The sequence below is a fragment of the Populus nigra genome, chromosome 5 (genome assembly GCF_951802175.1).
Source record: "Populus nigra chromosome 5, ddPopNigr1.1, whole genome shotgun sequence".
Taxonomy (NCBI): Eukaryota; Viridiplantae; Streptophyta; class Magnoliopsida; order Malpighiales; family Salicaceae; genus Populus; species Populus nigra.
The window spans coordinates 3,741,300-3,808,962 of record NC_084856.1 but is presented as its reverse complement, the minus strand read 5'-3'; the positions used below and the strand labels follow the sequence as shown (position 1 = coordinate 3,808,962).

Below are 67,663 nucleotides of genomic sequence, written 5' to 3'. Positions count from 1 at the left end.
TCAACAAAGGTGGCTGCCAACTCCTCTTCTTCTTCAACAAAGGTGGCTGCCAATAGTCAATGGTTGGTGCCAACCATTTGCTGTACATGCAATGGCAACCAACCTAACACCAACATGTCCACAACATCCATCTCTAAATAGAATTTAGAATATCTGTAGAGCTCAACATAACAACATCTTGTGTAGAACGGTAGTTTTAATTCCTTAAATTCATAAGCTCAGACCAAACAAACATATTTCAACACAAATAGTTCAACCCAAGTAGCATCTAACCACTCTACCTGCCTTTTGTATAGTTTTACTAAGCATTGAATGTTCACACATTCTCCTAGCATAATTATACTCATAGAATGATGTTATGACATATTCATACTTAGCGGATGCCTCGTGACATCATCCTTTGCCGCTTAATAGTGAACCACTCACTTTTAAAGGACATTATCCTAAATAATAACCTCTAAGATATATGCTACAACATTTACCTCCTTGTTTTTATGAAAGTTGGTGTGACTCATAGCTACATTAATGTCCATGAGTTACTGGGTTAAGGGTTCCAATCTTTCAATTCATATTCTTTTCCTTTTCAAATTCTAATAATCTCCTTTTTATATCTTTTTTACAAAACACACATATAATGATGTGAAATATCTTGTGGATGCGTTTATGGACCAAATAGATAAGGCAAAGCCCACGATGAAAACTAGACATGCCAAATATACATTCTAATAACAACAATCATAACTTTTAATTTGACTATTGGATCGGGCTCAAATTCATTCATGTGGTTCAACGAGCCTAATCTATAGGGAGTTTGATTGATTATAACTAGCTGAGGTTAAGAAGGCTCTCAAATTAGACTTATAATATGTTATTATTTGTTGTTTTAATAATTTTTCTAGTTATTTTCAAAGTCTAATAACTTTTTCTACTTAGTTTTGATTTTTTTTTGTTAGGTTGGTTTTTTACATCCATATAAACAGTTAACCTGATATTTTTTTCAAGATATTTATAAATTAAAGACCTTTTTGAACATACAAGGTTTCTCTATAATTTTCATCTATAGTTAAGGGTTATAATTTTAAGGTTTGAGAACTCTAGTTTTTTTCTCTAGATTACAAGACTGTAATTTTTAGGGCTTGAGAAACCTTAATGCTATAGGTTGCGTCACATACACTCTATCTTGGCTGTAAAAATCTTTTTCCTTTATTAACTTAATAATTAAAGGGTCTTCATTAACTGTAAAGATGATATGTTTTAAAAGTATTTGTGAAATCTAAATCTAATAAACTCAATCTCCTGATTTATCCATTAACTTTAGAAAGAACTTGATTTTGTGCTTTTTTTTAACCTATGAGAGGCATTTTCTCCTTATAATCAAAACAAAGGATGTGAAAATATTTCAAAGTGCATAGTATTTTTAAAAGTATAATATCCTTATCCAACTTTTCCATTGCAACTTACTTTTGTCTTTTAGAATTTCTATATGTTTGATATGTTGTAATTGAATACTTAATGTTTATTCCATTAAATGTATACATTTTTTTTACCCTGTGATGAAGTTAGAAAAAACCTCAAATAATTCACTAGGCATTTCCACAACTAATAATGGATTGGGCTGCATTTTTATGGTGAGTGTTACCTGCAAAGCAAACTCTTTGATGCTAAAGTTAATTTGAGTTTGTTTGTTCAAGCTAGTGTTAAGCAGGTAAAAGATATTTGAAGAAGAAAAATGAATGTCCATTTCTCTTGTTCTAAATATTGTCTGATCTTAAGGGTAAGACCTCTTATTAAAATTAACTTACAGTAATGGGTGTTAATTAGGGCAGCTGAAAGGTGATCATCGATTATTGTGGCTTTTTATCTCCTAGCTCAAGGGAGGTGGTGATTTATCTAATGTAAATGGCATTGATATAACTGTAGGGTGATGTTTTATCTTCTATTGACCATAAAAAAGGTACCATGTTTTTTGTTAGTAGCACAAGCTTAATTATGGTGACTCGTAGGTGATAACAACACTTTATTTTCATAGCTCGTATAATGGTTTTTTGTCTTCCACTTCCATGAATAAATGTCGGCCCGTTAAAAAAAATATATTACCATAAGATGTATATTTTTATAGAAGAATTCATGTAAAATAATAAAGAAAAAAATTAGGCTAAAGGAAAAAAATGTTAAGTTAGGTCAGTTGAATTGCTCAGGCTAACCCCAGGTTGCTCTCCTGATTGACCCAGATAAGATGATGTTCACCTTGCCTAAAAGCCCAAACAAGGTGTTGCTGACTTTAAATTTTAAAAGTTTGATACTCGCGTGACTTCAAATTTCAAAAGTGAGCAACAAAATAGGTGAAAAATAAAAATAAATGCATTGTGCTCATGAGAGATATACTTAGTCACATCAGGTGACAACTATAGAGGTATTGCAAATGCAAGTGTAGGTAATAACTTTTTCACATACATAAAACAAAATGATAATTTTCATCATATAAAAACCTTAGCACTTGTAATTTTAATGATTTGGATTATTTATGAAGTCATGTGATTTTTTTTATATGAAGACATGGAGTTGTGTTGGAGACGTGGAGCTCATGTGAGGTTATATTGGAGTTATGTTGAAGATCATTGGATGTAGAGCTGATATGGCGTTATGTTAAAGAACATAAAGCGACGTTTGAGACCTTGAAGCTCATGTGAAGCTATGATGGAGACCATGACGAGACCAACCATGAGACGTGGAGCTCACTTTGAACTACATTGAAGAAAAAAAATATAATTACTTTTATTGAAAAGCCATGGGAATAAAAACATAAATTACATGATTTCTAGTAGGTTTTTGTGGTGTGTACCAACTTCCATCCTTTCTTTTTCTGATTTAGTTTTTTTTATAAACTATTGCAGATAACTATTGGCGACTAGTCTTTTTATCTCTTTTTAGAGTGCATGACAGTCTTCAGTATCATACCCATGATCATGGTGAGAAAAAAAAACATAATTTATTGGGTTTTCTATTGTTCGAGTCACTTTTTATAGAATAAAGATATTGCATAAAATCTTTTCCCTTGATAATACATGGACCTTAGTAAATGTGGTAACTAGAGTTGTAGTCAAGAGTTCTGGGTATGCTAGACGATCATGAATTAACCTTTTAGTGTTTTTTATATATATAAATATGAGGTTAAGAGATTCTCTATGTGGTTTGAAGCATGGGTGATCTTATCTGGTGATACTTGCTTCTTCTACACGAATATGATTTTTCATGGCTTGTTTCACCGTAAGAGGTTTCTTTTAGGAATAGTGTATAACTATTTCCATAAGGAATAATTATAAGCTCTTTTGATCAATGCTTCAGTGGTAATGGGTTTGAGATGATCCTTCATGTTGAACATCTCCTCATTGAATCTTTGGGGATAGGCTCTAATGTTTTCATGTTCACGTTGTGTGATAGCAAATAGCTCAGTTGTGCCTTTTTAAGCTAGTATATTGGTGATAAAACATGAGATAAAGCTCGAAACATAGATCATAAAAACCCTGAATAGAACTAGGCTCAAGGTTGTGATATCATACCAAAGCAGATCTATGAAGTGTCGTGGAAAATATTTCACACATGACATCATTTTTTTAAACAAATCTAGGATGCTTCTCACATTCTATATGTGCTTTATGGGATTCGTAAGTTCATCATAGTTATCTAGATTGGCCTTAACGAAGACAAATTCTTTGAAGAGGTGAGTGTGTAGAACTCGTTAACAAAATAGATACTCTTCCACTTGATGAGAATGGTGTGCAGAAGTTGCAGTTGGTGTAGTCTTGTGTACATCGTATCTAGGTTTTTTACGATGAAAAGCATGTGAATGAGAATATTCAAATTTAAAAAGATTAATGGAGATAGTCATGCTTGTGGCTTGTTGTGGAGTGCTATTTCATTTAGAGAATTGAAGTATAGTGTCTATTTAGTATTTTTTTTTTTTGTCAAGCTTATTCCTGAAACTGGAATTTTTTTTGTGCACCTAATGATACTTGCAAGGTAGTTTAAAGTTGTGGAGATTAAAGGGTTCAAATATGCTAGTGTTAACAACATCATTTAACATCTATATTTGCTAATATAATTGTTAGAGATCCAAGAGAAATAGGTTCCAGTAAGGTTAATAACTCTCTCCTATCTTGGAGTTTCCACACTGTCAAATATGAAAATTTCAAATTAGATATCAGTGAGGGATGAGAAAGATTTTGATAAGAGACAAATAACACTTTTATTTAGTCTTTCACAAACAATGCTACTGATGAAGTTGAGAAAAACTTCAAATAATTCCCTGGGCTTTTTCATGGCGGATAATAGATTAGACTGTATTTGTATGGGAGGTATTACATGTAAAACAAACTTTTTAATGCTTAAATTATCAGTTTGAGTTTCTTAGTTCGAGTGTTAAGCAAGTAAAAAAATATATTTGAGAAGAACATGAATGTCCCTTTCTCTTGTTCTAGATAATGTATGGTGTTAATGGAAGGATCTCTTATTAAAACTTACGCTAATGGATGTTAATTATGATAATGGGTAGCTAGGTGGTCACCCACTAGTGTGGCGCTTTATCTGGCATAAATGACGCTAATATAACTTTAGGGTTGTATTTTGTCTTCCATTAACCATAATATATATATATATATATATATATATATATATATATATATATATATATCATTTTATTTGTTGGTGGCATGCATTAGCTTAATTATGTTGACTCAGGTGATAATTACACTTTATTTTCATAGCTCGAGAGCCGTTCTTCGTCTATCACTTCCACGTATAATATTTGTCGATCCATTTAAAAAATATTATCACAGGATGAATATTTTTATAAAAGAATTTGTGTAAAATAATGAAGAGAAAGATTGGGCTAAAGGGAAAAAATACCGAGTTCCGGTGAATTGCACCGGCTGACCCAGGCGAGCTGCCTGGCAATCCATGTGAGGTGAGACAGGCGAGGTGCTGCTGGCATTGCCTGGCCCAGGCGAGGTGCTGTTGCTCACCTGGCGAGGCCCAGGTGAGCTAGGCTGGGCGACGCTCAACTTTATATATATTGAGCATTCAACACTTTGAATATTCATTCACGGGATATCTTCAGCCTCTCGAGGTTCCGGTTAACAAAAGGTTAATTTAGGGTTTCCGCTCCAAATAAGGGTTACTAGAGCAAATTGTTTGTGGGAAGGCTGGAAATCATCCAAAGAAGTCGAAATATTGTTTGAAGCAGGCCTAGTATATAAGAAAGCAGAGAGAGCAGTGTGGATTATGGCTTGACCTCTTCACGTACGATGTTACAACTGAAGCAATTAAAATTTGCAGAGGACATGATCATACCTTGGGAGGCCAGCAGAGCAGATTGAAGGGGAGGCAGCGAATTTCGCTTTCGACAATATGGACTTTAAATGACTGTCGACTTTGCTCAAGTTCCTCTGTGCTGCCTGCCTGAGTTTCCTCTGGTAGGATATTTAAGGAGTTCGTAGTTTCCTTCGTTTTTCTGTTGCTTATTCTGGTTTTTGCCCTCTTGATCTCCTCTAATTAAAAAAAAAAAAAGGAATAAAATAAAACAAAACACAAGCACAAGCTTTTCCTTTGCTAAACATCTGTGTACTGTTTATACTGTAAAGTGGCATTTTTCTTTTGCTGGGGGTAGGTATAGCTACTTAGCTAGGGGTGCCTAACTAAACAAATGCACTCCATGAATGGGTTGGATTCTTGTGTGCTTCTCCCAAGATAGAAAAGATTGCGATATTAACGTTGACAGAAAAGCAAAAGACTGGGGGAAACTACTGTTCCCCCACATGCACTAATCCTAGTTGTTTTTTTTAAAAAAAAATTTGTTTTTTTTTTTATTTTTTAATATTAGTATAATTAAGAATGAGTTTAATAAAAAAAAATTTAGGATTAAATTTTTTTGCGGGTTTGATAGAGTAATTCAAGTTATCTTAATTTACGAGTGAGGTGTTTTGTTTTTTTAATTCAACTTGATTTTATTATTATTATTTTTTATCTCCATTATTAAATTTTATAAAATGATGTTATTAAATTTTATAAAGTTTGGTTGGTTGACATGGTTTGTAGTTTTGACGAGTTTAACTTTTTTTTTAACTGAGAATTTAATTTTATAATTGGTTTCATTTTATTTTTTATAAGGTTATCACAGTTTCAAAAAAAAATATATCAATATTAGATTAGTGTTTGATTTTATGATCATTTATTTTTGTTATTATATAGTTTTTATTAAAAAAATATAATTTCAGTGGAGTCCACAACCCATTTCACGGGTTTGACATGCTAATTTAGGTTATCTGATTCACAGGTTTGATAGGTTTATCCACCGACCGGATTGTTTTTTATTTTGTTTTTTTATTTTGTTTTTCAATATCAAATTGGTTAGGAAATAGACTGCATGGTTTTTTTTTCTATAAGTTTATCATAGTCTCAAATAAATATTTATTTTAGGATTGATGTTTAATTTTAGAAGCATCTATTTTTATTATATAATTAAATAAAAAATTAATAAAAAAGTTATTGAACCCAATAAAGTCCATGACTCGGGTCGCAAAAAGATCAATGTTGATTCAATCTGTCGTTCTCTCGATATCTTTTTAAAAACTTGTCATCTTGATTTTTTTTAAAAAGCTAAGTAATATTTTTACTGATCATCCAGGTTATTTTTGTATACATAAAATTAATCAATTTAAATCAGGACAGCTCTTATGTGGTATAATTAAAAACTTGAGTTAGACAAAAAGTTGAAACTGAAGGTTTTAAAATTGACTCACTTAATGAGGTTTTAAAACACTAAAAAAAAACTTTACCCTATTAATATTATTTTTTTGTATTTTTTTAAAAATAATCTGATCACGAGAGAGCATGTACTAATAAACTAGTTTTATGTATAATAGATCAAAATGAGTGATTTTTGAAAGAAAAAAAAACCTATCAAGGCAGATTTTAAAAAAAATGAAATGAAATATCCTTTATTTGCAGGAAAGTGAATGCCTTTCTGCCAGTAAATTTTATGAAAAATGATTTTTTAAAAATTAGATTATTTTCTAATCATATCTTAAAAAATGAATTAGAAACTTTTTTTTGTTTGGAGAAAAATACTAAAAAATACTATTTTTTAATTTTAGTTCTTTTAAAATAGCAGGATTTTCTGAGTTATCGTTCAAAAAAAAAAAAACTTTCTTTATGCCTCGTCCACCCATTTTCTTTTCCCATCCCACTGGTGTTTTTATTTTTCCTAATATTCGTAGCAATTAATTTGGGCCTATGGAAAATGGCAATGGTATCTAGTGGTCACCCAAGAAAATCAGAGCCGTTCTTTCTAAAAACTATGGAAAGAAACTTCTTTTCTCAACAAGAAAATATACCATGAATTTTCATAAAAAATAAAATAAAACTAATAAATGTTGATATATATATATATATATATATATATATATATATATATATATATATATATATATAGACACTCACACTTTAACTTGGAAGGATACTGGCCCAGCAACTAAGAAGGTGTTCTTCCATATTAACCAGCAAAATTCAAACTTTAGATCAAACTATGAAAGCAAAATTCTCAAGATGGATGTCCATAACTTGTTACTCTTAATTTTCAAATATGTAAACTCTATAACAATAATAGAAAAAGATAAAGATTGAAATTACTCTAACTATAAAATAAAATAAAACAAATATAAATTATTATTATTATTTACTATCAACATGATAGAAAAATATTAATTATTATTATTATTAATATTATCAAATTAAATAGAGAAAAAATATCAAATATGAGCATATGCCATATATTCAAAAACAAATTTGTAAATCACTGACTCTCAAAATAAAATGAGTATTTGACAGAGAGCGTTGTAATTTCTGTTTTTTAATGTTTTTTTAAAATGTATTTTATTTAAAAAATATTAAATTGATAATTTTTAATATTTTTTAATAATTTTAATGTACTAATATAAAAAAATAAAAAAATTTATTTTCTAAGTAAAATTTACTTTTAAAAAACACTAAATACAACAATACCAAAACCAAGTCTCAGAAGGAGTATATGATCTGGGCTCAGGCTAGTAAGAACTTTTACCGAAGCAGTCCAACCCTACTCAAGAGAAACCCAGCCCATAAACTACGATATTTAATATTCATAAATGCCAAATTACAAATTTGGAAAGGCCCGCCACTTGACTAGTGGTTGGTGGCACATACCTGTCGAACGTGGAAAGTTTTCGGACCTAGATACTGTTATGTAATCTTCGCAGATACAGTTCTGTCCAAGTTCAGAAGTGAAAGAAAGGAGAGGAGAGAAAAAGGCCATACAAGTTCTTGAGTCAAAGGGAAGCCATCATCATGGCTATGGCTATGAATGTTAGTCCATGTTTTTGTGTTGCAAGTAATAGGAGATCAGGTAATAGAGTGAGAGCTGTTGCCTCTGAGGATCTTGTTTTTTCGAAGATAAAGGATGATAAGGTGAAGTTAGGTGGGTCTGATTTGGAGGTTACAAGGCTTGGAATTGGTGCTTGGTCTTGGGGTGATACCAGCTACTGGAACAACTTTGAATGGGATGGTACGTACGTATATGCTTCTGCTGCAAAATTTTAAATCACCGATCAATTCTTTTTATAGAAGATGATATGGTAGAATTAATCATGACTAATTTTGGATTATGCTTTTGTTGTTGTTGTTCTTCTTCTTTTTTTATGAATTGCTTTATTCAGTTTTGTATCCTCACATGTTTTTTTTTTAAAAAAAAAAATTATGCATATTGGTTTTGCATTAGACTCCAAATTCTTATGTGTGATACAATAATATATGTTGTCGCTGAGAATTGCCATGTTCATTTTACTAAGAAATTGTGCAGGTTTTATGCTGGATTTTGTTAATGAAATGATGGCATTGTTTATTGCTCACTGAACTTATGGATACATTCAGAACTCTCATCTGTTTACATTTGCTGATTTCCCCAACTTCAGTACCATCCTCATTGTGACATCTTAGTTCTTACAGATAATGCTTGTTAAATTTTATGGCCTCCCGTTTTATTTATTTGCTCCACAAGTGCTCTACATGTTTGTCTTTGTAACTAAATGCTGTCTGAATTTCTTCTCCATGAAATATGTTAAACGTTTCCTCTGCTTTGCAATGACGGCAGATAGGAAAATGAAGGCTGCTAAAGCAGCTTTTGATACAAGTGTTGATTGCGGTATAACTTTCTTTGATACTGCTGAAGTTTATGGATCTAGGGTGAGAAGTGGATATTATTTTCAATTTCTTCTCACTAAACAGCAATGGGAAACTTACAGACATCAGTGTGTATTTGGCAGTTCTCATTTGGAGCCATAAATTCCGAAACTCTTCTAGGAAGGTACATTATTAAAATTGAGCTATGATGTCCATCTGCTATAACATCAGTATCAATGATTTTCAGCTTAGTTTATCTTATCATCTGAACTTCATTGGTTGCTTAAAGATTTATCAAGGAAAGGAAAGTAAAAGATCCTGAAGTGGAGGTAGCTGTTGCAACCAAATATGCAGCATTGCCATGGAGGCTGGGACGTCAGAGTGTTCTAACTGCCCTTAAGGATTCCCTCGATCGCCTTGGACTTTCTTCGGTAGAGCTATATCAACTCCATTGGTAGGCACTTTACCAGGCTATGTGATTTCATTGTGCAACTTCTTTTGACAAAAAAATGCCACTCATAAAGTTTTTGTGCTGGTTTCCAGGCCTGGAATATGGGGAAATGAAGGTAGCTCATCTGTTACACCATTGTTTCATTGAGCACTTGACTGCATTTAGCTAATCACACTCGAATTCAACTCAACTAGGCCTCATTCTTGACTGCATATAGCTAGTATAACTGAATTTTATGGAACTCGATTGCATTCTGTTTCAGAAGAAACTTAGTTCAATGGAAGTTAATTTTCAGGATACATTGATGGTCTTGGGGATGCTGTTGAGCAGGGTCTTGTGAAGGCTGTTGGTGTTTCAAATTACAGTGGTAAGTTCCTAATTCCATCAGTTTGAACTGCGAAAAGGAATTTTAGAGTTTGATAGGTTTGACTATATACTATTGTCTTTTTTTTCCTCCACCCTCTCCTCATAACTACTTTTGCAAAAAGTATTGGAGGCACTTACTATACAGCCCATCTTTAATTGAACATCATGGCCTGCAGTCTTAGATTACTCCTCCTTAAGTTGTATAAGATGAGATTTTAATTCCTTAATTCAGCGAGCCGACTTCGTGATGCTTACGAGAAGCTTAAGAAAAGAGGTATTCCACTGGCTTCAAATCAAGTGAATTACAGCCTCATATACAGGGCACCTGAGGAGAATGGTGTGAAGGCAGCCTGTGATGAACTTGGGGTCACTTTGATTGCATATTCTCCTATTGCTCAAGGTGAGGTTCTTATAGCTGTTTCATGCTCTATAATTTTCGTTAGGGTGCTATATATACAATTGTGAGAATTTTCGGGGCATCTGGCCAGGACTAAAAAGTTGCAGGTTCAAGACCTAAGAAAAGTCAAACTACATGGTGGGCATAAAACGCTCAAAGGTGACATTATCTCTGTTATATTTGTTTTCACTGAGAGGTAATAAACCTTTGGAATCTACGCAGGCGTTCTTACAGGAAAGTATACACCAGAAAATCCACCAAGTGGTCCTCGAGGCCAGATTTACACTCCCGAGTTTCTAACAAAGGTAGAGACTTAAAGTTAAAAATATATATATAATCATTAAACCCTACCCTATGGCTGAAGCTCCTTGCGTTCTGCAGCTCCAACCTCTGTTGAACAGAATCAAAGAAATGGGAGAGAACTATAGTAAAACTAACACACAGGTCCACCCTTGTTCTTTTAATCTTTTCTTTTAATCTTTTAACCGGTTCCTTTTTCTTTCGATCTTGTTCAGTAGAAGCTACTTGATTCTTGTTTAGTCATAACTGATCAATGCTTAAATTTTTAAGTAAGGTTTCGGTCTGTATAGGTGGTATTGAACTGGCTAGTAGCCCAGGAGAATGTCATTCCGATCCCAGGGGCGAAGAATGCTCAACAGGCTGAGGAATTCGCTGGTGCACTTGGTTGGAGACTTACCAGTGAAGAGATCGATGAGCTGCGCTCCTTGGCGATGGAGATAAAACCTGTAACCGGTTTCCCCGTTGAAAAGTTGTAAATTTGCACAAGTATAAGGAAAAGTAAAATCACATCATATACAACAAGTTACAATAATGAAGAAATAGACTTTTCTGATGCTAGTCCTATAATTTTCAAAATAATTGAGCCAATGGTCCCTGCTGGTTACCCTGGAGACGAGGGTACTCGTCCATTTTGGTGTCTATTTTGATAGTAATTATTTTTTAAAATATTTTAATTTTAAAATATATTAAAATAATATTTATTTTTTAAATTTTATTTTTGATATCAATATAAAAATATACAAAAATAATTAATTTAAAATAAAAAAAATGTGACCGCAAAAACAAAGGATTCCGACGGCAGAATTGACAATTGCAAGCAAGAGAGGTATTTGTGCCAAGGCTTCCAGTTGGCACATTCTTTCTGGGCTACTCGTAAATATTAATTTCAAGCACCATAAAATTTTCTATTTCTATATGGTATTCTATTAGAGTTTCTTGCTAGTTTCGAATTTCAAGTTGTGTCTGTTCTTGCTATTTAAATTATTATTACATAAAAATATAACATTTAATGATAATTAAATTAAACAATAATTAAATATATATTAAAATTAAATATAATTACAATACCAGCAAATACATCATCTGATCGACGTCAATCCTGCAATTGCAAAATAGAAGTGTTTATTATATGAACATTATAAGCATGTTTTTTATACTCATAATAATACTCACCCTGATTATCGTTTAAACGTGAACGCTTAATATGAGTAGATGATTTATCACCTCAAGTGCGTGGCATCCTGTGTAATAATACTCGTGATTGATGTAAAATTATAATGCTTAAAATATATTGTAATAAATCATAACATTATCTAATAAGTTTTATATAAGTATTCCCGATTAGGATATGTTTTTCTTGACATACATGGCCTCGTTGATTTACGTTAGCGCATATTTAGGGGTAAAATTAAGGTGTTTATATATAAAATGAACTTATAACCCCAGTTAAAATGGTATCTAGAACTTTAAAACATCTCCCAGAATACAGGAACACCTTCCAATTGTTGAGAACATGCTTCTAAGGGATCTGCTGTGGATATCAGCTGTGCGTTCCTTTCTCTGATTTCATGTGCGATGTCCTTTTCATGGAGTTCGGGCGTTGTTCTTCATGCCTTGATTTGTCACCGATTTTCTTATTGATCATTGATGGCTGGTCCCCAAATTCTGTCCTCGTCTTTGGTTACTGACCTTGTAGGCCGTAGCTGCAATCTCCTAGCTTTTGGGTCCTAAACTGTACATCCTGTCATGCCAGAGGGAAGGAGAAAAAAAAAACAAAAAAAAACGGGTGGTGATGCAGGGTCGTGTTTCATATTTTTTGTACCATTGCAGAAGAAGTCTATTTTATTTTTATTCCCACTCATAATTTTGTTTATTTATTTCGTATTTTTATATAAATGTCCTAAGATTTCTTTTTTTTTTTTCTTGTTATGATAAGGATTAGCAAGAAATATATATAGTTGTAAAAATATAAGGTAAAAAATTTTCAATTTATTTTTTACAAATCAAAAATAAATTTCTTTTCATTTAAATTTTAAGTAAGTCATCCATATTCATATTTTTATCATTTAAAATAATTATTTTATTATAGGTTCTTAGAAATTGAATTTATGAAAAATAACATGACTAGTGAGTTCACTCACCAAACATGCTAAGCTTTCACGGGTGAAATTAGTAAAGTGGTTAAGATAATTGTTGATGTGATTTTTTTTTATTTATTTGACGACAATGGTTTTTTTTTATAGATAAAATAGTATAGTTTGAAGATATTATTTTTTATAAACACAACATTTTAATATTATCGAGATTCAGAAATGAGATATTTGATACATGTCGCGTTTCTAAACTGCGACAATTAATGTCGTGGTTATGGTTAATGAAATGTTGCATTTTTTAACCTCAATAATATTGAAATGTTAGAGTTCGTAACTGTTTTAAGAAATGGCTAGACATTTGATAAAACAACTGAAAATTTAAAGTTATTTTACCATTAAATTTCTCCATATCAAACTTTACCACCAATGTTACTTTTTGTGCAAGTCAACTAACAATCATGCAAGCTCTGAAACTAGTTTATTGTGGAAACAACCCTAAAATCTCAAATTAATTGGCATGTAGAAAAATATAAAAGAGCAAGTACAATCAATTGCACAAACACATACAAAATTTATATGATTTGATAACTTAGACCTACTTCACAAGCAAGATGATCAGAGAAATATATTATGAGAAAATATAAGATTACAAAGTGTCCCACATAATTCTCTTTCATTTAAATTCTCAAAGTAACTCAAACTGTTTTTTTCTTTTCTCTAGCCATCAAAGTGTAAAGAATAAAAGCACCCCCAAATAAACTTTATTTAAAATATGATAACTTTATGTTTTTATATGAATTAAGTACATAGGTATTTTTTTTTATCATTTGGACTTATAATTAATACAAATCCAACAAGTTATGTATTGAATATTTCAACAAGTATTTTTATTATTTTTATTTGAATATATTTTCAATATATATTTAGAATTCACGCTAGGAGTTAGTTTCATTCACTTATGCATAATTTTTAATATGCATGTTAGAAATGTATTTTAATTTTTTATACAAGCAAGTATGATAATTTTTTATTATAATTATAAATTTATCATGATTTTATATATTGTATAAATATAAATTAAACATATATGATTATTTGTCTAATATCAATCTAGTAATATTTTGGACAACAATTTGTTTTTCTTTCTTCCTCTAAGCTAAAGGAGCAAGGTACAGGGAAGGTGAGAGAAAGGTTAGTCCCAAGTTTAGGAACACAAGGAGAGAGAGAGAGAGAGAGAGACTAATCTGCAGATAAGGTACCCTCCTTCAAAATCCAGCACCAGCCAATCAAACCATTTGGAACGATTTCCTGATGACAAATGTACAAAAAAAAATTATTTAAAGTAAGAGAAAATTAAAATAATTTTAAATCTTTTTCAAAATACTTAGTGTTGGGAAATGTGATAACAAAATGTTTTTTATTCGAATTATATCAAAATAAAATTTTTTATTTTTAAAAAATTATTTTTGATATTAATATATAAAATAAATCTAAAATTAAAAAAAAAAATTGGTAAGAAATATAATTTCAACCCGTGTTCTAACCCTGAAATAAACAAAGTATTTATGACCATGTTTAAATTACGATGTTCTCCTCCGCGAAATTATTAGCCAGGCCAAGAAAATATCAAAAAGTGCAGTCACGTCATGTAATTTTCGCTTGTCTTCTACCGAGCTTGCTTTCAAGTAACGACGGACATCTGCAAGACTTTTTGTTTCTACTAAACCTGTGCTAGTACTTACCTGGTCTGAAATTTTCAATACTAATTAACTTCAAGTTCTAGAGTCTTGAATATTGGAGAAAACCCACAATTATGGCTACGGCTATGAATGTGACGAGTGCATGTTTCTATCTTGAAAGTAATAGGAGATCAGTTCATGGTGTGAGGGTTGTTGCTTCTAAGAATTTTTCCGTTTCAAAAACAGAGGAAGACAAGGTGAAGTTGGGTGCGTCTGATTTGAAGGTGTCAAGGCTTGGACTTGGTGCTTGGTCTTGGGGTGACACCGGCTACTGGAACAACTCCGAGTGGGATGGTAATTATTATGAATCAAGATTTTAAATCAAACTAGATGAAATAAGAAATTCAGTCTGGTACTTAAAAATTTATGTATTTTATTGGCTTGTAGACAGAATTGCAGTACTTTTTTGAGATAATTACTGATTACTATATCTAATAACAAATTCTGTCATTGTAGAAACAATTATGGAAGTATTGTGCTGGTTTTTGTTAGCAAATTGATGGCATTGTGTTCATTCAAGCTATAGAAACATAAAGAAATTCTTTGTTTTCATTTATTTGCCGATTTCAAACTGATGATCCCGGTTTGATATCTTATACATGACGCCTACTTTTATTTATAACTTCACAAAATCAATTTTGTTCTCCTTTTCTTTCCTCTTGCTGAACAATGTTAAGAGTTCTCTTCCGCTTTGCAACAATGGCAGATGCGAAAACGAAGGCTGCCAAGTCGGCTTTTGATGTCAGTATTGATGGAGGTATAACTTTGTTTGATACGGCTGAAGTTTATGGCTCTTGGGTGAGGCGTCCATGTTATTCAGTTTTACTGTTTCTCCTTGGACTGATAAAAAAAAAACTTGTGGATCTAAAAATGTTATCGTTATTGTACTTGCAGCTCTTAAATGGTGCTGTAAACTCTGAAACTCTTCTAGGAAGGTACACTGCTGAGTTCTAATTATAAACTTTCATTGCAAATGGTGTTCAGCTTATTGTTTTTATGATCCGACTTAAATGGTTTGTTGTAGTTTCATCAAGCAAAGGAAACAAAAAGATCCTGAAGTGGAGGTAGCTGTTGCGACCAAGTTTGCAGCTTTGCCTTGGAGGCTGGGACGTCAGAGTGTTGTAAAGGCGCTTAAGGATTCCCTCTCTCGCCTAGGACTTTCTTCGGTAGAGCTCTACCAGCTACACTGGTATGCAGTTTTTAACCTGGTTATTTGTTAAAATTTGAGTCTGCAGCTCTTTGGCAAGACATGTTGCTGATCAAGTTTTTTGTGCTGGTCTTCAGGCCTGGAATATGGGGAAATGAAGGTGGCTCATTTGTTGCACCATTGTTCATTGAGCAACTGACTGCATTTATCTAACCCTGTTCCTGAGTGCATATAGATACAGTAGAATTGAATTCTTATAGAACTCAATCTTAATTATTTGGACTCGGAAGAAGCTTAGCTCAATGAAATCAATTCGTTTTCAGGGTATATTGACGGTCTTGGAGATGCTGTTGAGCAGGGACTAGTGAAGGCTGTAGGTGTTTCAAACTACGATGGTAATTTTCTAATTCCAGCAGTTCAAACTACAAAAAAGATAACGAGCACACAACATGCAGTCAATTTCTAATTGAACATGACATGGAAGAGTTTTGGGTTTTTCCTCTTTTAACTTTTAGATGTGATGAGATATTTTTAATTCCTAAATTCAGAGGGCAAACTCCGTAATGCTTACAAGAAGCTCAAGGAAAGAGGTGTTCCACTGGCTGCAAACCAAGTAAATTACAGCCTTATATACAGGCAGCCTGAGGAAAACGGTGTCAAGGCTGCCTGTGACGAACTTGGGGTCACTTTGATTGCCTATTCCCCTATGGCTCAAGGTGAGCTAGCTTCGTTTGGTGCTTGTTTCATGCTCTATGGTTTTCACTTCGGTGCCCCATATCTCATACAGTTGAAAATATCTATTTGGCCTTCCAAGTTCTAGTCAATGGAGCAATGAAGCCACTTAAATCTCAGTTTTATTAGAAAATATTGTATCTAACCACCGTTGTTTATTGTTTTTAGTGAGGAGCGATAAGATATCTTTTTGGGATTTATGCAGGTGTTCTTACAGGAAAGTACACACCAGAAAATCCTCCGTCTGGTCCTCGAGGCAAGATTTACACTCCCGAGTTTCTAACAAAGGTAGGAATTAAGAACTTTAAAATTTATAAAATTTACTATGATCATCAAATCCCCATCCATAAAGCTGAAGCATTCTTGCGTTCTGCAGCTTCAACCTCTGCTAAAAAGAATCAAAGAAATAGGACAGAGCTACAGTAAAACTAACACGCAGGTTCATCCTGGTTCTCTAATTCTTTTTCTGAGCTTTTTTTCTGAAGAAGCAGGACCACCTCCAAATTAGAACGCTTTAATTTAAGCGAGGTTTTGATCTGCATAGGTAATCTTGAACTGGCTGCTTGCACAAGAAAATGTCCTTCCAATCCCAGGGGCCAAAAATGCCCAACAAGCCGAGGAATTTGCCGGTGCGCTTGGTTGGAGACTCACTAGTGAAGAGATCAATGAGCTGCGCTCCTTGGCACAGGATATAATTCCTCTAGGTTTTGCTCAAACAATAGGGAAATAAGATCACGTCTCAGAAGTTACCCAGTTAGCTGTAATAGTAGACTGACTTGTCACGGTTGTCATCTGCATATTGTAATCTTCAGGACAAACTAAAGTGCATGTTCAAATCCATGATTAATCCAGCAATATGTTTGAAGCAATAAATATATGGCACTGCTACAGATAATGATTAGCCATAGAGTCCATTTTAAAGAAAGAGAAATTAACAGCGATCAAGCAAAAATGATTTTATTGTTTTCTAGGTAGGCATGAGATTTAATCAAATTGCTCCTAGGTGCAGGCATGAGAGTAATTAACAGCTAGAGTTCAGAGAGATATTGCATTAGGAAAATTAGACAAGGTAATCATGGAATAAACCTAGGGGCAATTTGAAATTGGACAAACGGCCATGGGGTAAAATTAATATTAGACAGATAAAATCAAAGTGACGAGTCTGAGAGTGTGGTTGTGGCTGTTTTTCAAAGTACTTTTCGTGCTGAAATGTATTAAAATGATGTTTTTTTTTTATTTTTAAAAAATTATTTTTGAGATCATCGCATCAAAACGATTCAAAACATATATAAAAAAATAATTTTTAATTTTTTTAAATTTTTTGAGAACACGTTTTAATCGAGTTTCTACTAAAAAATAATTAGATATTCATGTTTCTTTTAAGATTGAGTATTTATTACCTATGTATTATTTCATATAAAATAAAATAGTAAGATATATATTAGAAGTGTATGTATATAGGGGTGTTCATTTTTGGTTCGGTTCGTTTTTTATCAAAAAAAAGTAACCAAACCGATTTTTTTAAAAAACCAAAACCGGTGCAAAACAACCGGTTTCGGTTCGGTTTGTTTTTTTAGAACAAAAATCGGTTCAAACTGGTTTGGCTCAGTTTTTTTGGTTTGACTCAATTTTTTCTGGTTTTTTCGATTCTAGGCTTAAAAAACTGAAACCGAACTGAACCGATCAGTTTTTTCAAAATTTTAATCGGTTTTTTTTACAGTGCGATTTTTTAGGTTATTTTTTTTCCTGTTTTTTCGATTTAATCGGTTTTTTTAAACACCTATATATATATATATATATATATTAAATGATGAAATCATAAATGTTACACACACACACGTGTATTATGTAAATATTTGTATATATTATATTGTATTAAATAATACAAATGCTCTTTATATATAACTATTTAAAAAATATTTAAAATATTTTAGTTTATTTTTAATTAATTTTGACAATATTCATATCATATATCATTATAAAATATACCTTTTCAAAAATTATATTCATTCAAATCAAATCAGTCAATTCATCACATTGAAATTAACAATATCTAAACGATATGGGGGAATTACTGTTTCTCCACACCTAAATTACTATGAATTACAATAGTAATTCACAGTATTTTTTTCTTTTTTTTTTTTGTATTTTTTCATTTTTTTTCCAATTTTCTCTCTTCTTTTTTTCATTTTTTTCTTTTTTTCCAAAATTGCTTTCCTTTTTTTTTCATTTAATTTTTTTTTAAAAAATTATCTTTGTTGATTTTACTTTTTAAATATTGAGCTAGTTAAAAATTTTATTTTGTAATTTTTTTTTAAAATACTGTGGATTACTACGGTGTTTTTCCACATAGTTTTTCTATTTTATTTTTTTATTTTTTCAAAATTATATTTGTCGATTTTTTTTAAATTTAGTTTTGTAATTTTTTTCTTTAAAACATTATTGATTGCTACAGTGTTTCTCCGCATAGTTGTTTTTTGTTTTTGATTTTTATGATTTTCTCCGAAATTATATTTTTTTATTTTATTTTTTAATATTGAGCTGATTAAAAAATTACAGTTACAATATGTGAGGAAAGCACTATAACTTTCCTTGCAAATTACTGTGGATTGCTATAGTGTTTTTTCTCATATGGTTTTTTTTTTTTCTGTTTTGTTTTGTTTTTTCCTAAAATTATCTTTGTCAATTTTATTTTTTAAATATTAAGCTGGTTAAGAATTGCAATTATAAGTAAATACAAGTTTTTCCTCACAAAACATTATGGATTGTTACAGTTTTTCCTCACGTGGTTTTTTCCAGTTTCTTTTGTGTTTTCTTTTTTTGTAATATTTTTTTTTTAAATTATCTTCATCGATTTTATTTTTTTAATATTGAGTTGGTTAGAATTTAATTTTATAATAAAACTTAATCATGTGAGGAAAGCACTGTAGCTTTCCTCACAAAATATTGTTGAAAATTACAATTACAAGTCATTACAAATAAAGTTAAATAATGTGGGGAAGCACTGTAGCTTTCATCACAAAACACTATGAATTGCTACAGTGTTTTCAACATGATTTTCCTCTCTTTTTTGTGTTTTTTTAATATTTTTTTCCTAAAATCGTCTCTGTCGATTTGATTTTTTTAATATTGAGCTAATTAATAATTTAGTTTTATAATTTTTTTAAAACACTGTGAATTATTGTAGTGTTTTCCCATATTATTTTTTTATTATTTTTTTCAAAATTATCTTTGTCCATTTTTTTAATATTAAGTTGGTTAAGAATTATAATTACAATAAAGCTAAATCATCTGGGGAAAGCGTTGTAGTTTTTTTCACAAAACACTATGTATTGCTACAGTAATTCTCTAAATGGTTTTTTATTTTATTTTATTGGGGAAGCACTGCAGTTTTCCTCACAAAACACTGTCAATTGCTACAATGTTTTTCCTCATGGGTTTTTTTCCTTCCAAAATTATATTTGTTGGTTTTTTTTTAATATTAAGTTAGTAAAGAATTTAGCTTTGTAATTTTTTTTGCTTTTTATTAATAGAAAAGCTAAATCATGTGGCGAAAACACTATATCTTTCCTCCCAAAACATTGTGGATTGTTACAAATCATTTTGTTCAGTTTCTAATTTTTGATCACCAACACAATTTTTTTTCCTTGTCATGAAATATCGGCTCCATCATACCTTTAGTTTCTATTATTTATCTAGCGTTGATTCATAATTATAACATTATTAAATATTTTTTTTATATAAACCCGCGACAGTACGTGAGCATGCATCTCGTTAAATGGTAATTCCAGTGTATGATTGTAGTTTCATTTGACACCCGTTTTGACTTAAATTAACAAATAATAGGAATTTAAGAAATCAATTTGAGAGAGGCTAAATGTACGAAATTTTAATTAAAAAAAATCTATTTCTTGCGACCTCGAACATTTTGACCTCTAGGATTAGTCTTTTTGTTAGATTGTAATTGCCAACACAACCTTTTGCCGACTGTTGCTATGCGCATCAGAATTATCATGGACCTCCAATGATAATAAAAGGCACCTCCGATGTTTTGCGAAATTTTACTTTGGGTTTTTTTTCAAAGTTTCTCTTTAGCCCTTTAAGTTAGAGGATCAAACATTTTAGACCAAATCTTTATTTTGTTTCTTCGTTTGAAAGAAAAGAGAAAGAGAGTTGCAAAAAAAAAAAAAAATTATTGGTTGGCCAAGATTTCGATAGAAAAAGTTGCTCTTGATGTTAATGAGTTCCTTTTAATAAAATGAGTTCTATTGAGGTATTTTTTAATCTTTATCTTACTTGAAAAGACAGATCAATGCTTGAAAAGTTTTCAAATTGGATTGATTTTATATTAGTTGTTTGTGTTATTTTTAGATTTGTGAAGTCAATTTCTATATAGTTTAGATTTTATTTTCTATTAAAAAACACTTTAACAATATTTAGATAATTTTTTTATATAAAAAATAACAATCCAACCCACAATAATGAAGTGCGGAACATGATCTAGTCTACTTTAAAAAGAAGAAGAAAGGAAGTTACTTGATGGGTATCTTTAGAGGCATTCTGTACTCAATTTATCGGCGTTCCATTCCTTGTTTTCATATGAAATCTACCCTGGACACGGAGAAAACTCCATAAATGAAGAGGCTTTTGGATCATGATGCCATGCGTGAAATCTTGATATGATTTGTTCTTCTTTCTGTGATATGCAGAGACAAACATAGCACTTGACGTCGAAGAATGAAGATGTTTCTTCCTGATAAATACAATCGCTTTAAACTTTCTACAAGAATTACACAGTTTTGTTAAAATAATATTTTTAATTTCTTAAGTATCAAAATGATATCAAAATATCAAAATAAAATTATTATTTTTTAAATATGTTTGAGATTTATCCCAGTGTAGAAAGGTCGATGGAGGGGCCACTCAACTAGCAAATTAAAAGAGCATGACAGTGATATATATATATATATATATATATATATATATATATAAAGAATCTAATTCCAAATTTAAGAAGAAGAAGGAGGAGAAGAAGAGAGCTAATAAAATCCAACTGGGCCAATATGAAAGCATATCTAATCCAAACCCAACCAACCACCATATGGATGAGATGCAATAAACAGTGCTTCTGACAGTATTGGTCCCTCCTAAATAAATCAATCAATCCAAATTACAAGTATTTTTAAAAATTTATTGGTGATATAGGACATGAAAATAATTTAAAAACATTAAAAAATTAATTTAAAATTTTTTAAAAATAATTTTAAAACACAAAAATGAACGCCCTCTTCTTCGCATTTCAGATTACACGCTCTCTTCCTTCCTGGTTATTGATCTCCTAACCCCTCTCCAATTTTAAGGACCATAACATCAAATTTCCAGTAACCCCAGATTTATATCACCAAGCTGGCCCACGCAGAAGAAACTAACTCACTGATCATATGACAGGTGGACAACATGTAAGTAACTGCAGATTAAAAAATGAGTGGTGTGACTACAGAATCTTTCCCTCAGGTCTCAGACACTCTTGAGAGTCTGTGTCATGTCCTTGTTTTTGTAACTGAGAGTTGAAAACAGACACACTTCATTTATCTCCTCTCTCTGGGTCCAGTCCATTCTCAAATCTCTCATAACACCCATTTCCTCAGTTTTTCAGAGAGAGAGAGAGAGAGAGAGAGAGAGCGAGCGAGAGGGAGGGGTCATATTGGAAGTAGTCGAAGAAGTTCAGTCTGTTGTACAAGGGAAGTTTGGTAAGGTCAGGACTCAGGAGTGCTTTGATTTCATCTCCCACTTGTGGGATAGGAGTACCTTTTGAAGTCCACTTTGTTAGATTCTTTTTTGCAGGCCAGAAGAATGTTTTTTTCTTTTCCTTTTTCCTTATATTCTTCTCTGTCAAGGTTCTTTTTCTTTACAAAACATTTGTGGGGGGTTTTTTAGTTCTTGAGTGAGTAAATGGGTTTCCTTGAAACCTCTTCTAAAGACTGCACCTCTTTGTTTTCTTGAGGTTTTTCCAATGAGTTTTGTTTTCAAAATCTTCTGTCTTTAATTGGTGCTGATCTTGTTTCTTCCTTCTCCTCCTCGTCTTCTTCTTTCAAGTAGGGTGCTTCATTTTGTTGCCTTTACTTTCCTTTTAGTCTGTTTTATGAGACTCAGTTTTGATATTATTTGATTCCATTTCATGGTTATTTTATTAACAAGTCAATTAATTTACTAATTATGTGTTAAATGGTTTATCCTCGTGTGTTTTCAAGGGTATTTAAGCTTGTTTTTAAATGTGTTTTTTACACAGAAAGCAGTAAAATAATATTTTTTTAAAATAAACAACAGGCTTACTCTCAAGTACCCGTATCTTACTATTTTATAAGAGACAGATAATGACACAAAGTGTTATCTTTGTTTTGACTGATAATAGCTGTTAATGCCTTTTTTCAACTATTTAAAACTTCCCTTTTGTATTGTGCTTAACAGGATATCTGCGTCTTCTCAGCCATGAATCATTGTATTCCTGATTGGAATTTTGAGGGTGATCTTCCTGTCTCCAATCAGAAGAAACCCATAGAGTCTGTACTTTCTCTAAAATTTGATTACTTGATCTTTAAAGCATCTATCTTTGTACAGGTTGTTGATTTTGGTTGCCCCATCTTTTACCTTTTGCAGGCCAGGCAATGACCTAGTAGAGCTGCTATGGCGAAATGGGCAGGTAGTTTTGCATAGCCAGGCACACAGAAAACCAAGCCCTCATGTTCAAAAACATGATTCACCAACAGTAAAGGGCAGTGGGTCAATTCTGAATTCAAGCCATTTGATTCAAGATGATGACGCTGTGTCTTGGATTCAATACCCTCTTGAAGATTCTTTTGAAAAGGAGTTCTGTTCCAATTTTTTCTCGGAATTGCCACCACCACTTTCTGATCAAATTTTGGAAGAAAAGTCGGCTAAATTTGATGCCTCGGCACCTTCACAGCAACAGCATCAGCATCAGCATCAGCAACAGCATCAGCGACAACTCAACAACAATAAACCTCATGTGGTTTCTGAATTTTCAGGAAATCCAATGCCCCCTCCAAGAATTCAAGTCCCGGAGAAAAATCATGCTGGTGTAGGAGGATTTGGTGAAGCTGTTAATGCTAACTTTTCTCAGTTCTCCGCCCCCTTTAAAGGCGGTGATTTTAGAACTGCAAGTGGACAATTTGGAGGCCAGGGGTCTGGAAACTCTCCACAAGGGGAGGTCAGGGAGTGTTCGGTGGTAACAGTAGGGTCAAGCAATCAAATTCCACATGATCGTGATATGAGCCGTGCTTCTAGTAATGCTATGGGGACTAGTACTGCCTTTTCTACTGGACCATCCATGGATGATCCACGAAAAATAGTCTCCCAGAGTGAGAGAGGCAAAACTGAGACACTTGAGGCTACTCTTACCTCATCCTCAGGTGGATCAGGTAGTAGTTTTGGTAGAACATGTAAGCAATCTGCAGGACCTAGTAGTAGCCAGAAAAGAAAAACTATAGACACAGAGGATTCCGAGTACCAAAGTGAGGTGGAAACACAAACTCTCCCTTCATCTGCTTGTAAATTTGTTAAACATTGTATGATGAACATGAGTTATGAATGATACAGGCTGCCGAACTCGATCTCGATTCAATGGCAGGAAACAATCCAACCAAACGATCAGGATCTACCCGCAGGAGTCGTGCAGCTGAAGTGCATAACCTCTCAGAAAGGGTAGGCATACTTGATCTCATCACGTTTTAAGATTCAAGATTGTATTATTAGTTACTCAACTATTGTCCACTTGTATGCAGAGACGGAGGGATAGGATTAATGAGAAGATGAGAGCATTGCAAGAGCTCATACCTCACTGCTACAAGGTCTTCTTTTCTGAACTTTTTAGTTCAAGTTTAACTATCTATCCCTGCTACTCTTGTCTTTGCATGCCTGAGACACTTTCTGTCTAATCACCTGTGGTTAGCCCAAAATCTTTACCACGGTATGCAGTGTTCGAAAGAAAAGCTTAATATATTTATGAAATAATGATTGAATAAAGAAACGAAGTTAAGATGTATTTGTGGCAAGTGATTAAAGGATAGATTTGGAAATGAGCATTTGTGGGAAAAGGAGATGTAGATGAGAGCAAGTCCACGATGTGAAAAAAAGGGAATGATCACCTTGGCCTTTTGAGAATATATGACCAAAGATAGTGGCCTAAGAATTGTCCAAAATTTCCTTGGTGTTCAGCCTTAATAATAGTGGAGTTGAATCGAGCACTTTTAGTTGAATTATTACATAACAAGAGTATAACATAGAGCTCATTTTGCTCCAGACTTTTATTCTTTTACTTCCAAAATGTCCCTCCTGCTATGAAGTTAAGCTACTCCTAATGTTGCAGACAGATAAAGCATCAATGCTGGATGAGGCAATTGAGTACTTGAAGTCACTTCAGTTACAACTTCAGGTGTGGTATCGAATCTTGTAAAACCATAGTTTGGGCTTATCATTCTCCATTAACTCAATTCAAGCCACTCACAATTTTTTCTAGGTGTTTCAGGTAATGTGGATGGGTGGTGGGATGGCCCCTATGCTGTTTCCAGGAGTGCAGCATTTCATGTCTCGCATGGGAATGGGTCCCCCTCTGCCTTCTATGCAAAATCCAATGCATTTGCCTAGGGTCCAACTCGTTGATCAATCCATTTCTATGGCTCCGACACAGAACCAGGGAGTAATGTGCCAAACTCCAGTGTTGAATCCAGTTAATTTTCACAACCAGATGCAAAATCCGGCTTTCGCTGACCAGTATGCGCGTTTCATGGGCTTTCACATGCAAGCCGCTTCTCAGGTTCCATGTTACTCCTCGTTTCATGAGATAATAATTTCTGTTGTATGGCTTTTAAAGTAATGTAAATTGCTTTCTGGTCTCTTGATCAGAAAATAATTTAGTGATAATGTTTGTTGCTGCATTGGTTTGGTCTTGCAGCCCATGAATATGTTCCGGTTTGGCTCGCAAACAGTACAGCAGAATCAAATGATGGCACCAACAAGCAGTGTTGGCGGACCCTTGAGTGCTGGAACCGCAGTCAGTGACGCTCCTCCAAGTGACAAGATGGGTAAGTCTTTCTATTCTCTTTACCTTCCCGGAAAATACAGTTCTATCTGCTAGAACATCCCAAACTTTTGAATTTCTAGATAAAGAATTCGACATGCTGAAACTGATTATTTTTTTAAAATATTTTTTATTTAGAAATATATTAAAATAATATTTTTTTATTTTTAAAAAATTATTCTTCAACATTACTATATTAAATTGATACAAAAATATAAAAAAATAATTTTAAATTAAAAAAAAAAACAAATTTTATTGAAACTACAAGCCAAACCAACCCCAGACACGATCAGTGTCTTAATTGTTTGGGCATATTTGTCCTCCCAAGTGGATGATAGTGATCCAACTTGAGGGCATTGATTGGATCTGAAAGAAGCAAATGCAGCCAATTACTGGCTTATCTTTAATTGTCATCCTTTCAAGCAACGAATGGTCCAAAACCAACTTGTTGGGGTTAGCCACAAAAATCTTTTCCTGTCATTCTGCCCTACTTACAGCCATATGTCAGGCTAAATATGAACTGTATTTGGTATCATTATTCATGGCTTCCACTAATTTCCCTTTCTAGCCGTCCATGGCCCCAGAACAGAACTGTTCGCTTTATATAGCACGTTCCCTTTTCACGTTCCTTTTTTTTATCGCACGTTTTCTTGTTTAACTTGTTGTCGCGAGTAGATACTGCTTAGTGCTTAGCTTAGCTAGTTAAGTCATTTCATTGGCGTCTTCCAAGTGATCTCCCTCCAAAATCTTTCTCGCACCGGAGATGAGGAAGAGCCATCCTCAGGAGCTCAAGGTCCAAAAGGCTTCCCAAGTAGCTGAAAGGGGAAAAAAATCTGATGTCACAAGTGCGCCGCACCATCATTTAAAATTGATCTGACAACATTTTTCTGATGTGAACAGGTTAATTGGTGAATATGCATTCTGATCAGGTGTTTATGGTCCCCCGGATGCATAAATCAGGACCATTGCAGGGTGGTGGAAGCAACTTCCTAGTGCATATGCGTAGCATTTAATCTCTTACCAATCATCTGCCTTCTGAAATAGACGCAATCATATTTTCTTTGTTCATATCCTGAAATAGCTGTTACAAGGAATAAATATCCCCATAGAACTTGTTCGTAACCATTTTTTATTGAATGTAATAGTTTTGTTCGCGTGTTGCTGCTAACTGGATGGAGACAGCACCACTTTTGTTCCTTTCTGCTAACACACACACACACAAAACAAGATTTGTTATCTCAAGATGCTAGTTGAGTCCTGCTCCTGCAGGGAGCAGTCTTTCCCGCCGACTGCCTCCAAATTTTCTACAGCAAGGCCCTGCTTCATATTTGTGCTGTTTCATAAGCTGTGTCGACGCCAGGGGTATCGTATTTGAACGGAGGAGCATGCTCTTAGACACGAACGGTAACTACATTATGGCAAGATACAAATTTAAATTAAATTATTTTGCTCGGTGGGATTGGAAGCTATTAAGGGCTCACTCATTCGGCGATTGGTGTAAAACAAAATCTAATTTCGAGATAAATCTACAATCAACATTCTCTCCGTCCATTTTGTCAGCTATACTAAAGCTGTTAATTTCGAAATCTGGCAACTGGAGGAAATCTTTGCAGATAGCATTCAACAATCAACATGGTAAAATGCTTTTATCTTGCTCTAAAACTAGCGAGTCAACCTGCAAATTGACTGAAGGAGTGGTGGGGGAAGTATCGAGATTAAAGATAGCCAACTACTTTTTGATGTTGAACACCACGTATCTGTATCACTTTGTTGCATTGCCAGTGGTCCCTCGAGTTTAGACATACGGCTTGTGGGGACTCGTCTTTATTACAAGAATTTACGCCTCTTTTTTCTTGTCAATCTTATTGGACGCATGTGATGCACATAGAGTATGGAGGAGGACGTATTGTAAGATGGGTTTTAGAATTTGAAGAAAATTAAGTCAGGGAAAGACAAAAAGAAAGATTGAAAATGGATGCAATATATGCAATTTGATGCGAGAACAAAACTGACAGCATTAATATTGATGAATATTGCAATAAAAAAAAAAAAACTGAAAATAACATGTAATTCGATAATGTGTCTATATCCACCTCAATGAAGAACTTTTAAACCGTCTAAGAAAATTTAACCGCCCAAAGAATTCTAATTATCCGAAGAGTATTAATAATTTTTTTCTAATATTTCTTTACTTTACCGTGAGAACAATGCCCCCACATCACTCAACCTATTAATTGTTCATGACAACAAAACATGAAATAAATTCTAGAGAGGGAAACGTCGTCGTTCCACTACAAGCATATGTATTTATGAAGCACAAACTACAACACAATCAAATTTTAGATTTATATTCATTACAAATTGCCTTTATTTTTAAAATATTTTATGTAGAATTAATATTTCGAAAAACTTGTTTTTTTTTCCCTTCAACGTTTACTGATTTTTTGAATTAGTTGTTATCATGTGTTACATCCCAGAGGGTCTTCGTTCCATTCAGTAATTTCAATTTATGTGATGATTAATTTTTTCTCAATTAAAAAATATTTTAAAATTCATTAAGAAAAATATTAATTAATTAAGAGATCTTACTACTGCTAAGTATGCATAGAAGTACAATAGAGGAATATATACTAGAACACCAAACTATGACCATAATTCCAACTAGCCAGAGTAATCGAAGAATCATTTTTTCTTTGAAATTAATGGATAGGTACTGGTTTTTTTATTCTTTTTTTTTCTTTTAACCAAAAAGGATGTCACTGCATATACGAAGATGTTCTTCACTTTCTCCGAGCTGGACGTGCACTTGGAGAGCCAGCATCATCACCACTGTAATCCTTTTCCTTGGAGATTCTCACTCAGCATCGTCCTATCTTCTTACAACCTTTTCATCTGTTCTTTCTTGGAGTTGCAAAATATACTGGATTTCTGGGTCCAAACATGTTATGCTTTTGAAATCAAATAATTTCCCCCATGCAAGTTGTGATTCAACACAGAGAGAGAGAGAGAGAGAGAGAGAGAGAGAGAGAGAGAGAGAGAGAGAGAGATGCATGGGATCCACCAGAAGATGTAACCATACAAGGCGTTAATATATGGAAGCCATTCAAAGATAATGGTGTGGACTCCTTTATTTTATTTTATATATCTGCTCCCTATCTTCTTCTTGATGTTGAAAGGTAGAAAATGATTGATGTAACATTTTGGTCCTACCGGCCTTTGCAAACTTGCCTAGTGTTTTGTAGCCGAGTTTTTTTTTTTTTAAAATACAAGTCCTAATTAACAGGAAATTATTGAGGAGGGGAAGCCACCATTCCCCTCCTCAATTTAACTTATTTTATTTTATTTTATTATTTAATATTAGATTTATTAAAAATTAAGTTTTATAATTTATTTTAAATTATTTTTTATAAAATTATTTTAGTTCTATAACCCGAGTTATAAATTTTATAGGTTAACTCAATTGACTCTATTTTTTTAGAGTTCTTTATCATAATTTTTTTTATTGCATCCTCCATTATTTGGGTTTATTAAAAACAAGTTTCATTTTTATTTTTTGCTTTATATGAGATTTTGAGTAACATGTTTGATTGGTTGAACCAGATGGACTCGAATTTTTTTATCTTTTTTTTTAATTTAATTCTTTAATGTTGGATTTATTAGGAATGAATCTTCATGATTTGTTTTAATTTTTTCTTATTGGGTTATATCGGTCTCATGATCTAAGTTTAACATGTTAACTCTGATTTTTTTGTCTTTTTTTAATTTTATTATTTAACATTGGATAATATGTCGTCGTTTTTTTAGAATTGAGTTTCAATATGGTTTTTTTCTGAAGTTATTATAATTTCATAACCAGCGTCGTGAATTTTATATGTTAATATGGATTTATCCAGATCTATTTAATATGTTGTCGTTTTAATATTATTTTTAAAAACATGTTATCTTAAAAAAAATTTAGTCAAACTATGTTTTTTTTCTCGGCATCTAGGTTGTTTTTAAACTTGCTAAATTGACCCGGTTGTATTAAATCAATCTCTACATAATTTAATTTTTTTTAAAAAAATCATTAACAATGCATGAATATTTTTTTTAATTTTAAAAAATAATAATCTTACTTATAGCGTAGTAGGTAAATGATCTAATTGAACACTATTCTTGGTCATGTTCAAAGCCCTCGAACCCGATTGCCCAGCCCACTTGGAGCAACCGAGGTGGTAAGAGACACTCCACGACTGTATTCGTCCTTAATGTTGATTCAATAATCAAATCTAAAATGATGTCTCTGCGCACGGAGAAGAGTCTTAATCTCTTATGATTACTAATCCTTTCTTTTAGACAAATTACTTTAAAATGTTGTTTAACTTTTGTGATTACTTTAAGCAATGTCACTCTCCTTGAAAGTAGAAGCCTGATTAAAAGCACGTGTGTAGTAATAATCCCGACATGGTGAAAAGTTTTGACTTTTTAAGAATAAGTACGGACGATATAGGTGTTCAGCACTAACTCGTAGATACGATCGATTTTTTCTTTGCATAATCAATTGATAAAACTATTGTAAATATTATGAAAAATACTCTTTGAATATTTTAAAAATATTTTAATTATTTTATTTAATAATAAAATAAAAATTCAATCAAAATAGAATGACCTTATAAAGAGAAAAATAAAAAAGATCTAAAATTCAATTACCAGCGAAGCAAATATTGAAGGACAAACTAGAAAAAAACAAAAATAATTAACTAGAGTCAGCATGCCAAAATCACGACCATGTTGTAAGACCGAGATAACCCCACATAGAAGAAATTGAATAAAATAATAGAGGTCAACTCTCAAAATCAATAAAAAAAACTCAAGTTAACTCAGGTTAACTCAATTAACTCATGACTCGGGATATAAGATTAAAATAACCTCATAGAAAAGAAAGTGAAAAAAATCATGAAATTCAAGGTTTAATAACCTAATATCAGATGATGAAATTGAAAAAAAAAATTAAAAATAACCTAAAAATACCAAAGTTAAATCTAGTTTTTGAAACTCGTGACCCAAATCATGAGGCTGAGATTACCTCATATAAGGCAAACATGAAAAAATCATGAACCAAAATTCGTAGTCATCCAAAATAATTAAAAAAACAAATAATAATCAAAATAATAAGGACTAAATTTGGTATAAAAACTAAATGAAAGAAAATAATAAAAGACTAAATTGAAAAATAAAACAAGTCAAGAAAATGATTAAAAAATAGCAATCAAAAGAATGAAGATAAAATCGGATATAGAAATAAAATAAAATAAAATGATGAGCAATGAAGTTAAAATAAATCAAGAAAATGATAAAAAAATAGAAATTAAAAGAATAATGACCAAATTGAATAAAAAAATCAAATGAAATAAAATATTAAGAGATAAGATTGAAGAAAAATTAACATCAAAAGGTATTAAAAGTGAAACAAATATCAATAAAAAAAATAAAGATCAAAATTAATACAAATATAAATTGACATGACATATTTCATTTCTGGAAGGGTTGGTGTGAAATCTAAAGGGAGGAGAGAGAAAAGAATAAGGAAAAGAAAAAACAATCAATCGGAGCTCAATCAGAGCTCCATAATGCACACGCACCTGTTCATCGGAAGAGAACGACGCGATGTTTCCAATGTTGTTACAGTAGGAGGTGTTTGATCTTTAAGAGGCACCGCACGCTCTGCTCAAAGAAAAAAGACACTTCCCATTCATTAGCACTTGTTATGCATACGCCAGCAACTTTTATTTTTTTAATTATATTTATATTTGTTAAAAGAATGAATTGCCTTTGTTCAAATCGATAATAACTAAAAAACTATGATGAAAATATAAAAAATCTCATGGATGTTAATTTTAATTTTTTGCTTTTAAGGATAGTCATTTCATTGTGCAATCAAAGCAAAAAAGGATTGAGAAGCCCATGAATCCTAGTTTTTTTTTCTTACTTTTAAGGGTAATAAAATCATTTCACTATGTATCTAAAATGTAAAAAGACCGATATGTTATTGGTTACTATGATAATAATACATGGACCCTCTTGTGAAGTTCATCCAATAACTAGTTAAATGATTTTGTTTTTTTTTAAATAGTCATTTTATTATTTTAATTCACAGGAACATGTGTCTTGATGAAGAGTGATAAATTTGGGTGTATCTTGATTGTTTGTTATGGAATGTCTTAGAAATGTCAAAAAAAAATTCTAAAGAAATAATGGCTTTTTTTATTAATTTTTCATAGACAGTGTCAATTGATGATGTTTCAAAATCAAAAAAAGCTTAGGAATAGGGTTTTTTATGGTTGGATAATGGGCTCAAACAAGTTTTCTTGCTATTTGATTCATTCTCCATAATTAAGAAAGGTGATAGTTTGATGTAGGAATCTTAATACTTGCAAAACAATCCTCATTTAATGGATTTCGGGACTCTCGAATGCTTAATTCGATATCTTTGTAAAGAGAGTGCAATAAATATAAAAAAGGTTGTTTGTTTTTGTTTTGATATGAAATAAATGCTCTTTAAGAAAATGGTATTATGTGTATATGGTGAAAATAAAAAAATTATGAACCAAAGTGATTCAGATGATATTTATGCCTCTTGAACCTTGTCTTTTTGCTTGAATATAGGGATTGGAAAGTCATTTCATTTTGGTTACATTAATGATGCATAAATATTCATTACACATATATTAATGATGGATAAATATCTTTTACATAAACATTAATGAATGACAAATATCTCTAATACTTGTATTAATAAGAAGACAATGTAGTAGGTCATGAGAGACTCTTATACACATAGAGATATAGATGAAATAGGATCAAGGCTAAAAAATCTAGGTCGGTAAAAATTCCAGAGGACCAGGTGTTAGGTGAAAATCACAGGTCTAGACTCAAAAGACTAGACTCAAGCCACACAACGTGGCCTAAAAAGCATCAGGCGCTCGGCTTGGCACTAAATCCAGGTGTGTTGTCATGGCCCACAAAGCACCTGAAGTTGGCCTAGGCATTTGGATTAGGTCCAAATCTGACTTTATACCTTTTAGAGTTTATATTGTCATTAAAATAAGCTTGGACTAACTAGAACATGTTTAAAAAACACTAATAAATCTTGTTGCATCAATTTTAAGCCATGATTTTGAGTTCGATTTGAGAAACAGATGTGAAGAGGATTTTATAGGTTCTTTAGTTTGCGTTTGGATTGATAACAATAGTGGGAGTGATTGTTAAAAAAAAAAATGGTGCATGTGACTGTAAAATACGGAAGAAAACAAGTTCTTAAAGAAAACAAAATTGGAGGTCCTATGGATGGATTTTCTGATAACGATAAAATGAATTTATTTAATTCACAAATATGTTGATCAGAGATCTTGCAATAAAATTTAAAATTTGTATGTAAATATGTTGAATTTTTTTAAAAAAAAATCATTTAAAATTTATTTACAATAAACGAAAAAAAGTCTAAATCAAAACTCTACCGTAAACTCAAGGGGCCTATTACAATAAAGTCCATGCTTAAGGGCCCGAGGAAGGACCGTGAACCTGAGCCAAATGTTTTTGTGACAAACAGCAGGTTGTCTATCAAGAAGAAAGGATTTTATTGCTGCTGCATCGTTCAATAGCCCCCAATTAAGCTGTAACACAAATTTGTTACAAAGCGTTTGAAGAAATATATTAACTTGATTAATTGTTCATTTAAATAGTTAAATCAACCCTATTATTTTAGTTGTATTTACTAGTCTATTTCTCGCGCTTTCATTGCGAGCTCGACTTAAATATTTTTGAAACATAAAAAAATAATGTCTAAACCATTAAAAAAACAATTCACCATTGTTTAAATTTAAAAAATCTAAAAGAGGGAAAGGAAAAGGCATATAATTATCCCGAGAAAAACATTAAAAAAAAACAATTGTATTTAAGAGTATATTAATACCAAAAACATCCACTCAATTATTATTTTGATTACCAGCGTGTTTTTTCAGTACAATGGAAAGAAAAAGAACAAACTAATCGCCTCTGCGGTAATTGATGCCCATAGAGCTTGCGAGAAGAAGGGGGACAATCCTTGGAGAGGGATAATCCCAGATATGAAACTCAGATCTACTCTCCTCCGCTCCTAGCTTGGCTAGAAAACCGCACAGGGATTGCCTTCTCTCAGAGTATGACAAAGCGGAACCTCCCATTCCCTAGCCAGAAGATCTATAATGTCCATGACAATTGCTCCAAAATGATGAAACTCAATGTTGCCTTCAAGAACCAAACGCAAAGTATCCATAGAATCTGAATTCCAGAGTACTTGTCTGTAACCCCAATCCCAAGCAATCATCAGACCATGTTTCAAAGCAAGAAGCTCTAGAAGTAAGTTAGGGCCATAACTTGCAAACCCTGTAAACGCAGCCACCTAATTTCCATCACAGTCCCTGATAAGTCCCCTGAAACCTATTTGACCAGGATTTCCCAAAGAGTTGTCGTCCACATCCAGTTTAACAAAGCCCAGATCTGGTCGCTGCCATGATATTGAAGTTATTTGTTTGCATGCAACCTCTTAATCATTCCAAGCAACGCGACAATCCTTGGCTAGCTGAAAGATTTGTCTCAACAATCCTGGGGGTTGATTTTAGTGGGAAGTGGCTGGCCAAGAGTTTGCACCAAGTAGTCTATGTGTGCTGGGCCTTTGTCCCCTGTAAAGAGTGGACTTTAGTCTTTACTTGACGCTTGATTCCACTGATCGAATATTCTATAAGCTTGATTATCCGGCACAGAGCTAATTTTAACAGTCAGCAGGAGTGAAATTAACAGTTACGATAAACTAAAAAATATATATCAAGTTTCATATGACTGTAGCATGGACGCATTCAAGATCCTGAGCATAGAGTCCAAATTAACGTTTCTCCTCCGGGAAGGCCATCTTCAACGGGGATGCATGAGCAACCATATAGTAGAGAGAGAGGAGAGCAACTCACTTATCATCCTGGTGAGAGAAATAATCTATATTTGGTCTCAGACTTCGGTCTCTTCAAATTAACGCTTGAGCCCGGTTGAACATGAATTTGGATAGGTCTATATGGACACACACACGTGCTTATGTTCGATACTTTTGGAAAACTATGGTCCAGCTCGTTAGGGCCTCGGTGTGAAAAACATGTGTTTTTAACCGATCCTTGTAGTAAGAAAATATTCGGTACGAACAATCCTTGGTCCAGCACTAGATAGGGGCCCGTCGTGGGCCGGATCAGAAATAATTCGAACGTTCAAAAATTTACAGGCTCTGTTTTAAAAATGTCAAAAATGTTATTCTACATCGTGAATATTTAATAAAAAATAAATCAAAATAAGTTAAATTTCCAACAAACACGAAATGGGATGATATGATTGAAAAAAATGTTATATCACAAAAAATATGAAATATTATTAAAATCCACGGTAATCCTGGATACACGTCACCGAGTACTTTACAGTAAAACATTAATATGATTTAGTTTTTTATTATAATTATAATATTGACGAGATCATGAAAAACACTGTGGATCTAGTTTCGTTTGAGAATTTTGTTTTCAGTACATGAATTATAATATGTAATAATTTTAAAGCAGTGTCTGGTTATCGTGGTAGTATAAAAATAATAAAAATAAAAATATATTTAACTAAATAGATAAAAACATGAAAACAAATATGTTTTTGGTACGAAAAATCCTTTTTTTTTTATTTTAACGTGGGTGTCCGGGCCAGCTTGAGCGTACCTCGACTAATCCCACGGGCCCTGAAGTTAATGACCATGTAAGCCTCTAGTGACCATCATATGAGCAATCACATGGCTCGAACCTGAGACCACATAGAGAGCAAATCTCTTGGTCCCAGATTCTTATCACTGGACCACCACCTAGATAGTTGGTACGAACAATCTTTGATCTAGCACTAGTTGGTGGCCCTTTGTGGGCCGGATCAGAAAAAAATCAAACGTTTAAAAATTTACAGATTCAATTAACATGTTTTAAAAATGTCATTTCACCAAGAATAAGATAAAAAAATATTATCCAAATCCACAATAATTGTATATACAAGTCAACAACCACAGTGAAATACTAATATGATTTTTTTTTTATTATAGTTATAATATTGATGAGGTCATAAAATGTCATTTTTAGAATAATATGTAATAATTTTTAAATAGCATTTATTTAATTACCGTCACATGATATAAATAATGAAAATAATATAAACAAGAACATATTTGGCTAAATAGATACAAATATGTTTTTAATATAATTTTAAAGTGATTTTATGTACTTACAAAACAGAATATACATGGAGAACGTGTTTTCATAAACAATACTCATTGTTTATTACTCGTAAAATATTATTGTAAAAATTTTTCAATTTTAAAATTATAAAATTAAGATATACAAGAATAAATGTGATTATTATAATAGTTTTAAAATCTAAATCAGGAATTGGTTCAGGGTAAAGCCCTGGTTATAAGTTAAAAGAGTCAACTTAGACTAATACATGTCAGCACAAAAATAAAAATGATTAATATCATAATTTTAAACCCTGACTTTAGAGTCTATCGAGATAAGAATAGGATCACAAATTAAGTTAACCATTACCTTATATCAATACAATAATAAAAGTAATTTTTTAATAACTTAAAATTTTGATTCAAATAACAATACAAGACAATGTCTAAGTTAGGATCAGGACGTCATATCATGGTTTCATCGGATGAGCATAAATATATAAAAAATTATTATCACAATTTAAAATACAACATGAGGGGTCAAACAAGAGCAAAAGCTGCAAAACTTAAATTCCCGACTCATCCAAGTAAATATATAAAAATTATGATAATAAAAAAGAGCTGTTCCGGTTCACAAATCCATCAATCATAATGGGCCCACGAAACTTTTTAGCGCTTTGAAGCCTTGTTAGTTTTCTAAAATACTTTTCTGCAATTAATTTAATATATTAATATTAAAAATATTTTTTAAAAAAATTAAAAAATATTATTTTAATATATATTTAAATAAAATACATCAACTATCATAATCACATATATTCTTTAAGTTTCAAAACAATACAAAACACAAACCTAAAATAATTACATTTCCTTTGTTTGGATGGTATTACCAATCTCTAATTAAGATTCAAACCATAAATTCAATTATTAGAAGGAAAAATCTTATTTAAAAATATTTTCAAGTTGAATAATTAGCTTGAACCTGTAAAGTAGATTTTAATTCCATAGCTGCAATGCTTGCAGGTAATATTTAAGTGTTTATTTTTTTGAAATTGTTTTGAAATTATTTTTTATTTTAAAAAATATTAAATTAATGTATTTTATATATTTTTTAATAATTTGAATGCATTACTATTAAAAAATAAAAAAATAATTTAATATATTATTAACTTAAAAAATATGTTTTTAAAAATATCCTACACTACATTAAAAAAACAATAACGTTTGGCCCAAATTTAATGTAAGAAAGACGGTCACTATCGTGTGCTACAACGAAACGAGCAACACGTCTGCTTATCCGATACGTAACATTCCATTTCATTTTTCAAACCGAAGAAAAAAAAAAGTATACGGTGACAGAAAAGCAATAAAAGATGTTTGCCTTTTTTCAAAATTGAAGTGACACGTCACACGTCATCAAACGTAATAATAATAATTTCCCCTGTTTGCCTTTTTTACTGCACAGTAAAGCAACCACTCCTTTCTCGTTTTAACCCTTCCAATATGGCAACTGCAGAGCATAACTACCCGATTTGATCAATTAAAAACACGTGTCGCTAGATTATTAGCGATTAGCATTCTTCTTATACACTAGCGCGTATCAGGGCCTGGGGTAGCTGGCATACACAAGTCTATAAAGGCTGAAATCCAAGCCCCCCGAATCTCAACCAAATCACAAACCAAACAAACCCTCCTCTCTCCAGAAAGCATCTTCCCCCCCCTCTCTCTAGAAGTTTCACCTTCTCTCTCTAATCATCTTCCCTTTTGGCTTTCTCGACTTTCTCGATCTGTTCATGACAGAATCATAAGATTAGGTTTCGAAAATCTCCATCAATTTCTGTCGATCAAGTTCTGCAAGAAAGGCAGAGAATCGGAAGAGGGGTATAATCGGAAAAGGGATTCTGCATGAGCTGGTTGGGAAAGCTGGGTTATTATTTCGCGTCGTCCAATTCGAACCATTTCATAACTTGTCTTTTGATATTTATTCTCCATTATTCACCTCAATCATCTCCTTCTCTTTTTAAATTCCAAAACAAATCCACTGAACCTTTATTATCACAACCCCTTATAAGTAATAATCTTATTTTTTTCATTTTGAATCCCAGTAATTCTGATTTTAATTCCATTCCCCCATCATCATCATCATCATCATCATCATCTTTTAACGATCATGGTTTCGGAATTGAAGAGTAATCGCCCTCAGTTACGTAGAGGTTCGTCCTTCCTTTTTTAACCTTCATAATTCTATTCTTTCTTTCTTTTCTTTTCTTTCTTTATTATAGTTGGCTAAAAATTTGTCGGTGCCAGTATTTTTCTCATCCTTTTCAATATTTTTTATTGTGGCCCTAATTTACGAAAGTGACAGCACAGTAACCCCGCGGGTCCCACATATATAGCAGTGCACGTGTTTTGTTCTGCATTTGCATGTGTTTGGGATGAATGATTTAGGGATGTTTGTTATTAAACGTTAATATATTTTTCATTAAAATTTAATTTTTAAAATTTAATTTAAATTATTTTGATGTTATAATTTAAAACATAAAAATATATTATTTTAATAAATTTACAAATAAAAAAAACTTTCAAAAATAATTTCAACACATTTCCATCATTAAAGTGTTGTTTGGTGCTAGTACTGTGGTTATACAGTGTTTTTTTATTTCATTTTTTCATTGTGTTTACGTTAGAAATAATTTTTTTAAAATGTTATTTTAATGAATTGTTTTAATTTTTTTTAAAAAATTAATCTTTACCCTTTCTTTGCTAATTAATTAGCTTTACCTATTACTGTAGCAATGTTTAAGTACTATTAAGATGGGAGGAATGATTAATTAGTGACTAATTTTTGTTTTTTTGGGATTAATGTAATGTAATGAGAACAGGTCTATGTTATTCGAATGAGGGGAGGGGGGAAGCAACAAGATCACCGTCAGTTATAGTGATAGGCGGTGGAATTGCCGGAGTGGCGGCAGCACGAGCTTTGCATGATGCTTCAATTAAGGTTGTCTTGTTAGAATCAAGAGACAGGCTTGGAGGTCGTGTTCATACTGATTTCTCTTTTGGTTTTCCTGTCGACCTTGGTGCATCATGGTAATAATGTTTTTTTTTTAGATTTTTTTTTTAATTTTAGTATTCAGAAATTAAATAATGGGAATGATTGTGGTTCCAGGTTGCATGGGGTGTGCAAAGAGAATCCTTTGGCACCATTGATTGGGAGGTTAGGACTGCCCTTGTACCGTACTAGTGGTGATAACTCCGTCTTGTATGACCATGATCTTGAAAGGTAATTGATTGATTGACTGATTTAAACATGTATTTGTTGCTTTTATTTTGCATTTGTTGTGTAGTATGTTTCTAAAGTTCCTTTCATGAATTAAAACTTCATGCATGATCCCGATTCTAGAGCATCATTTAGTCTTGAATCATGATTTCTTTTTATCTTTAAAGTTTGTGATGCAGAAAGATAATTTAGATGTTATGTATCTCCCAAGTTGCCATCTGCTAGTAGAGGTTTTTGTGTGTGGCTGTGTCCTATTAAGAGAAGTCAATGGTTGGGTTGAGTTTCAAACTTTCTTTGTATTTTTTTTTCTTTTTGGGCATTTTCTCAATTTATAGTAACATTTTCCTCAAGTTTTCTCTTTGCCACTACTTTGAATACCGTGTTGAGTTTTTTTTTCCCGTCTAAGTTTTATCTTTTCTGTGCAGCTATGCACTCTATGATATGGATGGGAACCAAGTTCCACAAGAATTGGTCACCAAAGTTGGCGAAGCATTTGAGAACATTTTAAAGGAGGCACGCATTCTTTCTTTTCTTTTTTTGTACACCTCTTCTTTTTTACACTTCCTAGTATTATAACATCACAAGATTTTGTTAGCTTAATCAATCTTTTTCTCTGACTGAAGCCTATTGTATCTTTGAGTTTTCTTAATTGATCTTTGGAGGTTTGTCTAGCATAGAAACCTTGAAGAGGATGGTTTTCTTTGCGACTGTGAAAATATTTCCGTCGCTTCAACACAAGCCCATCTTGTTTGTTTCATGGGCGTTTCTGAGTTGCTGTTCCTCTTCTTGAATGCAGACAGATAAAGTAAGACTCGAAAACAATGAAGACATGTCTATACTCCGTGCTTTCTCAATTGTTTTTGAAAGACGACCAGATTTAAGGTCATATTCTCATAATAACATATTGGAATAGTAAATTGCATGTTTGTTGAACAAAAAATTTTGGTTTAATAAAGTTTATTTTGATGTACAGGTTAGAGGGTCTTGCCCACAAGGTGCTTCAGTGGTATTTATGCAGAATGGAAGGATGGTTTGCTGCTGATTCTGAGACGATATCACTTAAAGGCTGGGATCAGGTAAGTTTTCACTTATTGACAATGTCATTATTCAGAATCCCAAGCATCTTCACTAGCATTTGCTTTCCAGGCTAGAATTAGAAATGATCTTTTATCTGCTGGTAGTAGAGTTTACCCTTGTCATGTCTTGACACACTAGTATTTGCATCATCTTTTGTAGGAAGAACTGCTCCCTGGTGGGCATGGGCTTATGGTCAGGGGCTACCTTCCTGTCATTAACACTCTTGCCAAAGGCCTTGACATCCGCTTGGGCCACAGGTATGTTATTTCTTGCTTTTCCTATGTTATGCTTGAGGTTGTACACATTTACGAGTTCAACACACCCACTTGTTTATGTCTGGCAATTACAAATCATCGCTGTTATTTTTTAGGGTGACAAAAATAGTGAGGCATTATAATGGAGTAAAGGTAACAGTGGAAGATGGAAGAACATTTATGGCCGATGCTGCTGTTGTTGCCATTCCTCTTGGCGTGCTGAAATCTAAGACCATAATGTTTGAACCAAAACTTCCAGACTGGAAGGAAGAAGCCATCAAGGACCTTGGAGTGGGAATTGAGAATAAGATTGTGTTGAACTTCGAACAGGTGTTCTGGCCAAAAGTAGAGTTCTTAGGTGTGGTTGCAGAGACATCTTATGGATGCAGCTACTTCCTGAATCTTCACAAAGCAACTGGCCACCCTGTCCTTGTTTATATGCCTGCTGGGAAGCTTGCCAGAGACATTGAGAAAATGTCTGATGAAGCTGCTGCTAATTTTGCTTTTATGCAACTCAAGAAGATCCTTCCTGATGCTTCTGCACCGGTAATCTGAGTTCCATAAACTTGCACTTATTATTCATTGAAGTCATGAAATTTTCTTGAGCATTTGAACTAGCTTCCTTGGGCTTGCTATGGAACTCATGACATGATGTTAATTTTCCAAAAATTATGCAGATTCAGTATCTTGTTTCTCGGTGGGGCTCAGATATCAACTCACTTGGTTCCTATAGCTATGATACAGTAGGCAAACCCCATGAACTGTATGAGAGGCTGAGGATCCCTGTAGATAACCTATTCTTTGCAGGTGAGGCAACAAGTGTGAGCTACCCAGGGTCAGTGCATGGTGCATTCTCAACTGGATTGATGGCCGCAGAAGATTGCAGGATGCGTGTTCTGGAGCGTTATGGAGAGTTGGACTTGTTTCAGCCAGTCATGGGTACCGAGGAGGCGCCAATGTCTGTCCCGCTCTTGATCTCACGAATGTAACTCTTTTGCTGCCCCGCTTTCGTGGATGCAATAATTCAGATGTGGATGTGTTAACACGGGAACTGGCTAACAAATCATCACAGTTTCGATTGTGCTGTTCGAGAACTGTCGTCGAAAATTAACCTGTCATCCTTGATTGGTTTGATTGGCGTGTCGCCCCCTTCGATGTATACATACTGTTATTGGGCAAGCACAAAAAAATAAGAGTCTAGTCTAGCCCACATGTTGAGTGGCACCTGCCTTGTGTAAGTTATCTGTACGAGAATGCTGTATCATGTTCTTCCCACTTTCTTGGTGGGAAGGCACGAAATTTGCATAATTATTTAAATAAAAGAGTTGGCTTTATCTCTATCTCCATCCCTCCCTCGTTCCATGGATGTCTGTCCACTTGCAGGCGCGTAACCCTTTTCACCTGTTTCTTGTCCTCCATTTGTTGTTATTTACAAGATAATGTCATGCATAGATTTTGTCCTCGTTCTTTCGAAGTCCCTGGTGAGGGGAAGACAGATACTGCTGTGCCCCCTTTGAGTGGCGGGCGTGGCTATGGTGTAAAGAGGGCAGGGAAAGCAATATCATGATATTGCATTCGTCGTGGACAATGACGTCAAGCGTACCTAATTATTCCTTAACAACCGTGTCCAATAACCTTTATTATATGTGCAATTTTGATTTTAAACAAGCACTGACTTGAAGGCATCTAATCGGAGAGGAAGCATATTGCCATAAAAAGGTGTTTTGCTTGCATCAGAGTGAGTGGCCAACTCGGCGTTGCTCCCTTCACAATCCATTTTCTAAGGTCTTTTTTGCTATTCATGAAAGAGTTGCTATATTCTCGAACGATTTATGCCATGTTTATATTTTGTAAATTATTTTTTAAATTTTTTTTTATGTTTGTTTGTCATTAGAAAAGATGGTTAACAGAAAATATTTTCCGGTTAACGGAAAATACTTTATAGTTAAAGAAAAATACTTTCTAGTTAAGGAAAAATTTAACTTAGTTTCCAGAAAAGTATTTTTTCTTTTGGCCGTGTTTGTTTTTTGAAAAGTGATTTCTGGAAAACTACTTTCCAAACTTTCATGTGTTTGTTTGCCATTAGAAAAGTTGGTCAACGGAAAACACTTTCCAGTTAAAAGAAAATTTGACTTGGTTTTCAGGAAAATGTTTTCCTGAAAAATTTGAACGGAAACACTTTTCGGAAGTTATGAAAAATTTAAAAATGTCATTATTTGCTGATTATATCAAATTTAATCCTCAAACTTTTGATTGCTACATATATTTTGTTTTGAATATTTATTTTTTAATTTCATCTCTTAAAATTTAATTTTTATATTAACTTTGATCTTTATTTTTATAATTGCTATTTGCTTTTTCCTTATCATTTTTTTATTGAAATTTTTTATCTATCAAATTTGATCCTCATTCTTTTAATTGTTACTTATTGTATTTGAAATAATTTATAAAATATTTATTATTATTATTTTAATTTCTTCATCTTTTAATTTTTTTATTTTTTATTTGATCTCTATTATTTTGATTATTATTTATTTTATCTGAGATAATTTATGAAATTATATTTTTTTTCAATTTCATTCCCATTTAAATTTTTAATTTATAAGATTTGTTTCTTATTATTTTAATAAACTTGAAAAAAATAAAACATTAATAAGTTATTTTCCAGCTTATTTTCCATAACATAACCAAACACTGAAAATTATTTTTTAACTTATTTTTCATTACACTATCAAATATCAGAAAATATTTTTCTGGAATTTACTTTTTTAAAAAATTATTTTTTTTAAAAAAATTATTTTTCAGTAAACAGGGATTAATTATATAAAAATTATTTTGGGCAAATATATTATTAAGGAAAAAAACTTGAATACGAGGAATCGTGCTCGAGACAATGATTCTAGTCAATCCACCAAAACTTTCTTGCAAAAGCGATGTGCTTTTATACAAATCCGGGCTCCCTTTTGACGTGGAAAACAATACTTGAGGATGATGGAAATTCAATGTTAAGATGTAAAGAATTTAGTTAGAAAAAATCAGCTCCATGCACAGACAGTAAATGGAAAACTGGATGTACAGAGAGAGGATTTAGAAAGGGACAATCAGAAAATGTTCTGTCTCTGCCGACCAATTTAAAAGACAAGAGTAATCGCCCTCAGTTACGTAGAGGTACGTCCTTCCTTTTTTAACCTTCATAATTCTATTATTTTTTATATTTTCTTAATTTTATTTGGTTATTACAATTACAGAAGAAACCAAAACTACCCAGCGCAGCCCATGTTATTTTTTTTTTAAATAATTTTTTTATTTTTAATATTAATAAAAACATGAAAGAGGAAAGAACCGTGACAAACACCCCGGTACAAGAACACAAAATTCGTTCAACGTTGTTTTTTCTTCGCGTTTGTTGCTTGACGACGTGGAACGGTGGAAGAATGGAAACCATATTTGTTTTTCCCTTTTTGCCCCTATCTCTCATGCTGACAGCAACCATGGCGGTGTTTCTATTTATTTTTCCCGTCTACAGTCCACTTCAGCGACACTCTCTCTCTCCCTCTTCCTGATGATCGAGCTACACCTACCACATAACGAGCCATCCCCTTCATCCAACGTCTCTCTTTCCCGTGAAAAACACAAGTTCTGGATGCGCGCGCCGTTAAATTAAACAAGAAGAAACTTTGCTTCCTAGCTAACTAGCTCAAACAGCCCGAGTGGTAAATTAATTGTGGAAAGAGGCTGTGTTCAGTTGACGAGAGTTGCAAACAAGATCAATAGCTAGGTGGATTTTTCAGATTTCCATTTTGATTCCGTTTTCTGATTAATGATTTTAGTGTTTCGGAGAAAGTTTCTAAGTTGCTTCTTCAATTTTGTTCCATGATTAAGCATCTGATGCATTGTCCAATGTATTTTTTCTTAATTGCCTCTTCAATTTTTAAGGGCTGTTTCTTTTGCTTTGCTATTGATTTCCTATTCATTTGGATCTGTCTTCGACCATATTTGATAAATTTTCTTGGCAATCCTGCGTCCTATCAATCTCTCTTCCTCTCTGGCTTTCGATCATTCACGATTGACGTATATCTAGATAAGTTAATTTGCATTGTTCATCATTTTTTTTTTTTTGTAGAAAAGGAACTCTTTCAATTGTTGTCTTTTCAGGCTATCATTATTTGCCTTGTTTGTTTGCGTTGTTGAGGGGGTGTTGGGGTTGTTTTTCTTCTCTTTTTTCACATAATCACCTATCATATTGCCCCTGTATAAGAAAGGGTTTGTGCGCTTTGTAGGGCTATGTGCTTCTTAGGATTCCAATCCAAGGATGAATAATACAGAGGAGCATGAGGTGTACTATCATGGGATTGTTTCACGGCATCTACTCTCTGTATATGTCCTACAAAAGAAACTACGTGCTTTTCTATTATTTTATCTCGGAAGGAAATAAACCGACTTAAATGTAGTGCTGCACTGTGTGTGTGTGTGTGTGTGTGTGTGTGTGTGTGAGGGTGAAATAAGATAAAATAGAGATAGTAACCTAACTTGTCATGAATAATATAGAGGTCCATGCAGCGATCATCACACAATCAAATGGTAAAAATTATTTTGGCAATGCTGGTCCAGTTCATGACTCTTATTTTGAAAGCCTCAGAGGCTGAGGCCTTAACCATGGCTAAGGAATCTATGTAGCTAGCCAGAATAGTAAAGATTCAGAATGTGGTTAAATTTTTTTTTTTACAAAAGCAATTGGTCATCCAATGTACACCGGGACATATGTTAATGTGGATTAGAACAAAGATATGATCATTTTATCATTATAAAAAAAAATCGATTGATTATCTATTAGGAGCAATACAATCTGTTCATTTGTTATTATCATATTTAGGCAGCATGTGCGGGTTTTTTTAAGGCTAAACACTATATTCCATGATAGGTTTAGAAGCGTCACAACGTTTTTTTTACAGTGGTCATGCGTGTGTATATGGTGGTGAAGTGGTTGTGCTCCTGTTGGATTTTTTTTTTCTTTCCTTCTCTCCTTTCTCTCTTCTCACCTTGTTCACCCTTAACCCTTCAAAAATTTAAATGTGTTCTCTCAATTTGTATTTGTATGTGAATTAATTTTGGTTTAATTCTTTTGTTTTTGCTATTTTTTTAATGCTTTTTAAAGTTAATTTTTTTTTTCAATTTCATTCTCAATATTTTGTTTCATATAACTTATTTTATCCAATTTAGTCTTCATTCTTTTAATTGTTATTTTTTTTATTATTTTCTTGATTTTTTTTAGTTTCATTTATCGGCATTTTATTTCATTTAATTTTTTTATCAAATTTGATTCTCATTATTTTTATTGCTAATTTTTTATTTTCTTGATTTATTTTAATTTTCAATGTAGTCTCTTTATTTCATTTAGTTTTTATACAAGATTTGGTACTCATTCTCTTGATTGCTATTTTTGTTTTAATTTTGAATGATTAAGAATTTTGCTTCATGATTTTTTTTATATTTACCTTCAATAGGGTAATTCTAGTCTCATGACTCGAGTCATGAATTTTAAAGATTAGCCCAATTTAACTTCAGTCTTTATTAGTTTTTTTTTTAAATTGATTTTTTTTTCAATTTTATTTTTCGACATTAAATTATTAGGCCTTGAGTTTCATGATTTTTCTCTTTATATGAGGTTATCATAATCTCATATTACGAGTCGTGGGTTTATTGATTTAACCCAGGTTAACTCGAGTTCTTTTTTATAATTTTATAATTGAGTTTTTCAATTTCACCTTTCATAATTTAGTTTGTTTAAAAGTTAACTTTCATTGTTTTATTCAATTTCTTTTGTTCGAGGTTACTTTGGTCTCATGAATGCGCCACGAGTTTGACATACTCAAGTTAAGGTTTTTTTATTTTTTTAAAATTGATTTTTTTATAATTTATCTTTCAATGTTTAATTTATTGGTGATTGAGTTTCAGATTTTTTTTCTTCATTTTTCACCTTATGAGATTATTCTATTTTTGTTTTGTTATCAAAAAAGATCTTTTTAGACTTTTTAAGAATATTCAAAGAGTATTTTTTAATAGTATTAACAATTATTTATTTTTTTGATTAATCATTGGTTTATTTTTATTGTCGTTGTTTTTTTTAATTATATTATTAAATTAACCTTAATTATTTAACTGATTTGAATTAAATAACCCAAGTCTTAGATTTTTCATGCTCCTTTAAAAACACTATAATCATGTGGAGATCTTTTTTATATCAGAAAAGATTTAACTCATTCTATAAAACAAAAACAGGTTAAGTCTATATCCGTCAATGGATTGTGCTCATGGTACTTTAAAATTTTAAAAAACTAGAAAACTATAGTATTTTTCGAAACAAATTATATGTAGAATTGAATCTAGTTTTTGATAATTTATTATAATTTGTATATTTGAAATAAAATACTAAATCACATAATTGAATCCAATTATGTTATTTGGAATACATGTGAAAATAAATTAAATTAATAATATTAATTATTTTTCTCTTAATTCAAAAATAAAATTGATATGAAAACAGCAGCATAGATAACACATGGAGTGAAGTTGAAATAAATAAATAAATAAATTCTGTATGATTTCATGTGTCATGAGAAAATTTTGCTATGGAAACAGCAACATTGGAGCTATTTATAGATTATTTTGTGGTAAAAAGGCCGTAAAAGTGGAATATTTCCATGAAAGGAAAAAAAAACCTCTACAAGCCGACCTCTAGCATGATGACTCCAAAATGAAAGGAGCCCATGGATTTGATTCCAGTATTCATCTTCCACAAGGAACTCCAAAGTAAACCCTAATGAGTAGAGCATGCAGACTCCAAGCAAACCAATAGTTACATTATATTTGTGCAATTCGGGGCTACATTGTGCAGTGAAGCATTTGCAGGCTAAAATCCACATCGCAAGCATTGTTGTTAAGGATATTCATAAAATATTATTTTTAATGTTAAATTACTCTAACAAATGAATTCTATTTGGAATTCAAATCAATACCTCTCTAGAGAATTTAAAGCTACAAAATTGATTGTTGGAATTAAATTCATCTCCGAGAACTCTACAACAAAAAAGAAAAGGTGGGAATCGATTGAAATGTCCTTAGATGGCCTCCACCAAGCCAGAGAAATCTTCATTTGCTGATTTCTTCACACGTTCAGCTGCATTCTGAACCTGTAAACGCATTTTTTAACAATGATGGCAACGAATCCCAATTCTATCCAAAATAGAAAGAAGGCAAGTGACACAAGGTGGATTAAGTTACCTCAGTATCCCAATTTGTTCTGGCAGTAAGAATAATTAAAGTTATTGTTTGCAAGAGAACTCCAGCGATCATCCCCCACCAGATCCCCTGAAAGAAAGTTAATATTGGTTCATCTGAATTCTCTTCTATCAGCAAAGTTACAGGAAAATCAAGCACTGGGCTTAGTCCACTGCCCTCTCTCTCTTTTAACCAAAAGTTCCCAGGCTCAAATTAATACAGAGAAGAAAAAAGTTGCGGTAAGAAGCTACGCATGGAAGATAAACTTACAGCAACTCCTAAGCTGGTTTTGAAGGCAAGGACACATCCAATTGGGAGACCAATTACATAATAAGTGGCCAGGTTAACATAAGCTACAGTAGCTTGCCATCCACTCCCAATGGCCACACCTGAAAATCAACAAGGAAATGATTATTCTGCTAGATCTTGTAGTTATAGCCTATAAGTGAACTTGATGTGTAAAATGTAGCTTTCTAACCTGACAGTATAGGCTGAATACCATTTAAGAAAACAGAGATGGCAAGCAGGGGAGTCAAATCAGAAACTGCCTCTATAACCTCATAATCGGTTGTAAAGAGTTTGCTTAATCCAACTCGAAAAATCAAAACTATCGCGCTGAAAATTATGCTAATTACGATGCTAGTGCCATTCACCACCATCACTGACAATTTCGCTACCTTCGGATGACCTGCCCCTAGTTCATTACTTACTCGAACGCTGCGATTCAACCCAAAGATTCATCGGTATAGATATGATAATATGTATCTTCTTCGTATTTAATGCCGAGAAGTAGCTCAAGGCAATGAAAACAAAATAAATAGGTTCAGCTGCATGATAATATCCCTTGATTATATGTCAATTCAAGTGTTTAAGTTCTTGGCAAACCTGGTAGATGCGCTCAGGCCTAGCATGAATTGCATGTCCCAGTTCAAGTAGTTCATGCTGAAGATGTTTCAATTTCAAGTTAGAACCTGGAAAAAAAACAATGGCATTGTGCAAGTGGGAAATGGAGATGCTAGCTTATGGCATACCATATAGAAATGGAGTCTAGTGCTACTGTTGGATCAGTGAGGAGTCCTGATATAAGTACCAGTCCTTGGCTGTACCATATCTCCAAACTGCATTATTAATTTAAAGTATAAAATATTAAATAATATTCAGAATGTAGAACTTGGTAAGAAACCATTTAGTGCTGTAAATCTTTGTTATACCAAAGCATGACAGCAGACGAGACTGTAAGCTTAAAATAAGGCCAAATTCCTGTGAAAGCACTGGCAGATAAGCCAGTCCAGGTTTCCTTGCAAGATGGGCTCAGGATAATGTAAAGTCCATTTAAGATGACGAACAACCACCAAGAGAAGCTCAGTGTTAGAGCAGCTCCCAAGAGACCATATTGCAGTACATAAACAGCAATCCATGTGAGAAGAATGTGGAGTAGGAATACCGCAACAGACATGTATGCTAGAGGGTTTACTATGTTCTGAGCTTGGAGAAACCTCTGCATAGGGCAGCTAAATGCAAATGCATATAGCTGAGGTATCAGGCCACGAGCGAAAATTTCGCCCTGCTCAGCTATGCTCTCTGTTTGCCCAATAGCTCGCAGAACTGGCCCTGAAAACCAATATAGGAACGTGAGGAGGAAAGCTGCTCCCAGGTGCAAAATAATTGCTCTTTGGCAAATGATGCCCATTGATGAGTACTTTTTGGCTCCATATGCTTGGCCACAGACAGTTTGCACTGCACTGGCCATGCCCAGCTGTTGTTTATTATCAAATAATCACAAAGTTAGAAGATTAAAAGGCATGATAACAGCTTGTAGAACAAATTAAAAGTAGCAGTCAAGCTTTTAGTTTGTTCTTAGTTAATTCAGCAGGATATGCAACTAACGTCCCAGCGACAGAAACAATCAGTAGGTTCAAAGGGACACTTCAACGATGAGATTTGAGATTTTCATTTGAAGGTCTCAAATTGAAACCCTGTAAATCGGACAAGACTACCAACATTTTGTAACTCGGGGGCTATGCCTCCTACTGAAACAAGGAAAAAAAGCAATTGACGGAAAGAAATAAAGACGTACCATTATGCCATAAGCGAGACCCTGAATTCCTACATTGGCAATAGATGCCCCGGCAAGCTCTAATGCACCCAAATGCCCTGAAAACATCTGGGTCACGAAACTAAGCATGAAGGTGGCCACGGAAACAATAATAGATGAGCCAGATAGGATCCAAAGGAGCCTTGATTCCCATGCAACTAGACGTGGCCACCATCGGACAGCCACAGGCCCGTGCTCCAAGAATTCTTCAATTGTAACAGAAGACAAATCTCGAATACGTGAATGAGAGTCAAGTTCTAGTAGCGGTGTTTGATACTCTGATTCTTCGCCCATGGTTATTTCTGCGATCACTACTAGCTAGGTGCTTGTCGAAGAAGGGTTTGTCAGTTCATATATAAATGTCTAGCAGGTTTAATTAGATAATTAGGTAGAAGATAAATTAATTAGGTAGAAGATAAATTAAGGATCATTCTAACAGTGAAGGCAGACATGCTTGTAGAAGAGTAGCTAAGGCTAACTCATTTCAAGCATGGTACCTGATTTTTCATGGACCTGCGGCGTGGTTGGTCAAAGCACGTGCACCTAATCTTCATTCTACGTAAGTTGTTAAGGCCAGAAGTATCTCATATATGAACCCTTCACCACCTGACGGTCCTAGATTTAATTAGCATGCAGGTAGGAGCAATTAACAGTATTTCTGGGCATCATTTAGCAAGGATGCGTTTGTTTTAAAAAAAATCACTTTTAAAATTTTTTTGTTTTTATTTGCTATAAAAATTGATGAATGAATTTTTCAGTTAAAAAAATATTTTGACTTTGTTTTTTAAAAAATATTTTCCTTTTATTTTGGACGGACAATAATTTCTGGAAGTTGTGAAAAGTTTAGAAATGTCATATTATTTACTAATTATATCAAATTTGGTCCTCGAACTTTTGATTGCTATATATATTTTGTTTTGAATATTTATTTTTCAATTTCATCCCTTAGAATTTAATTTTTATATTAATTTTGGTCCTCATTTTTATAATTGTTATTTGTTTTTCCCTTATTAATTGAAATTTTTTATTTATCAAATTTAGTCCTCATTCTTTTGATTATTACTTATTTTATTTGAAATAATTTATGATATATTAATTATTATTATTTTAATTTCTTCATCTTTTAATATTTTTATTTTTTAGATTTGATCTCTATTATTTTGATTATTATTTATTTTATTTGAGATAATTTATGAAATTATATTTTTTTTTCAATTTCATTCTCATTCAACTTTTTAATTTGTAAGATTTGTTCCTCGTTATTTTAATAAACTTGAAAAAAATAAAACATTACTAAGTTATTTTCCAGCTCATTTTCCATGACATAATCAAACACTGGAAAGTGTTTTTCAATTTATTTTCTATTACACTACCAACCATTGTAAAATAATTCACTTTCCCAGAATTTACTTTCCAAAAGGAAACTACTTTCCAGCAAACAAATAGGACATAAAGCAAATTTTACTAGTTGGCGACCCCATCAATGGAAGCCTTCTCGTCATTCTACGTACTTGCTCTTGAAAAAGAGATAACAAGGATGAGCAATTGCTATATGTTTTTCGAAAAGGAGATTCTAAAACGTCTTTGGTCACTCTTTATGTACTTGCTTTTTTGGTGAAAAACTCGTCAACCTACACAAAGTAGAGTTGAGCATGTTCTTCCTCTTTTATGTTGTGGAGCATTTCCTTTCAGCGTTTCTCTTCCTCATTTTAATGGACTTGGGTGACTCGCTAATGGTTTTGAGGATTTCATAGATGGAACCTCTATTTGTCCGAAGAAAGAGCTTAAGTCCAGGAGTTCTCAACCCAGCGTTTATTGCTTGGAGAAGACAAGATCGCACAATCCTCAGCTGGATCTACTCATCTCTCCCTCCAGCAATCATGGCACGAATCATAGGCCACAATTCTTCTCACGATGCTTGGAATGCATTGGAGAAAACCTTCTTGTCGTCCTCAAAAGCCAGAATAATGCAACTAAGGCTCGAGTTATAGTCCACGAAGAAAGGATCTCTAGCAATGATAGACTACATCATGAAGGTCAAAGGAGCAGCAGATAGTCTAGCAGCTATTGGAGAACCTGTCTCAGAACAAGATCAAGTTATGAATCTCTTTGGAGGCGTTGGATCAGACTACAATGCAATTGTTACTGCTATTAACATAAGAGATGACAAGATCTATATTGAAGTTTTTCACAGTATGCTTCTAGCTTTTAAGCATCGTTTTGAGCAACAAAGCTCGATTGAACAAATCTCCTCCATGTCTGCCAATTATACCTCTTCCTTTAATAATAGAGGTGGTGGAAGAACATATAATGACAGTTGAGGACAAAGCTATACTTTCAATATCAGTAACTACACCTATAGAGGTCGTGGTCGAGGAGGTAGATATAGACAAAATGGAAGGCATAATTCAACTAACTTTGAGAAGCCATAATGTCAATTATGTGGCAAATTTGGTCATACAGTTCATGTCTGTTACCACAATTTGATATCTCCTATCAAAGCTCTCAAACAGTGATACTCTTTCTTTGAATGTTGGTAATCAAAACTTTATTCTTGTTGGTTGCCTCCTCTAATAATCTTACAGATGACACTTGGTAACTTGATTCTAGTGCAAGTTATCATCTGACTCAGAATGTTAAAAATCTAACCAGTTATACACCTTGCATGGGGACAGATAAGGTCATAATTGGTAATGGTAAACACCTATCCATTTCCAACACTAGTTCTCAACGTTTAGTCTCTAATCCGTATACCTTCTAACTCGAAAAGGTGTTTCACATTCCATTTATCTCAGCAAACTTAATCAGTGTTGCTAAGTTCAGCTCAGACAATAATACCTTAATTGAGTTTCGACCTAATAGTTTCTTTATGAATGATCTACATACGAAGAAGATGCTTGCTCGAGGCAAACTTGAGAATGGCCTTTACAGGTTTCCAGAATTGAACAACAAGAAATTGGCTTATGTTGGTGTTCATAAGTCTTCTGCTTTTCATTCTCATACTTTTCGTCCTGTTGATAATAAAGTGGAGTTATGGCATCACAGACTAGGTCATGTTGTTACTGACATTGTAACCCGAATAATGCAAAGTTGTAATGTTTCTCGTGGAAAGAATAAAGCTACTGTTTGCTTTACTATTTGCTTTTCCTGTCAACTTGTTAAAATTCATAGGTTACCTACTCATCTTTCATTTTCCCGTACATCCAAACCTTTGGAACTTGTTCACATTGACATCTGGGAACCTGCCTCAGTCAAAGCTATATCTGGTGCTAAATATTTCATCTTATTTCTAGATGACTATTCCCGGTACACATGGTTTTATCCTCTAAAACAAAGGATCAAGCTCTTCCTAGCTTTAAGCAGTTCAAACTTTAAGTCAAGAATCAATTTGATGCTAGAATCAAATGTATACAGTCTGATAATAGTGGTGAGTCCAGGTCCTTTATGGATTTTCTTCAGCAATCTGACATACTTTTTCGCTTTTCTTGCCCTTACAACTCAGCTTAAAATAGGAGAGTTGAGAGGAAGCACAGGTATGTTGTTAAATCTGGGTTGGCCTTGTTGGCTTATGCCTCCTTACCAATGAAATTCTAGCAATATACCTTTCAGACAGCAACTTTTCTCATAAACAGAATGTCAAGCCAGGTACTCAACCATGACTCACCTTATTTCATCCTTTTCAAAAAGATTCTTGATTACCAATCTCTTAGAGTATTTGGTTGCTTGTGTTATCCATTCATTTGTCCTTACAACAATCATAAGTTGCAATATTGATCTATTCAGTGCATTTTTCTTAGCTATAGTTTCAATCACAAAGGATATTTGTGCCTTGATTTTCTGACCGGACGGGTCTATATTACTCCTCATGTTGTCTTTGATGAAATACAATTTCCCCTCACTAAAACTTCTGCTCCAACCAATGATGCCTCAGCAACAATTTTCCCTCCAGCAATTATAACCCCCTCTACTTCTTCACCTTCATATTCTACTGGTAGCCATGAATCACCACCATCCTCTTTTACTTTCACGAGTGACAATTCCCATTCTATGAGTAGTTCTGAGACTACTCCTACCTCTAGTACCCTACCTGAGTCGTTTCATGAGGCTCCAACTTCCTCTTCTCCTCCTCCAACTCCATGCATGACAACACGATTGATGCGTGGTATAACCAAGAAAAAGCCTATTTTTTTTATCTCTCTGCTATAAAGGTCTCAGAACCATACACTCTCAAACAAGCCCTCCAAGATCCAAACTGGACTCAAGCTATGGATCTAGAGATTACCGCTCTTCATCGCAATCATACTTGGGATCTTGTTCAACAGCCTTCAGCTGTCAATATAATAGGTTGTAAGTGGGTGCACAAGCTGAAACACAAGCCAGATGGGAGTACAGAAAGGTATAAAGTCAGGCTTGTGGCTATAGGGTATAACCAAACTCCTCGTCTTGATTATTTTGAGACCTTTAATCCAGTTGTTAAAGCTGCAATTATTCGAATCATATTAACTGTTACTCTCAGTTTTAAGTGGGAATTGTGACAACTTGATATTCATAATGCTTTTCTAAATGGTGAACTAGAAAAGCAAGTATACATGACTCAACCTCTTGGATACATGGACACTAAATTCCCAACCAAAGTGTGTAGATTGAAAAAGGCTTTATATGGCCTAAAACAAGCACCATGTGCTTGGTTTCAACGCCTCAATTCTACTCTTTTACGATAGGGATTCAGCAATTCTAGGACTAATAGTTCTATGCTTATACACTTTGGTGAATCCACAACTCTGATTGTTCTTGTCTATGTTGATGATATAATCATCACCGGCAATTGATCAACACAAATTTCTTCACTCATTGCTAAGCTTTATTTTGTTTTTGCCTTAAAAGATTTGAGGCAACTATCTTACTTCCTAGGTATAGAGGTTTCTTACCATGAAGGCTCTCTAAATTTAAGCCAAATCAAATATGTTTCTGATCTGCTGCATAAAACTGCAATGTTTGATACCAAACCAGCAAAAACACCTGGTGTTGTTGGGCAGAATTTGTCCAAGTTTGATGGTGATCCTGTGAAAATGATTACTCAACATCAAAGATTAGTAAGGGTACTTTAGTATACTCCCATAACCAGACCTGACATAGCTTTTATTGTTAGCAAGGCATGCCAATTCATGCTACAGCCAACCTCTGCTCGTTGGCTTTCTATCAAAAGGACTCTTTGGTATCTAAAAGTCACTATGCATGATGGGTTATTGTCAAGTCCTTCCAGCCACTTGACAATAGAAGGATTCATTGATGCAGACTAGAGTGCTCAACCTGATAATAGGCGCAGGTGGGTATCTGATTTATCTAGAAGATAACTTAGTCTCTTGATCCTCCTCCAAACAAAAAATTGTATCTCACAACAGTGCAGAATCAAAGTATCACGGCCTTGCCTTAGCTACTGCTGAAATGGTTCGAATACAAGCCTTGCTGCAAGGACTGTGTATCCATACCTGCAATCCCTCTACTCTTGTATGATAATATCAATGCTTATCATATCACAAAGAATCATGTGTTTCATGCTAGAACAAAGCACTTCGAAATTAATCTTCACTTCATTCACGATCAAGTTACAAGAGAAAAGATGCAGCTGCATTTTATTTATACTGAAGAGCAGCCCGCAGATCTGTTAGACTAAGCATCTCACAAGTTCAAAGTTCTTGTCCCTCAAAACACAGCTGAAGGGGGGTGATAAGCCAAAATTAGAAGAATCTGTCAAGTGAAATTACCCACCTTGATATTTTTAGGATTCTGTTATATTGTTATAACTGTCTAGCTCTAACTGCTTTACAGTTGTACCAACCGTCAATACAGACTGGTTGTGACTGGTTGTATATATATATAGTTTACTCTCTGGCCTCAGATAATAAGAAGAGAATAGAGACTTTCTCAAAACTTTATCTGGTAACAAACAAACCACTACCATGCTGCATTCTCCTAACACTTCCATGACGTTACTAGTATAGTGATAAGAGAAACAGTCTCCTATAGTAAATTACAATTTACAGTAACATGCTAGATAACCTGACCATGCACGACACTTTACCCACCAGAAAAAGGTTCAAATAACATTAACGTTCGGTGGATATAACAGGTACCACAATATAGTTACTTGTGTGATTTCAGGTTTTTTATGTGCATCTGCCTTAGTAGTCAAGAGACCCCATAGATGCAATCCCATTGCTTGAGTTTCTAAAACCCTGCCTATTCATGTGACCATCGCTGTTGCTATTAGAAAGCTTTTGGCTTGGGACAGAAGCTGCAGGACTGAGACCTTCTTTGCCCATTTGTTGCACTTCAAGAGGAGATAGGATCTTGATATACCAGACATTGTTCACAAATTCCCTGGAAAAAGAGATCCATCAGCAGCATTGAATTGCAAGCCGATTTAACATAATACAGCACTCAAAAGGTTCGGTCATGGTTGTTCTCTCAAGTAACAAGTAATGTGCTAGAATTGCTTCAAGTATTTTGTACTAAATTATCATTTTGGAAAACTAATTATAAAAGAAAAACAAAAAGAATTCAGGAATAAATTTGAAGGACTTACTGCCAAGGATCATCACCAAGGAGAAGCACATCGTTCTCCCGGTCACCAAATACAAGCTGCCAGCCTGATCTCTGTGGGTCCTCTAATAAGCCTTCTAGGCAAAACAAGCGAGCAAGCTCACTGCGAAGCTCATCATAGCTGCTGAACTTGGAAATATCTAGTGATCGCCCGTAGGACCCTGACTTGTGAACCTGTTAAAATTGCAGTGCTTTGAATAAGTAACAAAAATGATTGCATGTCATGAACCACAAACATGAGCTACAATTACAAGTAACTGTTGCAAACTGTGAAGCACAGAAATCACAAAATACCCTCTTGTCACATTAGATTTGTACCAAATACCAATACTAGTGCAATATAGCTCATTCAAAATCAGAGCACTTTCAGATGCATGGAGATGGGCATCTACAGCACACGACATAAAATATGGCAAGAGCAAGAAAAATTACTTAAACAGTCAAGTAAAAATGGCAGTGAAAAAAAAAATGAAGGGTGCTTTTATCTGGAAGGCAATCATGGTTGTTTATGATACCACTTCAGCGTGCCCTAAATTATTTAAACAAGTTCCACCAGCCTGGTTGAATTTTCATACTGTGCATAGGTGAACGTTAACAAAAGATACACTTGCAAGTTGAAAACCTATAGCCAGATTATGTATACATTTACGCATATGCACATAGACATGTATGACTAACAATTTACCTTCACAAAGGTTCTTGCTGATGGGTTTACTTGATCCACATTTTCAGAGGACTGTAAGAAACCTGATTCATCTACACAACTTGAAGCTGTCATGTCTGAATTAAGTGGAATATCACTTCCAGTAGCACTTGTAAAAGTTGAAGCAGCAAATGGCATAGACAACGGATCATTTTCAGTGCCAATATTTCTCAGGTTTGGTATCCCATGCTGAAGCATGAAGGTTGAAGAATCAATGTTAACTCCAAACAGCAGATTGTTTTGTGGATCATTAGCACCTTGATAGGTAGAATACTCTCTTCCAGAGAATGGAGCTAACAAGGTAGCAAGATCAGACACGGTTGATTGTGTAGTTCTCAACTGTTCAACCTGGGGTAGCGCACAATGTGCAGCACCAGAAGAAAGCTGTGGATCAATTGCTGCTCGCTTTGATAATAAAGCAGGGGAGATGACAGGGGTGGATCCATTAGAATTAAGCAAGTGGGATCCTCCATCCTGGGATAATGAACCAATGACACTGTGCAATGAAGAAACATCAGATGCAGCAATTGAGTTTCCAAGTGGTTCTGAAAAGGCCTGCTGCTGGCACTGGGAAGAAATTGGCTGCAAAGATGGAGACTGGGATGGGGCGACTGAAGTAAGATGAGGCAGAGCTGATATTACATTCGGGATCTGCTGTGGGGCAGACAATTCATTCAGTTGTTTAGGCTGTTGAACTTGCTGCAGCTGTGGTTGATGCTGTTGCAGCTGCTGACCAGTATACTGATTGCGATGCTGCAAATGTTGTTGTAGAAACTGGGCCTGTGTTGAAGCCTGGTTTTCTTGAAAGTTTTGAAGAAGTGCGTGCTGAAGATTGGACTGCTGCAACATCTGCCTCTGAATCAAAGCAGTAGGCCCATTAGATACATTTTGAGATTGTTGGAACTGCAAATGAGATTGAGAAGCTAGTTTGGAAGATTCCACTGTTCGCATTTCCTGAAGTGCAGCAGCTGCCATTGTTTGGTACATTTCAGGTTGTAGAGCTGGCATAGAAGTATCAAACCTTGGCTGGATCCAAGGAGCAACACCAAAGCTCTGGAAGTTCAAAGATTGAACTCCCAGATCTCCAACCCCTCCTTGAAGCCACATCATTGGTGAATTAATGTTCAAATCACCATCTTTCAGACCTGGTTTTAGCAGATTCAGGAGGGGGGATCATTTAAGTGTCAAACTTGATATTTGATTCATCACAACAAAACCATTCTTCCTAATCTTGAGCAAAAATGACACATACCATGGAAAGACGGTAGCCCAGATGGCCATGGCCTTTTCAGTCTCATAGGGAAGGCAGATGGATACATTGGGAATGTTGTTAACGGCTCAATCTCCCACAAAGATACTCTTGGCTGCCTCTCCCCTGCAGTGGATTCATCCCAGCCAACCTAAATTAGCAGTAAAAACGTTATTTAAAATTGCACAATAAAGAAAAACTTTGAATAAATCATTAATGAAAGGGCTTCACAGATACAAGTACAAAAAACAATGAAGTTCCAACGAACCTTGACAGAGCGCCAATGTGAATTTGGCCAGCGAACAGGATCTAAATCACTAATACCAGTTATAGTACCCATGTATCTGGAATAAAACATGCTAGAGTCAGTGAAGATATCTACTGGGTACATTTACAGGTAAGACATCACAGGAATCTTTTAAAGTGACAGGAAAGAAAAATGCATCCGGAAAAATGAAAATTTTAAAAATAAGATAGAAAAGAGGCATGGAAAAAAAAAGATAACGCTATGAGCTTTTGAATCCATCAAATCAAAGATTCCAAATACCAAACTGCTACGGAGCATAAAAATAACTATACTAGTTATTTCAGATGAGACAACAGAAGATACATTCGGACAAATGAAAAGTTGAAGATATTTTCTGGAGAATGAGACCAAAGGAAGCAAAAAAAAAAGTAAATGAAATCAGACAAAAGAGTACTAACTTCACAAACTGATGATAAATCAATACCAGGCGTGAGGAAGTAGAAACAAAAAACAGGTATAGTTTAAGAGTTGGAAAAGGGTGGTCATGTCCCAGTTGTTTCCAACAGCTATAACATTGGAGAGACTACAAATAGCCATTCCTTAATTTTTTGGTAGCTGTCCATCACTATAGATGATGCACTCATCATTTTGATCCATCTTACAGCCTGGATCAATCCATCACCTCGATTTAATGTGAAAGATAATTTGCATCACTGTTGAAAATTTTGGTTTTAGCACATCAGCACCAAAAATTTATGTGAACTGAATCCAATCCCCTTCCTTGATTGCCACCTCTGAGCCAACCAGGAAGGCAGTGTTCTGGGAATACATTTTGTGCTTTTCACCATAAAATAGCATTCCATGTAACAATAATCACATGCTTCTTACGCTTTCGTGTTTATGCACTCCAAATGATAAGTATTGATGCAGCATTAAACTTGAATAAGAAGTGTAAAATGCATAAAAAAAAATAAAATGAGCCAGTTGACTTTAGTTAAATGAAAAAAATGAAAATAGGGGTAAAATTGGAAACTGATGCCTAATATGATGTATGAGCAATCTGGGCACTTGCTAGACAATGAAAAGGCTGATTAAATATGGGTTAGGTGGCTTGGCAATCTAAAAAAGATACAAAAATGCATGACTGTAAGGAAATAATTCAAATTTATCAACAAACACTCAACCGAAACCCAAAACCTTAAGCTATTAAATGAAAACCAAAGACAGGCTGTATTGATTAGTAAGCACCTTCATGTGAAATCCTATCAGACTTGAAACATGGATTAGTTTAAAAATTATAAACGTTACCAACATTGTTGTTGAAATCGCGAGTTAACTTGTAAAATCGTACCGAGTCAACATGCATCTAACATGCAAAATCAGACTAAAAACTCGAAAACCAGTAAAATCGGACTTAACTCATACACAATCAGTAAAATCGATTAACTCGATCTGATTTTATAAGTTTACTAAATTTATGATATGAACCAAGTCAGGTCCAAGTTTCGCCTTATATCTGCTGACTAGTTTTTGCAAGATTAGGCATATCTTTCAAACCATATATCCATATATTGGATAGAGCTGAAATTTTACAAGAAAATATTAGACACAGAAAACATATTGTGGTAAATTTTCAAGTCAAATGGAGTTCGGGAACATAACATTTCAAAGGGTCAAAGTTAGGAGACGAATCTTGTCAAATATGTCAAATTAGACCTTCGTGTACTGTTTGGGATATATCTAGAGCTACCTGTGGAATTTTGTTATGATTAAAGTTGGGCTAGAAACTAGACATCTGAAGCTTTCCAACCATATATCGTAGGCCCAGTAATTCATCTAGATGAGAGAGAACGACATGTTTAAAATTAGGACTCAAATCTGCCAAGAATATGCGAAAATTGGAGATTTGGGCTACATGGAGGAATTTTAACATGAAGACTTTTTTTATTATTTTATTTTATTTATTTATTTAATTTTGAATAATTATTTTGAATTTGAATTTTTTCTAGCACATTAGACATTGTTTAGGGGTTTGTTTCATTTTTGAATTTATGTTAGTTAATTACTAGTTTAAGCTCATTAGCTTCCAACCCAAAAGGGGTCCATTAGGACTTATTGTGATAGAAACAACCAAGTTGTCACCGGGTTCATGTGTATTTCCTACCATTCAGTGATTCACCTGTATTGAGAAGTTTTGTTCTGAGACTTTTTATTTCTCCATGTCATTAATTTATTGATTCATACTATCTATATCTCTCATTTATTTAGATCACTCATTGATTATAATATTGTTGACTTACTTTATCAGATTTTAATGTAATTTAATTTCTTGGCTAGAATTGTCAATATAAAATTAGTTCAAAAAAAATTACTTAAAATTTTACGATCCGAGTTTATATTGTATTTTTCATGTAGTGTCAAAAAAGCGTTTTTGACAACCTTGGTTACCACAATATGAACTCCTGAACACGATGTTAGGCTCTCATATCCTCTTAAATGGCTACTCGAATGAAAACTATAAACTCCCAGGTGAAGGCCAAAGATAGGCATCATATCTTAACAAAGATGGAATAGAAAAATGGTAGCGAATAGACCATGGTTAGAAAGGCCCGGATTGCATTCGAACTACTAGACATCACTCAGTAGGAATTCTTAGATGTCACACAAAAGTGAAGGATGGACCACACATCCAATCCATATGGCATCCCATTATAAACAAAGCACTACAGGCCAAAAATTGCCTGTCAAGTCCATCTCTTCAAAAGAACAAATTGCAGAACTGGTTATAAGTGTAAAAAGAGAGGGCATTTGAGGCACCTTTAAGCCAATGAGTAAGCAACAAGGGTACTTTAAGACCAAGTTCTCCCAAGCACCATCGGTTTAACACATTAAAGGGGCAGCTGAGTACATAGCTCTCTAAAAAGTTGCTGACTACGCAATATTTTAATCAAAATTACAGTCACTTGCAACAGCATAACAAATTACCAGCAACAAAATGACAAAACAAGATTTTGTCTAAAAGAATCAATTCCATGTAAAATTACTAAGAGACTTACCGGCGGACACTTGACTCTTCTGTCTCAAATAGCATCCTAAATCTCATGCCCACAGAAACCCTTGTATGGTATACTGCTTTAATATACTTGACCAGGGGAATGACAAATTCTGAAGGACTAGCCCTGAAATCAAAAAACATAAATAAACAATGTATACATTATAATGTTAAAATATTTTCAAAGTTGCACTAGAAGATATTTCACCTGGGGTTATAAAATATTGTAAAACGGCTATTAGTGGCTGCTGCATGAGCTGCAGCAGCAAGAAGACCTATATGCATGCTATCACTTGATAAAACTGACGAAGGCATGAAAGTTTGAGGACGATTCGCTCGCCGAATACCCAAGAGTAATTGGTTCTTCTCATTCCTGATGAAATATAAAATGTTTATTAAAATGTGATTATCGATAGAATTGAGGGCCATTCAACTTTCAGCATCAATAGATTTGAGATCAGCCAAAAGGAAGATGCTTGCCACAAAGCTACATTGCACATGCAGTGTGCAAACAGGCATTGGAAATAGCTTGGCTGAACCCCTCTAACAAAAAAATATTGGTAAATTTGGAATGCTTCTAGTTTAAATCTCTATAGTTCACTGTCAGAAATATAGAGCAAAGAATGAGGAGAATTTTCTTGGGTTTTTTAAGCTACCATCAGGATAGATTCATCCCTATCTTAGAAGGATTGACTCTCAACATGCCCATCCATGTAGAGATTTTGTAAAAGCAAGTTAAATAATTAAATCAGGGTTGAGAAATATCCTACCAAATGAAAAGGACAGAATCACCAGCAACAAGCCTCTTTGCACTAACAAAGACGCTCCATCCTGTTGTAAGAAGATGCCTCTTGGGTTGTCCTGAAAATTCAGTGAGAAAAGTCATTATAAACAGGAATTTGACTCTTGGAGCATCCTGTCAGTTTCTTCTCATCACTTTGGCAAGAATATCCACTACCCTCGTATTACTTTTTACCAATGTTATCACCATTGTCACGTAAGCTGGTACTAAATTCAAGCATGCTACTTTATTTTGCTGCCAGAGTTCAAGTTCTTATTCAATTTCCAATTCCATAAGAAAAGGAACAATATTGACCAAAAAAATTCTGAGAGAAACTCAACTTCCACCCCATCTCAGGATCATTTCTATGTATGTATTTTTCTTCAATTTCATTAGTGACACTTTTCAATCTTCATATTCAATGATTATAAAACAATAAACTTTAGAATGGCCAAGCACACTTTTCCTTTTTCTATTTAATATATTATGAAATGATAATCTATCTAAAAAAACTTTTGTTTTACTTGGTGAACGAGAACACCTATATGAACTTGTCATCTCTATAAATTTGTGATCGGGAACCAAGAAAGACTTCAAAGATTGATATCTGAAACTATTTTTATTTGATTAGTTGAGATTTTTTGGTTGACATTAGGAGGTTTTAGTTTTGTTTTGATTCTTATTAACTACATCTTATTTCAGAATCCAATCTATTTCTCCATTTAGTAGCATTTGACTCTAGTTTCCTATCCAGGAATTTGTTTGTATTGCTACTTTATTTAAGATTTTATAACCAGTTTGGAGTCTGGTCCTCACAAAAGCACGATCAACAATATCAAAGGTGTCACTGATTACTTGCATCTAGAGGTAGGAAAGCAATTTCTGACTCAAACCTTGTCACATTAAACAAATATGGGAACAGCCAAGCTAAAGCAGAATGGACAAATAACATTAAAAACAGACAAACAAACACAGATCAGCAGGCAAACAATACCGAAAAATGATTATCCCAAATATGTCAACACGAAATCTTGAGCAGTTACATAACACAAAACTCACCTCGAAATATATGTCTGAATTTCCACTCATTATCATGAAGATCTCTTGCAATTAGTTCTTGAGCTGGAGGCGTCTGGGAGTAATCCTAAAAGTACAACAAAATAGAACAAACTAAATTAAATTAAAGAAGAATGATAACAATTAGCTCAAAACCTGCAGATACGTCATGCAAATTGAAAACGGGTGAAAAGATAGTGGGACCTACAAGAGTAGGAAAGACTTTTTCAGCTGCTCGTCGAGGAACAGAAAATCCTCCGTGAGTGCTAGTATCACTTGCAGTCAATGTCTTACAGAAATAGTTAGTTGGCTGTTTGCTGGCAGTACCTAGCTCTGCTGGCAATAGGTAAGCATCCTTTTGATCGTCCTGAAAAAGAAGTACGTCAAGGCACAAAAAACAGCACAAGACAAGGAAAATCAAAATCCAAGCTAGGCATTTAAGATACCTGACTTAATGGCTGCAAGGTCATTTGAGCATAAACTTCGTCTGTCTCAACATCAGCCTGTAGTTAAAACATTTGAGTTCAACGGCAGCCAGCACATTATGCCCATCAGAGTAGATTAAGAACAAAATCGCTTACATGCATAGTAACATTGTGAAGCTGGCAGATTAGTTGTGGAGGCAAGCTTGGGTAATTAGGGATGTGAGCATCAACTTCCTTGTTGGTTGAAGCAGCAACCTACAAGGAAAATGGAAGACTCTTGAACTGCTACAGAGTGGTGAAAAACAAAAATTAAATGTTTACATGCACATGAGGTTAAAAGACACAATTTCTCCAGCAAAAAAAGAGAGAAAGTATGCACCTTGATACATACAATGAGAAGTACATGAACAAAGCAATTTTCAAAAAACGAGCCCAAGCATCTATTTAACATTACAAAAGTAAAATTACATATGAAGCAAGTTGCGAGTCTGCGAAATACAAGATATTTTTTCCTTTTACAACAATTATCCATATGTAATAACTCGTAAACAACCACATACTATCCAGAACCGATATGTTTAGTGATGAATAAGGTAATATCACTGATAGGTTGTCAAACACGCATATGTGTTCTCCTAATGCTACATTTCGACAGCAAGGCTGTAATCAAACAAAGTTATTTCACTGACCTGTTCACTATGACCCTGTGGAAAGTACACAACTCGGCTTCCAACGTGAGGCAGAGACACAAGAGGCCCCGCGCATGCATGCCATAGCTCAGAATTCAAACATTTTTTATCCCCTACAAAAGAAACAAGCATTTTCGCACAATTGCATGAATTTGCATGGCACATCAACAATTATAGCAAGAAATCAGGGCATACACATACAAATATGGAGCAATTTTTAATGCTCAGTAAAAAACTTGAAATTTTCACAAAAAAATGCATTTAAAGCACAAGATGCAAGCGCCCCATGTAAAAATCGGCATGAAAGTGTAGGAAAAGCAGTGAAAACATATCAAGAACACACCAACGATTGAATCTGTTTTACCTTCTGGAGTCTGCTGATTAAACCCAGTAGAAGAAGAAGAAGAAGAAAGTCTCATTCTTCAAAAATTAAAAAAAAAAATCAAAACAAAATACAGTCTTTAATTAACAGCCTCAGAAACCAAGCACTAATAATAATACTATCTCCCAATTATTATTTAACCAAAGAAGAGAAGACCCACCCACCCACCCTCCCACCATCACCACTGCCAGTAAAACCAAAAGTATACTTGTTCAACTTGGAAACAACTACCATCTAAAACCACTTCCAGTTCCACAACCACAATACAAAACCCTCCTTACTAGCTTCATGTACTTCTCAGATCTTCTCCTTTTCCTCCCGCATTTCTCTCTCCACACAAAATAAAAACCCTAACTTTCCTCTCAGATCTCAAGAACAAAGAATAACTTAACTCTCCCACTCTTGGTAAATAAAAATCTTTCGTTGGAGAGAAATGAATGAGACAAGTCAAGTGAACCTCACTACTGAAAAGGACTTCTTTTTGTTTTTGTGAGGGTTTGTGATTTTTTTCTTTTTCTTTTTTAAGGGGGAGAGAGAGAGATGAAGCTGAGATAGAGAAAGGGAGGGCAGTATAGTCGTGTATAGTACAGCAGAGAGAGCTTTTTTTTCCCCCTATCTTGAAAAGGGTGTGGTCACCTCTTCAAACTCAGAGAGAGAGAGAGAGATCAATCAATCAATTTAATACAGTGGTCATTGTTTATCGCTTGATGGGGTCCATCTCTCTCTCTCTCTCTTTATTTATTGAACAATCCAGGTAGAATCTAGTACTCTCCAGTCTACGGTAGCAGATCTTCACGATTGTTGATTTTTGTTTTTTTATTCGACAGAAATCGCTGTGTGCATTGATTAAGATAAAATTGTCTTTTTCTTTCAAATGATTTTAAAAACACTTCTGATGTACTTAAGAAATAATAAATTTCATTATTAAATATCTAAATAATAAAAATGAAGCACGCATCTTGTTTGTTTTTTAAACGTGAATAGTAGAGTCCTGTCCTGACATTAAAAAAAAAAACATTGTCTCCGTTGTGATTTAATGGTAAAAGTTGATTTAATGGTAAAAGTTTATGATTAAAAGATTTGTTTTCTTTGTGATCTCATGTTTGAACCATGTAATTACTTATATGATAATTACTAGAAACTTATATGGTCGTTAACTTCAGGACCAGTAGGATTAGTCAAGGTACATGCAAGCTGATCCGGACACCTAGATAGTGGTTTAATAGTAAAAGTTTAGGATCAAAATGTTTGTTTTCTTTGTGGTCTCAGGCTCGAGCTCTGTGATTGCTCATATAATTACTTATATAATGGCCACTAAAAACTTATATGGCCGTTAACTTCAGGACCTATAGGATTAGTTAAGATATATAAAAGCTAATCGGACACCTATTTTAAACTTGATAAAAAAACCTATTTTAAACTTGATAAAAAAAGAGGGGGGGGGGGGTTGAGGCAATAAAAATTGGAATCTTGCAAGTTTTGGCCATCCATCCCTTTCGCTCCTAGATCTGAGTTGGAAATATTTGACGGTCGCTATCGTTTGAGAATTTGTGGGGCCCTCGAGATATGGGAGATATTGAGGTGGGGTCTTTCTTATTACAAGATTATCCAAACCTCGAACAATCTTTGCATGGATCTGGGATAGGTATTAAAAAAGAAGACAGTAGTTAAAGGGGGGTTGTCCAAACACTCCCCCACACCTCACCCATCCTTTCTGGCATTCAAAGGTTAACCTTTGAATGAATGAGATCTATCAATGTGGTGGGTTACAAGGACAGCCATTATTTTGGAGGTTCTGTTCCTACTGTTCCCTTTCTAAAAGAGTACTGTACTAGAATGTTTGGAGAGAGAAAAAAAACTTTTTTTTCTATTGTCTTTTCTTTTTAGATTTTTTTTAGCTGAGGTTGTAAAACAAATTTGGTAATTTATATTTATTAAGCTAAAAACGATCGTGTGGTTTAGCTCTTGTAGTGTATTTTTCTTTCCCCTGTTCTCTCTCTTCCCTGCTTGAAAAACACTTTGGCATTAAAAAAAAAATCTGGTTATTTATTTATTAAATCAAATTAAATCATTGTTCCTTTCATTGTAATATACTTGGTTTTAAATTTTTTATTGTATTTATTTTATTTTTTAATATCATTGAATGACATTTGATTTTTATATTAAATTTAGCTTATGTTGATTCTTACTTTTTTCATATTTTTTTTAATTGAAATTGATTTTCAATTCCATCCCTTATAGTTTGACTTCATTTTTTTCTATCAAATCTGATCATTGTACTTTTTAATTTAATTTTATTTCTTTTTATTTGTTTTTTTGTTGATTTTTTTTCAATTTTATCCCTAATTATTCTGGCTGGTTTAGAATTTGACATTGCTACTGTTTTGGGTTTTCTTTTTGTGGTGTGACTCGACCTCTTTACCTGTGTCATGGGTTTGGAAGATTAGACCGTACTGGCTTCAGGTTTTTTAAATCATTTTTAAAATTAATTTTTTTGAAATTCATCATTCAATATCGAGGTGGTAGAAATTTGTCATTCACTGTAATTTTTTTTTTTACTTTTCTTTTTACGGGTCATCTCGATCTAGTGTCCTGGGTTATTAAATTAGCAAGTTCACAGGGGTTGACTCGGTCTTTTTCTTGAAAGCACTCAATCTAGTGTCCTGGATCATTAAATTAGCAAGTTCACAGGGGTTAACTCGGTC

The 67,663-nt window shown here is 33.6% G+C and overlaps 6 protein-coding genes and 1 long non-coding RNA gene across 9 annotated transcripts; 4 read left to right on the top strand and 3 right to left on the bottom strand.

Annotated features, from left to right (window-relative positions):
* Positions 1 to 941: 941 nt before the first annotated feature.
* Positions 942 to 5,692, bottom strand: LOC133694440 (uncharacterized). Its single transcript, XR_009842287.1, has 3 exons — positions 5,350 to 5,692; positions 4,906 to 5,244; positions 942 to 2,745 (listed from the first exon to the last, which is right to left on the bottom strand). It is a non-coding gene; the product is annotated as an uncharacterized LOC133694440 (long non-coding RNA).
* A 2,559-nt stretch (positions 5,693 to 8,251) lies between these two features.
* LOC133695357 (uncharacterized oxidoreductase At1g06690, chloroplastic-like) lies at positions 8,252 to 11,282 on the top strand. Its single transcript, XM_062117306.1, has 10 exons — positions 8,252 to 8,596; positions 9,182 to 9,273; positions 9,354 to 9,394; positions 9,500 to 9,664; positions 9,754 to 9,776; positions 9,957 to 10,028; positions 10,260 to 10,427; positions 10,647 to 10,729; positions 10,806 to 10,868; positions 11,015 to 11,282. The coding sequence occupies exons 1-10, from the start codon at positions 8,380 to 8,382 to the stop codon at positions 11,198 to 11,200; spliced, it is 1,110 nt and encodes a 369-aa protein (XP_061973290.1). The 5' UTR covers positions 8,252 to 8,379; the 3' UTR covers positions 11,201 to 11,282.
* Positions 11,283 to 14,525: 3,243 nt separating this feature from the next.
* LOC133693611 (uncharacterized oxidoreductase At1g06690, chloroplastic-like) lies at positions 14,526 to 17,308 on the top strand. Its single transcript, XM_062114856.1, has 10 exons — positions 14,526 to 14,850; positions 15,263 to 15,354; positions 15,451 to 15,491; positions 15,581 to 15,745; positions 15,841 to 15,863; positions 16,027 to 16,098; positions 16,252 to 16,419; positions 16,641 to 16,723; positions 16,812 to 16,874; positions 16,980 to 17,308. The coding sequence occupies exons 1-10, from the start codon at positions 14,631 to 14,633 to the stop codon at positions 17,163 to 17,165; spliced, it is 1,113 nt and encodes a 370-aa protein (XP_061970840.1). The 5' UTR covers positions 14,526 to 14,630; the 3' UTR covers positions 17,166 to 17,308.
* A 4,678-nt stretch (positions 17,309 to 21,986) lies between these two features.
* Positions 21,987 to 26,700, top strand: LOC133695290 (transcription factor PIF4-like). Of its 3 annotated transcripts, none has more exons than XM_062117210.1 (9): positions 21,987 to 22,185; positions 22,904 to 22,995; positions 23,093 to 23,972; positions 24,053 to 24,157; positions 24,238 to 24,303; positions 24,822 to 24,887; positions 24,972 to 25,268; positions 25,407 to 25,536; positions 26,433 to 26,700. In XM_062117210.1, exons 2-9 carry the CDS (start codon positions 22,925 to 22,927, stop codon positions 26,435 to 26,437), a joined length of 1,620 nt encoding a protein of 539 aa, XP_061973194.1. In that variant the 5' UTR covers positions 21,987 to 22,185; positions 22,904 to 22,924; the 3' UTR covers positions 26,438 to 26,700. The 3 variants fall into 3 exon arrangements, with proteins under 3 accessions (XP_061973194.1, XP_061973193.1, XP_061973195.1); XM_062117209.1 differs by having other exon boundaries at positions 21,987 to 22,190; XM_062117211.1 differs by having other exon boundaries at positions 21,988 to 22,190; positions 24,981 to 25,268.
* Positions 26,701 to 37,445: 10,745 nt separating this feature from the next.
* Positions 37,446 to 41,738, top strand: LOC133694684 (polyamine oxidase 2-like). The gene is made up of 9 exons (XM_062116325.1): positions 37,446 to 38,000; positions 38,670 to 38,877; positions 38,957 to 39,070; positions 39,493 to 39,580; positions 39,864 to 39,949; positions 40,041 to 40,143; positions 40,304 to 40,401; positions 40,515 to 40,944; positions 41,076 to 41,738. The coding sequence occupies exons 1-9, from the start codon at positions 37,958 to 37,960 to the stop codon at positions 41,385 to 41,387; spliced, it is 1,482 nt and encodes a 493-aa protein (XP_061972309.1). The 5' UTR covers positions 37,446 to 37,957; the 3' UTR covers positions 41,388 to 41,738.
* Positions 41,739 to 47,237: 5,499 nt separating this feature from the next.
* On the bottom strand, positions 47,238 to 50,137 carry LOC133693797 (protein DETOXIFICATION 41-like). The gene is made up of 8 exons (XM_062115118.1): positions 49,754 to 50,137; positions 48,888 to 49,432; positions 48,708 to 48,794; positions 48,562 to 48,618; positions 48,155 to 48,393; positions 47,947 to 48,065; positions 47,680 to 47,766; positions 47,238 to 47,588 (listed from the first exon to the last, which is right to left on the bottom strand). Exons 1-8 carry the CDS (start codon positions 50,063 to 50,065, stop codon positions 47,517 to 47,519), a joined length of 1,518 nt encoding a protein of 505 aa, XP_061971102.1. The 5' UTR covers positions 50,066 to 50,137; the 3' UTR covers positions 47,238 to 47,516.
* A 5,534-nt stretch (positions 50,138 to 55,671) lies between these two features.
* Positions 55,672 to 65,576, bottom strand: LOC133694353 (auxin response factor 6-like). Its single transcript, XM_062115850.1, has 14 exons — positions 64,941 to 65,576; positions 64,577 to 64,689; positions 64,044 to 64,142; positions 63,909 to 63,965; positions 63,671 to 63,829; positions 63,466 to 63,550; positions 62,396 to 62,486; positions 61,834 to 61,998; positions 61,630 to 61,752; positions 58,595 to 58,670; positions 58,330 to 58,477; positions 57,060 to 58,222; positions 56,358 to 56,548; positions 55,672 to 56,152 (listed from the first exon to the last, which is right to left on the bottom strand). The coding sequence occupies exons 1-14, from the start codon at positions 64,993 to 64,995 to the stop codon at positions 55,954 to 55,956; spliced, it is 2,724 nt and encodes a 907-aa protein (XP_061971834.1). The 5' UTR covers positions 64,996 to 65,576; the 3' UTR covers positions 55,672 to 55,953.
* Between the last annotated feature and the right edge of the window lie 2,087 nt (positions 65,577 to 67,663).

Coding starts and splice junctions, on each gene's coding strand:
- LOC133694353 (XM_062115850.1), bottom strand. CDS start 64,995: ATGAGACTTTCTTCTTCTTCTTCTTCTACTGGGTTTAATCAGCAGACT. Junction 58,671..61,629: donor GAAGAGTCAAGTGTCCGCCG/GTAAGTCTCTTA, acceptor GTTTTATTCCAG/ATACATGGGTACTATAACTG. Junction 58,223..58,329: donor TGGGCTACCGTCTTTCCATG/GTATGTGTCATT, acceptor TGCTAAAACCAG/GTCTGAAAGATGGTGATTTG.
- LOC133695290 (XM_062117210.1), top strand. CDS start 22,925: ATGAATCATTGTATTCCTGATTGGAATTTTGAGGGTGATCTTCCTGTC. Junction 23,973..24,052: donor ATTCCGAGTACCAAAGTGAG/GTGGAAACACAA, acceptor TGAATGATACAG/GCTGCCGAACTCGATCTCGA. Junction 24,304..24,821: donor TCATACCTCACTGCTACAAG/GTCTTCTTTTCT, acceptor CTAATGTTGCAG/ACAGATAAAGCATCAATGCT.
- LOC133694684 (XM_062116325.1), top strand. CDS start 37,958: ATGGTTTCGGAATTGAAGAGTAATCGCCCTCAGTTACGTAGAG. Junction 38,878..38,956: donor GTCGACCTTGGTGCATCATG/GTAATAATGTTT, acceptor TTGTGGTTCCAG/GTTGCATGGGGTGTGCAAAG. Junction 40,402..40,514: donor GACATCCGCTTGGGCCACAG/GTATGTTATTTC, acceptor GTTATTTTTTAG/GGTGACAAAAATAGTGAGGC.
- LOC133693797 (XM_062115118.1), bottom strand. CDS start 50,065: ATGGGCGAAGAATCAGAGTATCAAACACCGCTACTAGAACTTGACTCT. Junction 49,433..49,753: donor GTCTCGCTTATGGCATAATG/GTACGTCTTTAT, acceptor AATAAACAACAG/CTGGGCATGGCCAGTGCAGT. Junction 47,767..47,946: donor AAACCAGCTTAGGAGTTGCT/GTAAGTTTATCT, acceptor ACTTTCTTTCAG/GGGATCTGGTGGGGGATGAT.
- LOC133695357 (XM_062117306.1), top strand. CDS start 8,380: ATGGCTATGGCTATGAATGTTAGTCCATGTTTTTGTGTTGCAAGTAAT. Junction 9,395..9,499: donor TCCGAAACTCTTCTAGGAAG/GTACATTATTAA, acceptor GGTTGCTTAAAG/ATTTATCAAGGAAAGGAAAG. Junction 9,665..9,753: donor GAGCTATATCAACTCCATTG/GTAGGCACTTTA, acceptor GCTGGTTTCCAG/GCCTGGAATATGGGGAAATG.
- LOC133693611 (XM_062114856.1), top strand. CDS start 14,631: ATGGCTACGGCTATGAATGTGACGAGTGCATGTTTCTATCTTGAAAGT. Junction 15,355..15,450: donor CTGAAGTTTATGGCTCTTGG/GTGAGGCGTCCA, acceptor TTGTACTTGCAG/CTCTTAAATGGTGCTGTAAA. Junction 16,099..16,251: donor AGGTGTTTCAAACTACGATG/GTAATTTTCTAA, acceptor TCCTAAATTCAG/AGGGCAAACTCCGTAATGCT.